Here is a 60,948-nt window from a genome sequence, read left to right on the forward strand (position 1 = left end):
TGTTTGAGTTAGAATTCATGCAGTGACTAATTAATGGAGTTAACTGCTTATGCTTGGTGATGGTAACTCACATTAAGATGTTGATGATTTCATTTGTTAATGCTTTAGGCTATAGAGAGTTCACATGTAGCTAATTGGGCAGATATTTATGCACATGGTTAGAAGCTATGGTGACAGCGCAGCGATCACTGTAGCATTTTATTGGCAAGACTTACATGATTGAATTTCTTTTCCTCTCACATTACTGAGCTTCTGTTTTGCCACTGGGGCTGTAGTTCTCCTGTCTCTTTGGAGAGCATGGCCACACTAAGTCTGTCACTAATCACATTTTGTATTTACATGGGGCTTTTTATCCCAGGGTCCCTCACTCTTGGGAAAGGAACGGTTAGCAGTCGTTTAAAATTCCCCACCTAATCATTTGTAGTGAACTCCTCCAGTTTGGTGTCGCTCAACACACATTTTAATAATCTCTATACACGTCCGGAGTTTTCTTCCCCAAATCTGATCTCTGTGGGGAACCAGTGTCTGCAACAGGCACTTCCCTAAACTGGGGTCAGTTATGGAACTGCACGGTGGGAAAGAACGTTGATGGTTGAAAGAGATGAGAATGTGCAGAACTTCTATTAGCTAGGCCGGCACGTAGTGTTTCTTTAAGTCTTTCCATTCGTTTTTGATGCATATATGACACACAAATATGTCTGCCCAAATAATAGATCAGACACAGAGGCTAACAGGCAAGGGGCTGTTTATCTACCCACAGGAGGCAGGGACGTGTCAGTCATTCGGGAATGATGTTGGGCTCATTCCCCATTAAAATAGTGAGTGTCTATAGCCAGCCCCCCACAGCACAGCTTGGGGAGGACCCCTCCTCCTCCATGTCTAGATCTTTGTCTCCGCATCTCCGCAGTGATTTCAGATGCCCCTCTGCCCGGCACGTGTCTCTGGGGGCTGAGGGTGTGACTAGAGGGGGTCTGTGCTCCGCAGTGCTCAGACACACGGTCACCGCTGAACCAAGAGCTGAATCCTATAGCTGGGGGGCCAGAGGTAAGAGCATGTTGCCGGTTCAGGAGCCTTGTTGCAGCTGCCAGGTGCACAGAACAGGACCTCTCTTGAATTTACACAGACCATCCTCCCAGCTGGGAGCTACCGCCGGCCGAAGTGTACATTTGCGCTGTACGTTTGCGCTGGAATGACTTGGGTCACAACAGTCAATGGCTAATACTGGTCAATATCTTCTAGATTACACAGTACACCGCCCATAGGCCGTATGAATCCCCGATCCCTAACCCTGAAACCAGTAACCCCTGACCCCCTTGAGCACAGACCCTCTGCCTAGTTATCCTCATTGGCACTAGGGGGCTGGGTTCCAGGAGAAGGGGCTGTAGCATTTTGTAGTCTGTATGTCAGCGAAGTGAATGGCGTGTCACATTCTCGCTTGTCAGCTGTGACGTATCACTTAGGCCGTGCCAGCCCCCTGAAAGCGGTTGGCCTTGGGACCAGTGCATCAGCCGAGTGCTTGTCTGTGTGTCAACGTCACAGAGCTGGAAATAATCACGGCGTTTTTGCTGCAGTCAAGGATTTGAGAAACCCTCTCCCGTGCATTTCCAGCAAGGATCTCCCGCAGCGGGCCAGTCGCAGCCTCCCGGACAGTGGACAGCTGAAAGCATGAAAATCACTTCGTCTGAACAGCCTCTCGGGCACTGAAATAAACTGTTCGGTGCTATTGCTCACAAGCCCCAGGAGCCCCACGTCTGCAGCGCTGCTACACACCAACCACTCGGCCTTGGGGAGGCGCTCTTTGTGCCTGAACTGGCCGGCACCTCGGCTGCTGTCAGGACAGGAGGAGCTAAGCAGGAGGTATTTGGGGTTAAAGCCACACTCCTAGGGGGGGGTCCAGTCCCTGCCCTGTCAGCCCCAACTTGGAGGCAGGACCCAACAGGAGCAAATCCCTGTTTAGATCCTAGAGGGAATCCGCAGAAACAAGGCTTCCATGTTTCATGCAAGCTTAGCTGTCACTTGGGCATCTGCGATCCACTCTAACTGCTGCGGCATGGGTTAGACGTGGGTTGTGCACAAATAACCTCTAGAACGGTTATCACAGCCACTCAGATCACTGTCGCCCCCTGTTGACATTGTCCCATAGGGTGTGATCACACCTCCTTTCTATCTCCACTCCACCCAAGTGCTTTAACGTCCCACTGGGACACAATCAGCAGCATAGCACAACTCATATAGGACACGGGGCCACATCCTCAGCAGATGTCGCACCACCCATTCCAGTGGCTTGTCTGGCCCGTGCTCTTTTTAAAAAAGGCCAAAGAGAACAGACGTCTCAAAGCCAGGACTTCAAAGTCCTGCAGCCTCCTTTAGCAGAAAGCCATGGCAAGCAGGAAGCGATGGGCTGCGATAAACTAATGTGATAAATGTCCCAGCAGCAGCATTCTGAATTATCTACAGCTGCTGTGAGATCTTATCAGGCAGCCCAGCCAGCAATGAGCTACAATCACCTAGGCCTGGAAGGCAGAAGAGCATTATCTGCAGTTTCAGCATTGGATGTTCTCTCGAGATAACACTTTGCAATCAAGGAAGAGTTCTGAGGGAGTGAAAAGAATCCAGATGGTATCATCCAGTATAGGGCTGAGCGATTTAACCCACTGCAGATCCTGCAGGCATCAAAAGGGGATGGATGGATTTAAGAACTTCTACCACACCCTGCCTCCAAGGATCTCCAAGCACTGCACAGACACTGCCGAGCAGTAGTTGAACCATTTTATGGATGGGGAAAATGGAAGGCACAGAGCTATTTCGGTGCCTGGTCACGGAGCAGTCTGTAGCCAAGCGGAGAACAGAACCCAGCCCTGTGCCTTAGACACAAGAGTGGATTTCCTTCAGCTAACGAAGCGTGAGAGGGGGCTGGTGGCCTTGCACGGCATCTCTAGACATTGGGCTCAAATCCTTTTGTTGGTCACAGGTGAAAATGAAGGTGGCGGTTTCCTCCAAGTCCCCATCTCAGTCCGTCACATGCTGGGTCGTCTCGGCTCAGGCAAGACCAAGGACTGGAGTGGCTGGCGGGGAGTGAACACATCTGCAGGGGGGAGCGTGCTACCATCAGCCCATTTCCTCAAACTGATGCTGTTAATTTCTCTCTCGGGATCCAGACAATCTCTCCCTCACCTCAGACACTCTGCATTGGGGCGATTCCCACTGGAAAGCAGCCCCCTCGGGAGACCCTGCTCAGAAAGAGTTGCTTGACAATGTGCTACTTGGCCCAGGGCATCAGGAGAGAATGGCACCCCCAATTCAGATCACCGCTGAGCCCCAGAGAACTTCCATTAAACCTCTGGGGCAGCCGCAAGTCCAGGCTTTCTAAGGCAACAGCAGTTTGGGCTGGGGAGAAGAAAAGGGGTTCTTTGTAGGGTGGTAGGGGGAAATCAGGGGCAAGTTTTAGCCAGTCAGAAAAGTCCCTTTTGAACATTTCTGGTTGTCTCTTTGATCGCCCGTCGCTCTAGGAGTGCCCAGCAGCGGTCACCCCTGCTCTCCTCTGTCTAGGGGGGAGTTAAGGATCCCCTGGCGCTTTGTGGGTCCGGATGCTGGGGTTTCCCATTCACTAGGTGTGATGAACAAAGGAGCCATTCCAGGGCACATCACGACTGCCACGTCAGCCGACCGAGACGCTGCACCATCAGCATCCCATTTAAGAACTTTGGGATCCCCAGAGGAGGAGAAGCACTGTGTAAAAACAACCCACGCACACGTGTTTACTTTCTGAGGCACGGCAGCTATCTTTTCAGCACGGCGGTCACGCCGGTGGACACAACACACATCAGAGATGGGCTCAGCTGCAGCCCCTGGAAAGGGCACAATAAATACATCAGGCATCAGCACGACCCCAGTCCCTTTATTAGCCCCTGGAACATAACTAGATGGGCTGAGAAAGCGGCATCTGGATGCAGATGAGGGTGAGGCTGGGATGTCAAGGCTGAACTGAAGGCCGGGATGGGTTAGCCCCCATCACGTCTCCTCTGGTGAGAGACAGGCCCCAGTGTGGGAGAAGTCTCTAAGAGCAGGAATTGTGGAGCTTTTGGCCCAGAATGGAAAGAATCCTATTCAACGCCTCTTCCTGAAAGATTTTAGCTGCCTCTGAACGGGAACCTGAAATCAGGCCCCTGTCCGGTCCTGGGCTTGACCTGGAATCAAAATCCTAGGGGAAGGTTTGGCTCCACACACTCAGATCCGACTCCTTCCTCTTATAAAATGCAGGGTGGCTCATGGTTGAGGTTCTGGTTTTGCCCTAAGAATAGTGCCCAGATAGAGAAGGGCACAGGGCCTGGGGACGTCCCCAGAGAAGGCTCCTGGGGGACTGGGACACGAGGTCTGCTCAGGTGCAGACAGCAGCCGAGCAACAGTGCTGGGAAACTAAGCTAGACGCCGGGATAAAGCTGGCCACAGAGAGACTGCAGACAGCCAGGGAAAGTTAAAAGGCCTCCGCTCAGCAAGATCAAAGGCTCCAGCAGTGCTCGTTACGCCTCCTCACCCAATCAAAGACACCAGGACTCCTCTCAGAAGGTAGAACATGCAGCTCTGGGCTGCTGGTGCCTAGACACCCTGGAGCTGATGCGATAGATCACACCTCGCCCAGACTATGCCAAGAACCTCAGGTCTGTTTGCATCCAGCTCGCGGCCTTGTGCTTTCATCTCGGTGTTAGGACGCCTGCCTGCTAAACTGAAGCCCAGCAGCTATTCTGTCCTCCATCCCATGGTACAGGCAGGTGTGTTTGTTCCACAGGGAGATGGGAGGCACTAGCTTGCATTTGCCCTCTGGCAGACATGAACGCTCCCGAACCAATCCCGATTTCCTGCTGCATTCTTACTTTCAGCTAAGAAGTCACAGCTTATTTTACAATTATCACGGCCAGAAATAATCCTCAGCCCTAAACACAGCGAGCCTAGGTTCCGATTTGTATATTCCTCCTGCTCCCCATGTGAGAGCCAGCAGCAGAGCACGTCCCCCCAAGCACACGCTGAGCCCAGCTAGACATCAGGAACAATTCAGTGCTGTTTGTGGGAAATAGGACTTGTGAGGAGTGAAGGACTTTACACCACTGGCAAGTATATTTGTCTCTGTCTGTTCATGCACAGAGCACATTGCTGCTGGCACAGGCAGGCTTCACTTTCGAGTGCTTGCCAAGAACACTACTTCGGCCCTGATGTGTGGGAGGGGGGCAGGGAACTAGATTGGTAATTAGCTTTCCATGCTCTTCGGAGCCCCTGGTTGAGAGGGGAGGATCTCTGAAGGTTTGGCAGCTCGCACCTCCGTGGCACTCCTGTCCTCCAGCACTTGCTGCTTCTCAGAGTTTCTGAGCTGGCGTCAGAGCTAAGCGTCCCAGGGCTAAGGGCGGATTATGTAGTTCTTGTCTCTGGTAACAAGAAACAGAAAAGGAAGCTGTGAAGTCCCTGTTTTGCAGCCAGTGCTCATAGTAACGCCCGCCCCGCAGAGATCACCAGGATGAGCTCACATACAAGCTGCACAATTAGATGAAGAGATAATGGACAGTAGGTCAGACTTGCTGTCAGACAGCCAGTTAACTCTACAGCACATTGCTGAGACAATGAGAAGAAGCTGTTCCTTCTAGAGAGGAACAAACGAGCGTTACCGCCAGATCTGTGTAGTATTTTATGTTTCACTAAAAACTCCCCAGGGACCAGCATTCCCTGAAGTCCTCAGCCATTAATGTGGAAACACCTGCTCTCCATATTCTGGTCTCAGCAGCCTGAGGCAGAAGGAACGTCACAGAACGGAGTGCAGCTACACTGGGGTAACACGGAACCAGGCCTGAGACTACCAGCTCGGTCAAGATTCTGGGCCGGGTTCTGATCCCGGTTACGCCAGTGTAATCCCAGAGCCCCTCAACGCGTTACACCTGCGCAACTAAGATCAGAATCCGGCTTATTTACACCCGCAAACTCTAGACGTGACTCCACTGAAGCCAGCGAGGCTCCGCTAGGTTTACGCTGGCCCCTAAACTGGAGCACAAGTCATAAAATCAGGATCTTCATTTAGCACCATACCATCACCATGCCGACAAGAACAGAGCCCTCCACTGGCATCAGGCCCCTGAGAATCCAAAACCCCAACCCTACAGTCAGCACTGTGATGATGCCTCTCCATGAAAGCCCCTTGGTGCCCTTCCCATCTAGCAGCATGGGCAGCACTGGAGCCGTTGGGTCCCTGGTCCCTGCTCCAGTCGTGTACCTAATGGGGGCAGAAGGTGCCCATTGGAAGCAGATGTGGCTCCGAAAATACACTGCTTTGCCAGGGAGTTTGCTGTATAGAGGCACAGCTCCCCTGATCCTCATCCTCCGCCAGCCACATCCTTCTAATGCCCTTGAAGCCTTAACCATGCTGGGTTCATGCAGAAGGACTCCAGCTTGGGGGTCGGCTGCCCAGGGTCTGTTCCCCTCCTGCTCCCAGCTTGAGGGTTTCGGTGTGTGTCCCAGGGCTCTGCACAGCAGAAAGGCGCACAGGGCCCTAGGAAGCCAGGGAAGAGATTGGAGTGGGACGCTGCTGGAGCGTTCCCTGTGACGTGAGCCCAGCCAGGACGTTTAACTCCTCGCTGTAACTAACCAGACAGCAATTCCAGAGATTCTTCAGCTTCTCACCACTTCCTCACTCTGAATGCTCCAGAGCAGGTTTTCAGACCGCGGCCCAAGCGCCATGGTACCTCTACACAGCGTACACTTCCAGTCCATACAGGTCAAGATAGGGCAGGCTTCCAGGATATACCCACCTTTCCTGCTGTGACTCAGGCCAATAGGAATTCCCCAGCAGGAAACTTGCAGGAATATGTTAAGGAAGCCTGGATGAATTACTCTGCTTCCACTGCTGCAGCAGGTGCCATGATCCTGATTGGGGTCTCTGGGCACTACCGCAATACAGACAATCAATAACGTTTTCATGGGTTTGAATTGTTCTTCACATCGAGTAAAGGCCGCCTTCCTGTGCTCAGTAGCTGAGGTGAATTTCGGCTGTGTTTGTCGGGGCAGAAGAGAAGACAGTGCTTTGGGAGTCAGGTTTTAATATTAAGCAATCAGACCTAAGTAGTTCTGCAGAAGTCATTGACCAAGGGCATCACAGCACAAGCTCCCAGTGGAGCAGAAGTGTTACTAAAATTAAGTTGAATGTGATTAGAAATACTGCTCCCCAATTAGTCTACAATAACGGGTGGCTCTTCACAGTGAGCTGGGAAGCAAGCTGTCTTGTGGTGTCCTCGTTTTACTGTTCCTTTAGACGCATACAGATAGACACAGTAGTTTGGGTCCTGCCCCCCCTTCGCTTTGGGACTGGTAGAGCTATCGCTCTGGTTTCAGCCTCCAACTGTAATCACCATCCACAACTTCCTAGGACTGCCAGAGTCCTCCAGCACAGAGGACCTGGGGTTTCTGCTATGAAAAGCAAATCAAGTGGTAAAGGCCCTTGCTGAATAAATAATAAAGACAATTCCTTTGAGGCCCCCTCCTAAAGGCACAGTAAAGAGCACAGTACACAAGTTTCTTGACTTTGCCGTTCATCTTTAAATAGCGCGAGACCAGTGACACATATCACAACCAAGGAAAGGCCCATCAGAAAAGCATGAGAAGGAACCCCGCAGAAGAAAAGCCACCATCAAACAACCGTTCTGCTTCACAAGGCAGCTTTAACCCCCCCCCCCCCCCCCCCCGCCCTAACGGCCTTTGCTTCTTTGATAAGTAGCTGAGGGTAGGGGGGTAGCAAATAGATTCTTAATGCAGCACCCGTCCCTTGTTAACCCTTTGTTTCCCTAGGCTACATAAGAAGTGTGTTGCGGTTAGTCTTGTCTCTGACTGTGAGACACCCATGAGAGCAGAGACCTATTGCAGTGGAGTAAAACAAGCCAGCTGTGCTCAGATGAGTGTGCAGTGAGAAGGCCAGGGAGGATATGGTCTGTGGCTGTTAAAATGGGCGACTGTCAGAAGGTCTCTTTAGGCAGCCCATGAGTCTGACCCTCACACAGATATGAATGCCTGCTCCCTTCCCCCCCATAAATCACGTTCTCCCTCATCTGAGGCTCAGCAGGCTCTATGCATCACTCCTTATCAACTGGCACAAGGGTATTTTTCCATCATCGAGTTAACATATTGTTTAGTACAAGCTAACATCAGATAAAACTAATTTAAGCTCCTTCTGTACTGGGTGTCTTGGATTAATTTGGCAGGCTACCCAGCTAGGCTGAAGCTACATTTGGCTCCCTGGAGGTGCTAAATATCAGAAGTGCAATAGCAATACCTAGTTTTTAAAGAGCTCATAACAAAAACTGCCCCAGGCTCCTGCCTCTCGAGTCAGAGAGGGCTTCTCGGGGTTAGGGCAGGAGACTGAGCAGTGTGATGCATCGCTTCTATTCTGAGCTCACGGCCTGGTTTTGTTGTGGGAAAACACAAAAGTAATTTAATTTGAGGGCTGGCTCAGAGCTCGGATGGTCTGCGCGGTGTCTGGTGCTGAAAATGAGGGCTACACTCGGTAGTTTATGGAGGCCGAGCTCACTGCACACACTCCTGTCAGCCCTTCATTCCACCCACAGCTCCCTGTGTGCTACCCTGCCAGCCCCTCTTCTTCAGGGACTCCCTGCAATTCCCCCCAATCGCTTCCCTGCTAAGGCCTCCGTTTGCCCCCCATTCCTTCTATCAGAGGGTCCCCCATTCTCCCTTCACGTTCCACAGGCTGGGTGCACTTCCCCCCCCACTCCCTTCCTTCTTTCTAACTGGGAGAGAAGTCATTCAGCATGTGAAAGGACTGAGAGGATATTTGCAGGGTTGTTTTATCCTGGTTGGTCCCAGGATATTAGAGAGACAAGGTGGGTGAGGGAACAGCTTTTATTGGAGCTCTTCTTCAGAATAAGCGGAGATGAGCAGGGGTATTGTTTAACAAGAGCCATCAACCAGTTCTTCCATCTACAGACAGTTGCAGAAGCACTAGAGTTGGGGGGGGGTGCTAAAGAGCTGGCAAGGGCTCCGTTTGTCCCCCAGTTCACCCTTTCTCATTTTCCATTTTTCCCAAAACTCAACAGAGTTCTGACCATCGATGGCTAGAACATCCCCTGAAATGCTGGAGTTGAGTGGATGCAGCATTCAAACGTTCTCTTTTTACACACAGACAGAGAAATGCCCCAGAGTTGAGTGTAAGGGCTTTGCAAGCTCGGCCAAATATCAACATGATCAGCAATTGTAGCTGTCATTGAAAAGTGAACCTCCTTTGGAAGTATGAGAATTTGGGTTGTAAGGAATAAAAAAAAAAGAGCCTGATGTATAAAATTTGCTTTAAAATAATCTGAGATCATTATTAAAGGGTGGAGGAATTCCTGTGCATGCTGGCTGATGTGTTGTGGACGTCCAGGAACTTTATGGGTCTGATCCAAAACCCACTGAAGTCAATGAGCATCTTTGATTTGACTTCATCTGGCTTTGGATCAGACCCTAGACTGAGGTCTTCTTGTGGTGTTGATTTTAAAGAACTCCCCATCGATTTCAGTTCCTACACCTTAGCCTGTGGTGTCTTTCCTCTTTTCTGATGATAATTTTAAGAGACTTTCCCACCTGCCTGGGATTTTGAGAGACTTAATGAAGCTGTGAGACCCAACAGGCTGGGTGGTATGGCCTCATATGGCCATACCTTTTAGTAGTGGTTGGCCATAAGGCTGAAGACTGACTGCTATTAACCTCTAAGGCAGGCCCCTGTTACACCATAATATAAACTGCTTTGTCCTAATGGGATTGTAAAATATTAGTGTCTAAAGGAAAAAGCCCTAGCAAGTGAGTGAATGGAATATTTCCATTAGTGATAAAATGGCGCTACTCTGATAGAACTAGAACTTGTCAGGAATGTCAGTGTGTGGTCCCACTGCGCAAGAATTGAAAACTCTCCACATCTGTGTGTAATTTTAAATGGCTCTCTCAGTGTAGAAAGAGCAGCTGCCAGCGTTCTCCTGGCCGTTTGAAACCAAGCAGGGCGGGGAGCGTGATAAAAAGGGGATGAGAAAACCTGACTGGGGTCAATGTTTAAAGACTTTAACATTTGAATCCCACCAGACGAAATTCTTTCCTTTTCTGAGCACACTTGTGTTTCTCTGTTAGGCAATAGACACTCAACGTTACGTTCTGACACCGAGAAAACAGGGGAGCAAAGCTGGCGACGAATGGGGGCAGCCTATACTAGGAACCTAGGCTAGCCCCCCTTACATGAGGAATCCGGATGGGCTGCAGTGTCATAGCTGATAGAGCCAATAATCTATATAGCAGTGCCCGTCGCCCACCCAGCCCTGTGACTGGCTTGGCTCACAAATTGTGGGGCCTGGCCACACTGCTGGTGGCTCTGGCCTCAAATGCTCGTCTATCTGCATTTACTATCTGCATTTACAGTAGTAGATAAATCCCCATGGCGGCCTGGGGTCTGCTGTGGACTCCCCCAGTGCACTGATGCCAGCTCCAGCGAAAGCCCTTCTCATGCACCCAGACTGAACAGGGCTGGCCCTGCAGTGAGTCTGCTGCTGGGACTGCATGCAGGGAGCTGTTCTCCTTTTCCGCTCTATGCTGCCCCTGCTACCGCTCGCGGGCATGTGCGTGGAGGGATCTGCTGTCAGCTGCCCCAGGGCCCTGCTGGCAAAGGACAGTAGGCTGGGAGTACAGGGACTCAGAGCGGAACAGGCTGCAGGCACAGGGTTCTGCCCATGCTGTCCCTCTTTCTCAGGAGGGATTCACAAGTCTCTGTCTGGTTGCCTTGTGGGTCAGTTTGTCCCCAGCTGGATAAACTCTCTGCTTACAAACCTGCTGCTGCCCGTCCCCCAGATGCATCAGAGTAAAGATAAAGCCATAAAGACGCCAGCATCTGGCTAGGTTATTAACATTGTCTCTAGCGCATGGGAAGGTGGGCTCCAGACTCAATGCCTTTGAGAAAGTGGGGCGTGATGGAGCAAAGGCTGAAAATCACTGTTATGCATGGAGCTCAGAAGCCAGGGGTCCTGCTCTGATCCCGGCTCTGACACCACCGGCGAGGGGAATGGGGAGGAGGCATTTCAAATAGCTTCAATCTTCAAAACTCCCCACTGGCTTTTTGAGTTCCCAGCCTGCGGCACCTTGGACCTGGATTTTCAATGGCACAGAGCGGGCACAACTCCAACTGAAGTCGATGGCAGAGGAGGGAGCTCCGCATCCCTGAAAAATCAGACCTGAGGTGTCTCACGCTGGGCACCCAAAATCAGTGCCCGCTTTTGAAAATGCCGCCCTCCACCTTTCCGTGTGTCCCAGTCTGTAAGTTAGGGGCAGTGCCACTTACCCACTTCCGGAGGGCATTGTGTTGATGTTGGCACAGTGCTTAGAAATGTAAAAGCTGGATAAATACTCAAGTATTGTCAAGAATCTGTGAACAGCCCAGATGTCCCTTGATACTATGGTGCCACCCAGAATTGGATAGCAGTTGCAGGAGTAGAACTCAGATCTTCCAGTACAAAATCACATGCCCTTTCTACTTAAGCTCGAGGGAAATCTCCTGTCCCCACTAGCAGTAGAGGGGCCATGGTACACATCTGTGTAGTTCCCTCTAATAGTGGGCAGCTGCACACAAGAGCTGGCTGCAGGGACGATCATTCTATTTTGTGAAGGATTTTGAGGTTTTGAAAATTGGCTTCATTTTGAATTGGAACAAAACCCCAAAGTTTCAAAATTCTCCGAAGGAAGATTTGCATTAAAATATTTTGTTTCAACAAAAATGAAACTTTGTTTCAATCTCAACTTTTAAATTATACATAACATGATGAAACGTTCATTTCAAAAATGTCAAAAGGGATGTTTTCCATTGCCAGAATTCCCCTCCCCCCCAAATGAAATTTAGACAAAATCAACGTGATTGCAAAGCATTTCGATTTTGACAGAACTGCATTTTCCGATGCCCCTCCTAACTGGTGCCACTGGCACGTGCCTTTATTACGGTGTTATGAATAAACACTGTGGTATCCTTGGATGGTAGGTGCTACATACGAGCTAAGTGTTACCGTTGCAATTCCTGAAGAATGCATAATGTAAAATAGGGAGACATTCTGAGTCCAGAAATAATCTGAGATATTTACCAGATTTCATTCATGCTCCTGTGTCACGGGGGACAAACTGAAACCCCAACCAACCTCTAGAAAGAGAATTGGGACTCTCAGTTTGTTGGGGGTCACTGAAAAAAAGTCTAAGGCCTGAAGCCCACAGAGTGACTGTAGAGGGCTCAAATATCCAGCACTGTTGCCACTGGTCTTTGTAATGCTTCCCCGAGAAAGGTATTGAAAGCATGGAGAGCTCTTAGGTCCAGGCCTTGAAGCTGTGAAAGCAAACCTATTCCTGAAAAGCTCTCCTGAAAGACTGAAACCTGGTGCTTCCTCTTTTTCAGTTATTCCGGCCAAGCAAACCCTGCAAGCAGCGAGTTATTTATTATTGCAACCTGTCAGAGCCGCTCTGAATGCACAGAGTTCTCCCAGCACCTGGTCTGGATTGCTTAGGAGCAACGTAACACCAAAGGGTGACGGAGCCCCCTGGTTGCATGGCTGCTGAAGCAGATAGGAAAGGCCAGCGGGGCTAACTAAGGAAAAGATGGCCTTTAAAATCCAATGCCTCCACCCCAGCTCAAGTGGTAGTTTCAGATTAAATTAAGAAGCAAAAGCAGAAGCTAAACTTGTCGAGCAGAGCCTGGCTGCCCAATAATAGTATTTAACGTCTGGCAGCGCTAACCCACCCCTGATGAATAGCGCAGCAAGCTGCCTGCTAACGGTGGGTGTTTGATTCCGAAGGAAACTACTAATTACGGCATTATGTCTCCTGAAAGGCTCTGAGCTCTCTCGCTCCCTCGCAGGCGCTCAGCGGCCAGGGGAAATGGCGCTTTCATCGCAAACAGATTATTAACCTGCAGCCCCTGCTACGGCACAAAAGCCTCCTGAGTGGGCGGGCCCCAGAAAACACCACTCACTTTGATGGGGAGCTTCTGTAACCAAACCAAACAGCCTTGGGCAGGAGGGACAGGGCAGGAGGGCAGACTGCTGATCCCACTGGCCTGCCCATATGCTTTTTATAGGAGAGCAACACCAGCTTCGCTCCATGAGGCGCTCACGCCACAGCCATCTGCTTTGCTTCAGCACATTCCTCCTTGTAATTTTTTTAGCTCTGTAACTTTCCTTCCTAACCGTTCTGTAGCTGCTGCTTGCACATGGACTGTCTTCACTTCGTAATTGCCTCAAAACAGGTTGTCTGAACCTTCAGCACGGTGCAGGAGAACAGCCCAGACATGCTGAAGTCAAACAGGCCTCCAGGAATTCTGGCTCCATTTAAAAATAACCATCAGGGCGGAGAAATGCCGCAGACAGCTGTATGCATCGCACCCATATATCTTCCCTCCTTCCTTCTGGTCCGCCAGCACCAACTGCTCCAGAATTCAGTTCTGGGGGGTGCTAATGAATTGAAATCTAGGGAGGGGGATGTCTTATGCTTCTATAAGAGGCTCAATTATAGGATTTTAATAACCCTCTGCCCAGCCCACCCTGCTTTCCATTTGGATCCCACATGCCCACCACTGTGCAAGGAATTGTTTTAAGCCCAGACCAAGCTCCTCTTGCCTTACAAAAAGCCCCAGATGAAGCATGAATGTGGGACAAAATGGTTCCAATGTGCTCACAAACCCCATTCCCTGCTGCTCACTTACACGCTTGCCAGACAGACAGGGGAGATAAAAATGGTGGTAGCAAGTTTCTTTTTACATAGACGGCCACTGTTTCCACTGGAATAATATTGACTACAAAGATATTTGCATTATGGTAGTACCCGGAAGCTCTTAATCAGGTTTGAGGCTTCACTGAGCAAGGCGCAGCACAGGCACACAGGAAAACGCATTCCCTGCTTTCAAGAGCATGCAAATTAAGACCAGATGCAACACGTGGGTGTAGCAAACTCAAGGACAGAGGAGAGGGGTTGTAGTGGTAAGAACATGAAGTTACATGGGCTGACAATGCGCCCAGCTTGGGGGGTCCATTTCCAAATCACTTGAGGTCGCTTTGCTTTTTGTTTACAGCACAATATAAATCGAGAGACTAGCTAGGGCACTCTCTCCCCCTCCCCAGGGTGGGGTGTTACAGTTAATGGGGGCGGAGGGAGGCTGCAAGCCAGGCAGCTGGAAGAATTACAGCAAAGTTCTCCAGAACATTGGAATTATTCTTGTTCTAGACAGCAGTCGCAGAGCAAGGTCTGCAGCCACCCTCTGGCTGAAGTCTAGTGCGGGACAGGAGCTAGCTGGTATTTGCGCTCTTCCTGCTCCTGGGTATGGCTATCTGTCTTATACAGTGTGAGCATACGAATATTTGGTCTATCTGGCCCCAATCAAGGCTTTTTCTTTCTGATAAGAAGCTAAAACAGCAGCAAAGACTCCCCCAAATATCTGCCACTCCCCAGCCCACTCTGTAAAGGTTGCTTTGATTCCCTGTGTGCTGTGCATTCATATTGCTGGTAGGGTAGGCTCAGGTACAGCAGTGAAATCCTTCAGGGCCTGATGGGCAGCCACAGCCTTACACGATAGGTCATTCCATCTGTTCTGACCCAGGCTGGCAGCGAATGAAAATTGTTACCAGCTGACCATTGTTCAATGAGTTGATCATTGTTCATTTCCAGGTAGAAGTGCCCTGGCCACAACTGGCCCCTTGTTCACAGGGAAAACCAAGGTCTGACTGGATAGTGGAGACTGTGCTTGCCTGTGTGTGGGAGGAGAAGCGCAGTAGTGTAGCAATGCCATGCCTGCAGTCCCCAGCGTAGTGGGTCTGGTGTCTTGGAGGAATACGCACAGCACTTGGGATATGGCTACGCTGCAATCAAAGACCCGTGGCAGGGCTGCTGCTGGCCCAGGTCAGCCGACTTGGGCTCTCAGGGCTCAGGCAGCAGGGCTATAAAATGGCAGTGTGGACGTTCCGGCTCAAGCTGGAGCCTGGGCTCTGACACCCCGCGAGGGGGGAGGGTCTTAGAGCCAGGCGCCAGCCTATGCGTCTACAATGCTATGTTTAGCCCCAAGCCCCAGGAGCCTGAGTCAGCTGACCTGGGCGCTGAGACTCAGCACCACGGGGTTTTTATCGCAGTGTAGACGTACCCGGGAATACGCTGCAGTGTGAGACGGGAGAACCAAACTCTGCCTTCTCTCCTCTGTCCTGCTCTTCCTCTGCTTTTCACCCTCCCATCGCCTCCATCTTCTCGTCTCCACACTTCCCCCCTTTCTTCCCTCGCTGCCCTGGGCTTTTGTTCCATTGATGGAAAACATGCCCCGTCAGCCTGTGACAAACGGCACGTCGCGCGGGGCGTCGGCTGGGGAATCCATTCATCCGTTTCTCCTCTCAAACAAAGCTCTCCTCATCACCATACCAGGGAGGGAGTCGGTACCACTTGGCAACCAAACGCCTATTAAGTGCATTTGCTGGAAGGGTTCCTGTTAGCTCCTGAGGAGTCAGAGGGCAGGGCAGTGGGTAGGGGAGATGGAGACCAGGCTTTGGGGGGGAGGGGCGGGCAGGGCCGGCTCTAGGATTTTTGCCGCCCAAAGCAAAAACAATTTTGGCCGCCCCCCCCCTCTGTTTTTTAATTACCCCACCCCTGGCCCCGCCTCAACTCTGCCCCTTCCCCAAATCCCCAGCCCTGCCTCCTCCCCCCAGGCTCTCAAGCCTAGGAGGGAGGGAGGGGGAGAAGCGGCGCCCGCGCCGCGGCCACTCGGAGTCTCCCCCTCCCTCCCAGGCTCTCAAAAAATGCCCCTATAAAATTGGGACATCTGGTCACCCTACTCCCATTACCGATGTCTCTGAGCCCCTCACAGTTGGGAATGTGTTTCGCCTCACTGCTCTCCTCGGGGCAGGGTGGGGCTGTCACCCCGAATGGAGCAAATAAGTAAGCAAACAATTTGCAAACACCTAGAAGATAATGTGATAAATGTGATAAATAGCAGTCAGCATGAGACACGCGCCGCTGCTCCCCCTCCCTCTCAAGCCTGGGAGGGAGGGGGAGCAGCGGCGCGTGAAACAGCTGTTTCGCGCACCACGGCCGCTCGGGATCTCCCCCTCCCTCCCAGGCAGCAGCAGCGGAGGTGAGCTAGGGCGGCCAGGGCACAATTTTAGGGGCGGCATTCTGGCGCAGGCCATGCCGCCCCTAAAAATGTGCCGCCCCAAGCACCAGCTTGTTTTGCTGGTGCCTAGAGCCGGCCCTGGGGGCAGGGGAGTCAGGGTTTTGTCTGGCATGGATGGTTGTGAGAGGGAGGTTGGTGCTCCCCTCCCTTCAGTTAGCTGTTGGAATTTAACAAGGGGTTCCCAGAGGCTCTCGCCAGGAGGTTGCAGAAAGACTCCTCCCTTCCCCTACTTCTATTCTCCCCCTCTCTCCCCTGTTTGTTCCCAGCCCCACATCTTCCTACCCTTCCATCTAAAGTGCTTATTATTATTAATGTGTATTACGGTAGCACCTGCGAGCCCCAGTCCTGGGCCAGGACCCCATTATGCTAGGCGCTGTACAGACACGGAACAAGACAGTCTCTGCCCCACTGAGCTTCCATTTAGGGAGACCACATAGAAAGAGTGAAAAATCGGGATGGGGATGGGGGGGTAATAGGCACCTATATAAGAAAAAGCCCCAAATATCAGGACTGCCCCTATAAAATTGGGACATCTGGTCACCCTACTCCCATTACCGATGTCTCTGAGCCCCTCACAGTTGGGAATGTGTTTCGCCTCACTGCTCTCCTCGGGGCAGGGTGGGGCTGTCACCCCAAATGGAGCAAATAAGTAAGCAAACAATTTGCAAACACCTAGAAGATAATGTGATAAATAGCAGTCAGTATGAGACACGAGAACAAATCGTGTCAAACCAACGTGATAGCTTTCTTTGACAGGGTAACAAGCCTTGTGGATGGGGGAAAGCGGTAGTTGTGGTATATCTTGACTTTAGTAAGGCTTTTGGTACTGTCTCACATGACCATCTCATAAACAAACTAGGGAAATACAACCTAGATAGAGCTACTATAAGGTGGGTGCATAACTGGTTGGAAAATCGTTCCCAGAGAGTAGTTATCAGTGGTTCACAGTCATGCTGGAAGGACATAATGACTGGGGTTCCACACGGACCGGTTCTGGGTCCGGTTCCGTTCAATATCTTCATCAGTGATTATCTTCATAATGGCATAGAGAGTACAATTATAAAGTTTGCAGACGATACCAAGCTGGGTGGAGTTGCAAGTGCTTTGGAGGATAGGATTAAAATTCAAAATGATCTGGACAAACTGGAGAAATGGTCTGAAGTAAATAGGATGAAATTCAATAAGGACAAATGCAAATAACTCCACTTGGGAAGGAACAATCAGTTGCACACACAAAATGGGAAATGACTGCTTAGGAAGGAGTCCTGCGGAAAGGGATCTCGGGGTCATAGTGGATCACAAGCTAAATATGAGCCAACAGTGTAATGCTGTTCTGCACTACTCTGCACTGATTAGGCCTCAATTGGAGTATTGTGTCCAGTTCTGGGCGCCACATTTCAGGAAAGATGTGGACAAATTGGAGAAAGTACAGAGAAGAGCAACAAAAATGATTAAAGTTCTAGAAAACATGACCTATGAGGGAAGATTGAAAAAATTGGATTTGTTTAGTCTGGAAAAGAGAAGACCGAGAGGGGACATGATAACAGTTTTCAAGTACATAAAAGGTTGTTACAAGGAGGAGGGAGAAAAATTGTTCTTCTTAACCTCTGAGGATAGGACAAGAAGCAATGGGCTTAAATTGCAGCAAGGGCGATTTAGGTTGGACATTAGGAAAAACTTCCTAACTGTCAGGGTGGTTAAGCACTGGAATAAATTGCCTGGGGAGGTTGTGGAATCTCCATCATTGGAGATGTTTAAGAGCAGGTTGGACAAACACCGGTCAGGGATGATCTAGATCATACTTACTCCTGCCATGAGTGCAGGGGACTGGACTAGGTGACCTCTCAAGGTCCCTTCCAGTCCTATGATGCTATGATTGCACGGATGGAGAACTGGGGCACAGTGGACTTGCCCGCGGTCACATAGGAAGACTGGGGTAGAACAGGGACTAGTACCCCTGTTATAGACTAGTGCTCTAACCACTGGGCAGCCCATCCTCTCACCCCCTCTGCTTCCTGCTTTCCTGCCCTGCCCTCCAGTTCTTCCTCGGCCTTTCCCTGGGCTCCATGGGGAGCATCTGGGAGAGGCTTGGTGCAGACCGAGGCGGGCTCCTGGCTCCACGCCCCCCCCCGGCTGGGGAAGCGACTGGCGAAGGCAATGGCGATGTAGGGACCGCCCCAACCCTGCCCCAGCAGCAGCCGAATTGAGCTGGGGAGGCCGGGAGCCCGGGAGCCCGGGAGGGAGGGGAGGGAACTCGCCCAGCCCACCTTAAGCCAGCAACGTAGGGCTGATTCAGGCAGGCAGGGATGACCTTAGAAAAACAAGTTTGTGCGGAGCCAGGCAGGGCCCCGCCGCACCAGCCCGGCAAGCTACCTTAAATCGGGGCTGGGCTGAAAGCCGGCGGGTGGGGGGTGTTCTCGGCACTGGCGCGCGGTGGAAGCCGCGGCTCACCCAGTCCTGCCTGCTAGGCAACGCGGGGAGGCGGGTGTCTGCACAGCTCCAGCCGCAGCAGCGGGGAACCGGAGCGGGAGCCAGGGCGGCCGCGGGAGCCGGGCTGCAGGTCCGCGCGCTGCCTCTCCCGGGGGCGCCCAGGGCGCGCGGCTGCAGCGCCCCGGGGCTGAGCGCTCCCCCTGCGGCTGGCTGCCCAGGTGCGCCCCGGCAGCCGCGGGCTCCCGGCTGCTCCCCGCCGCCGAGGGGGCGTTGCAGCGGCTGGTTCGCAGGGGTCACCGCGCCCGGGATTTGGACCCCGCCGGGGCAGAACCCACCGCCTCCCGCAGGTGGGTGGCAGCTCCCCGGGCAGGATCGGCCGGCGGGGAAGTCCGATTCCTCTTCCTCCTTTCGGGCTGGGGCCCCAGCGTAATTTCCTCCTGCCGCTGCCCGGCCCCGGCCCCTGCTCTTCACGCAGCTCTTCTCCTTTCTGTCCCTGCCAGGCGCCAGCGATGGAGGCTTTCGCCAGCCGTTCCCGCTGCCCTGCCTGCTGGCTGCCCAACCTGCTGCTCCTCGCCCTGCACGGCTGGCCGGGTAAGTGCCTCTCACCTGCTGCTGGATACTCCTGGCACAATGATTGTTGGGTCCTGTCTTGATCCTGGCCCCCGCCCCGCTCTCTTCCTTTCCCTGGTGTCTGGTTCCCCTCAGCCTTCCCCTAGAGAAACCTTTTCCAGCCAGGAGTGTCTGCTGCACAATATAAATGCGTATTGACCTTTAACTACCGCAGCACTACTGCAGGGGAGGGGGCCATAGATGTGAATTAAAGGGGCAGGGGGGTTGTAACTGGGCTGCTATGGATGGTAGTTACCGGGCTCTGGCCCCCTCGTTCTGCCTGGGTTCTGGGAAGCCCAGGATTCCACCGTGTAACTTGGCTCATGGCTGTGGTTGGTTTGATTTGCTCTGATCCATGGATTCTGCTACAAGGTAAACACCTCTTCCTTGCCTTGGTGAAAAAGGGGCACTAGGGGCTGAATTCAGCAGGTCTGAACTGGCAAATCGCTCGTATGGCTGATGCGAGCTCGTCAGCAGATGGGTGTACATGGTGAATTTGTCAAAACAGCACAAATCTGCCATTCAGGCAATGTATGGAATTGGTGTAATTTACACACCAATGGTCAGCATGATAGAAGAGCAACTAAGGGCATGTCTGCAGAGGAAGTTGTTCCTGATTAACACCCTGTGTGGATGCCTTTAGTCCAGAATAAGAGCATCCACATAGGGAGTTAATCATGAATAGCTAATCTGCTTTCAATTCACACCCTATCTTATTCCAGATTAATTTTCATGAGCCCGTGTAGGAGGCTGTTAAATGGGCACAGTTGTAAAATAGCTGTTTTCTTACCCACTGCTGGTAGTTGCTTTTCTTGTTCCTTAACCTCCTTCCTGCACTGCGTGATGTGCAAATCTCACTCGCTTTGCACAATCACTGAACGTCAAATCAGGGTAACTTCCGCCACTGGGCATCAGTTTTCTAGTCAAACTACACCCAACATGAAGTTTGCATCACAAGGAAAGTTGCACACATTGACGCCAAGCTCCGTTTGAGCCTGTCTAGGTTATGTCTACACTCCGGACCGTACAGTGGCACAGCTGTGCCGCTGTAAGGTCTCCTGTGTAGCCGCTCTAGGCCAGCGGGAGAGAGCTCCTCCGCTAGCACAATTAAACCACCTCCAACGAGGGGCGGTAGCTCTGTTGGTGGGAGCAGCTCTCCAGCTGACATAGCGTTGTCCACACCAGTGCTTTTGTCGGTGAAATTTACGTCCGTCAGAAGGATGTTTTTTTCCACACCACTGACCGGCAAAAGTTTTGCCGACAAAAGTGCTAGTGTAGACAGAGCCTAATCTAGGCATTTACACGGTGTTCGCCCCATGGTATCTGAGCACCAATCAGGGCTCCTGGCTCTGCCAGATGATTTGTTTAATGCTTGCAAAAGGCTCTGAGATCTATGATGAAAGGTGTGATTATGGTGCATCTGAAGTATTTATTTATTTTTCCTGCCGTTTGCATTTCCCTCTCTTCACTACCTTCCCTCCATCAGTGTCAGTAAACCTCCCTCCTCCACTAGGAAATGAGCCCTGCGGCGGCTGCTTTCAATGGTGCTTCGCTTGCAGCTGAAATGCTGTCGGTAATTTTATTTCTATTTCGGAATTAAGCAATTGGTTAACCTGCCTTCTCTAATTCATCTAAGGCCACATGTGCGACCAAAGTCAAGGCCTGCATTTCATTGGAAGCCCTCACAGGAAAGATGTTGGAGTAGCCAGCTCCTGCTAATGTCTAACAACCTCTAATGCCAGTCCATGAGCCTGAAAATGCCATTGACCATCGACTAAAAAAAAAAAAAAGAGAGAGAGAGAAGCTCTCTAGGCTGTCAGTTACCAAGAGGGGTTCTGTGTACCAATAATAAGGGCAAAATTTTCAGGTGAAAATGTACACTTCTACCCCGATATAACGTGGCCCGATATAACATGAATTCGGATAATGTGGTAAAGCAGTGCTCCGGGGGGACGGGGCTGCGCACTCCAGCGGATCAAAGCAAGTTCGATATAACGCAGTTTCACCTATAACACGGTAAGATTTTTTGGCTCCCGAGGACAGCGTTATATCGAGGTAGAGGTGTATGTGGGGTTCTTTCCATGCTGACTCTGACCACTGCTGTCTAAGGTTGACGGGTTCCAGGGAGGGTTGCCACAAAGAGGTTTCTGAGGGGGTGGGGAAAAGGCACAACAACCCAGAATATTTCTTTCCTGCAAAAAAGTGGCACTGGCTGATCACTGGTAAAGCTGCCTTCGAACTAGAGATTTGCCAAATCAAAGCCATGACTTCCCCCTACCTTCCTGACACCGATTTTCCTGAACAACTCGGCTAGTTCAGCTCCGGGTCCCATTTCTCTAAGTTCTCCCTCTGTAGGAGAGTCAGATAAATGTTTCTGTGGTTCTGGCAGTGCTGGGGAGACAGTGGGTCACAAGTAAGAGTTGTTGAAGCAGATGACATTACCCTCGTGAACTACACACACTTCCTGCTGATGTCACCCACGTGAAATACACCCTTCCTGAAACCCACCAGATGCTGTCTGGGGCTCCATATAGCGCTGTGTAAATATATCTCTGGCTTTCTTTTCCTTTTTCTGAGTTGCAAATTCCATGCTCATTTATAGCAAGCACCTGTTCATTTTCTTAACTGGGTATCCCCATTGGGGGGATTTTAAGCATTGTACCTAGTGAATTATTTTTGGGCTCCTGCTCCAGTTGAAATTGTCTCATTCCAACAAATGACAGTGACACTGACTGCAAATATTCAACCCAGCTGCAGATTTCTTTACGAATGTGAAATCCTTTCTCTTAGTAATGCTCACAATGCTCCTTCCAGTATTACTTTAAATTGCTTTTGAAGAAAAGCTATTTTTGTGGGCAAGAATTTAGGCAAGCGCTGCAGCTCGCCTGCAATTAAACCTTAACCCATTCCAACCCACTTAGCATCAAGTTACTCGAAAATGGGGAGAAGGAAAAAATTAATCACTCACCAAACTGGAAATTTTAAACCACAAATAACAAAAAACTTACTGCTCTCCTAAGCCAAGCAAAAATCAAGGTAAGGATAGACGATGGGGAGCACGTGCCATGGGACACTGTGCATGCTGCTGCCTCCTTGCTGGGCTAGGCGCATCATAATTCACTCTAGCCTTCGCCACTTCCCCCCTCCCATGATGAATTCTACACTGTACCAGGCTATTGCCTTACGTGATGAGATGTAGTGCTTTTAAAAACAACATTTCGCTAACCCTGAAATTTAACATCATGGTAAAGTGGATTGCAGCAGATGAGCATTAAGGGTCCAATCCTGCGGGGATCAGCACATGCTTAACCCTCCTTAACTCATCCTTAATTCTAATTTTTAAAGCACCTTGCAGGATTGGGTCCTAAAACACAAGTTGCCAGTTTCCTAAGAAAATGGGTTTTCTAAGAAACTGTTCAATGCGGTGCCTGGGAAGTGATTTGTTGCTGAATGAGTGTTCACTTGGGAGGAACAGCTTGTCTTTCGTTTGTGGAAGTTGGCTGTGGAAATGATCTCTTTTCCATGTGTGTGGTGCGGCAGAAGGAACTCATGATCTTGATCACTGTACAGTATGTGTGTCACATGATCAGCGTCTGAGTCAGGAGCTGTGTTGCACAGACTATTAGAAGAAACTTTCTGAAACCTTCCCACTCAGTGCTTCTGAGCTATGTAGTAGGAGCCTTCATGGAAGGGGATGGGTGAATTCTTGTCTGATTTTAAACCCATTGTAATACCGGTGGATTCAGAAGCTCACCTGTAACAGTGCTTGTGTTTTGCTTTGGGGAGACAATGGGGAGGGGGTTTAATTGTGGGGAAAATAAGTAGAGGAAGAGAAAATACCCAGTCACTGAAGAGTGGCAGGGAATGGAGTTTCAGCCTAAACTTTGCATTTTCTTGCTCGTATGCTGCAGTATGCATGTCTCTTCGGGGGTTTTCAGCTCAGCTTCCTCTTTTCATAGTGATGAGGGGGAAGGGACTCGCCCCACTGATGGGTCTTGGCATTTCAAGCCGTTTCTGAACTAATACTGGGCCAAATGCATCCCTGGAGTTACTCCGCTGACATCGCTAGAATTGTACCAGGAATGAATTAGCCCACTATGTCAATAGGCATGCTGAGAGGTAGGCCCATTTTGTATGGCGACTCCAGTGATAGTTGTGTACTTGTAAGATGTGTGATGTAAATACGCCTAGTTGAAGCTAGGAAATGCTAGCATGGTAGATCATGGCAGACGCTTGCGTGCTGTGCCCATCCTGCAAATGCTTCGGAGCCATTACAGTAAATCTTAATATCAGCAGTCGCTTATGTCTGATCTACGGACCAGCAGGTCATCGTAGGTTATGGAGAAGTGGCTGAGTTGGGAGGATGGGGGAGAAGGGCTGATACAAGTTGGGCAAAAGCAACATTTGAAATATATTCCCCAAGCGCGTACAGCTGGGCAGTGTTGACAGAGACGACTCGGAAACCAAAGCCGCCAGATGAACTAGGGGCAGCCAGCAGCAGCGATGGTGTGAAGCTGTTTGTTTCACAGTTACACTGATGGTTCTTCTCAAAGTGCCACTCCATCTGAAACAAACAGCCACATCTAGTGCACTGACCTCACCAGCTGCAACAACACAACTGGCCGACCTGTGGCAGAATGTGTGTCACCAGTTGGACTCGACAACAATGAACAGACTCATTAACCACAAACTCCTCTTCTGTTCGAAGCTGACAGCCATTCGGATGTGCACACGTTGCAAGAATAGGGTTGGATGAGCCAGGGCATGATACGGACGACTTGCCTTCAGATCCTCACTTCAAAACACAGACGGGCTTGAGCTCCAGGAGCACGAAAGAAAGTCTCTAGTACTCTGCCACTTCCTATACATGCGGAGTAGCTTGAAGATGCGGGGCTGCCAGGGAGGGAAACGCCATCCTAACTGGAGACTGTGTATAGTGGGTTTCAACAACAGTGACCAACAGTAACAGTTCATGGCCCAAGTTCCTCTCCTAGTTATACTGGTGTAAATGCAAAGTAATTCCATTCACATCCATGGAGTTACTCCAGATTTACATTGGTGTAACTGAGATCAGATTCTGTACCTCTGAAAGCCTGCATTCATAATGGAAACCGATGAATAATACACACAACTTGGCTGAACCACATCCAGACCCAGTGATATCTGTTTCTGAGGCTCCTCAGACCCCCCAGGATTCCAGAGCAGACACTTCCCCCATCTTCCTCCTCTCTGGGTACAGTGCTTGCCTTTCAGAGAGATCGACAGATGGCGAGAGGGAGGAGGAAGAAGAGAGCTCTCTCACATCCATTACACACTGTACATTCTACTAGCCTACACACTCCCTCTGCCTAGGGCTACTGATATTGACAGGTTCATTCCTACTGGGAAACTTTATCCGGGATCTTCCTCTGGACAGAGCAGAACTTTGTTTTGCTGTCTCATAAGACCAGGTTGAGGTTGTTTCAGACAGTTAATGTTGGAAACTGCCCCCTCTTTAGTAGATGTAATTTAATCAAACATTGCTGTTGTGAGCATGATGCAGAAGGAAAATTATCTTCTCAGTGAACTTTTGTTGGAGAAATAAATCACCCGCAGTAGCGAGCATTCAGTTCCCCTCCATCACGTTCTCCTTAGGGCCCAATCCTCAGGAAGCTCAGATGTTACAGTGATGAGTGTTGGTATAGGAACCTTGATAGGGCTGAAGGATCTCCAAGGCAAACTCCCACTGAAAACATTGTGAGTCGTACCTGAGTGAGACTTGCTGGGACTGGGCAGTTCTAGTGAGGATTGCAGTGGGCAGATGGACAAGAATGTCCTAGAATTCTTTCACGAAGCAGTTCTAATACCAAAGGTGAGGCCAATATATTGGCAATACGATAGAAGCCCTTATTTTTGCAGCAGAAGCTGCTTTCCTGTTATCCCCAAGTGGTCATGGAAGAGAACAGCTCTGCTAGCCAATTAGGCCCATTTTCAAAGCAATCAGTGCGCAATGTGCCAAAGCCCATATTTAATATTACTTCTATGTAATAATTGTGCACTCATGGCTTCTGGGAACAGTGTATATATCTAAACCGATCAGCCAGCCTTGCGTGCATTAGGCAGCAGTACGAGCCATTCCCCCCAGTCCTCTGTCCCAGCCCGCCAGGTGGAAATCACATCCAGAGTTGAGCCCAGAGTCCAGCAAATGAGTAGTCAAGACAACAACCCTGGCACAATTCCTTCAAGCCCAGTGCAATGACTCTGGTGCCAATTCCATGGCAGGGAGCCATCCACCAAGGACACCCTAGCTCCATGCCTCAAGAGCTTATGTGATGGCCACCAGCTTGGTCCACAAACAGGGGATTGAACCAGAGATCTCCAGAGCTAAAAGCCAACGTACTCTAGAGATTTATATCCTCTGTGGATAGGACACAGAGAGGGATCTGTAACGTACACTCACCAACGGGTTATACTAAAATCTAGTGACTGTCAACAGGGGAAACTCAGCTGATGTCACCCATTATGGAGATGCATAGGGAAAGGAGGTCTTATTTGACAAAGGTAAGATAAAGACCCAAATGAGGAACAGAACAGCAAATTAGCTGGGAGAGATATGGGATTTTTTTCCTTATCATCTGTCCCCTGTGTTTCAAGGCTATTGATCAGTTGCAGTAATTTACAAAAATTAAATCCGGAGCTAACAAGACTTGTGTTTGCAACAGAGCTGAATGAATTATTCGTGGTAAACAGTTGACTTGATGAGCTTGGCCTCTTCGTGCTTACCAAAATGATCGTGATTTCCTCCGACGTGGTCGTTGTATGAATTTCATCTTTTTATACTCTTTGAATTGATTGGTTTGCTGCAAGGATTCTCTAGACAAAATTTGAGCTGTTGTGTTTGGTCAGATGATCAGAAGTCACATGCTATTGGTTCTATTTCCTGGGAGAGTGTAGGAGGATTTGGAGAAGCTGCTGGAGCTCTAAATCTCAGGAAGCAGCAACGAGAACCAATATTGCAGAAAGCTTTTAGATCTCTTACTTCCTGGGTCGCACAGGCCTTGCTTGAGGCACCGAGAAAAATTAAACTATTAGATGTACTGGCTAGGTGCAGAGCAGAAGTTTAACTTTCCCTTCTCCTATGCACACAAGTAGCTGTGTCTGAGTGCAGTCTTAGCTATGACCAATGTGGTCAGATCCTTATCTGGGCTGCTTAGTGGGCTCTGTTACAGGAATGCTCGATCTGTATCTATTACATTCAGAGATAAGGTGCCAATAGGCAGAGCTCATCTGCGTCAGCTCTTCACAGCCTTTGTGCCAGGTTCTGCTGTGGGGTTTGAGGAACACTCGTTCTGTGCTGAGCCAAACAGAGTCGCTTCTGGAGAGAGTTCTCAAACGCGCAGCTTAGACCTGACTCTCTGACCCTTGGTACAAGTACAGCTCACCCACATTCGCACGTTCAAATGTCTGTGAATGCTCGGCTGCTTTGGGGCAGGAATCGATCAGTGCTACTAATGGAGGCACGTCTGTGTCTAGAAGGTGAGTGTGATGCCTTGTTTCACAGTTATGTCCAGTGGAGATTAATGTTCTCCTCTCACTGCTCACACATGCCCCAGTCTCTCTACTAAGCAATTCCCTGCCCTTTAGAGAACTTCTCTCACACACCAGGCACATGCTCCAGAGAGGGACACTGCTGTAAACGGGTATCTGGGAAACTCGGGGACAAAGTAACATTTAACATTGTATGAGCCCAGAGTTGTTAGACTGACACCACTCAGGGGTGGATGAAATGGAGACTAGACTGAGCTTGCACATTCTGAAATGCCACTGAGCTCCTCCTGAAATGGGGTTTTCACCTTTAAAATGTCCTTTTGGACACACTTGTGTCTCAGGATCAAAATGCTGATGCTGTATCAGCCCCATTCTATTTTGGGGAAAATTTCAGTGTCCTGGTGTTCTGAGTCACATCAAAACCCAGGAATTATCTGTGAAAGGAACAAAGTATCCAGAAAGCAACAAACTTAAAACTGATATTTTTATACAATGCACAATTAATCTGTGGAACTCACTGCCACAAGAAATAATTGATGTCAAGAATTTCTCAGGTGTCAAAGGATTGAGAATTTATATGGATGAAGAGAACATTAATGGGTTACATTATAGGGGATAAGAAAATATAAGTGATAAAAAAATACCTTGTGGCAGGGCATCAACCAGCCACTAACTAACAGGGTCTAGGGAGAAACTTCCCCTATGGCAAGTCATTCCATAGTTGTCCAGTAGGAGGTGTCTTGCACCATCCTCTGAAGCATTTTGATATTGGACACCATGGTGGGAAAGCGGTTGGCGTTCAGTTGGGATTTAGGCTATCTGAGAAAATCATCTGGTCTCTACAGCAGTTGTAAGACCCCTTTGCACCACTGGAGCAATGCAAAGGGAACTCTTCACAGGGCAATATTGAGTCCAAGTCTTTAATTTTCTGACGGGGATATACCCTGTGTGCAACTGCTGCACTAAAGACTATTATTGGATTCAGGCAAAGAGAAGAGAGCTTACCGGAGAAATGCTCAGCATTTTAAGAAAGCGCATCACAGCTAACACTAAGCATTTCCACAAGCGCTATCTATTTACACATTTGGTTAAACTTAACACCATTTGTTACAGTGCCATCTATTAACTCCCAATAATAATATGGTATGCAGTGATTTACTCTAGCTGTGAATGCCATTAACATCCACAGAAGCTCTGCAACTATATTACACTTCCCTCCATGCAGCGTTTAAAAATGTAACCATAAGCAATGGCATGGATAGAAATCTTGTCCAGTTCAGTTTCAATAACTATATTGGCATGACGAGGATGACAAGTGTTGCCAAAATTAATACATCAAATATCTGTATAGGTTACAGAGCATCTCTACCTATATTGCTCCTCCTGCTGCTGCTTCTACAGGTCTTGACTACAGCACTTTTCATTATTTCTCGTGGTCTTGAGCGCTCACCTTGCCTGCCCTATTCTGCCTAGGTATTGCAGCACTTAATTTACTTTAGATAACCAGGCAGTGTTTCAGTGAGCTGAGCACGACAGGTCAGGGTAACAATGAAGTTTCATCTGAGGCTGCTTTATCATCATCATCATTACCTTTGGAAGGTAAATTGGAACGTTCAGGACATTTTCAGAGACCTCAGACAAAGTTCCCACATAGTTAACCAGTGCCAATACTTGTTTCTTCACATGCATGTGGACACACACACACAGCCTTGGCATGCAAATGCAAATGAGCACTCAGGCTCACAAGGTGGAGAATTCTGTGCAAAAGTGCCCACTTGCATTAACTAATACAGCATACTCGGATTAATTGGGAAGCTGCTTTATTGGGATGTCTTCTAGGGAAGTGACTTAGCCTGTTAGCAGGGAATGGTAGTAACTTCTGGCTAATTGGGAAGAATTGGCATAAATATCACATCTGCTTAGTGCCAAGTGGTGCTACCCAGGTCTGCTATTCTAAGATTCAGTATTTGAATTCAATAGAAGCCAAGTAAAGATAAAGATTTAAATGCAGGAAATAAGACCTATTCTTGTATTTGTATTAATTATAATAGTTTGTCTCTTGCGTTAAAATTGGAAAAGATGCAGAGAAGGGGAACAAAAATGATGCAGCGTCTGGAACAGCTTCCATAGAGGAGAGATTAATAAGACTGGGACTGTCATCTTGGAAAAGAGACGACTAAGGGGGGATAGGATAGAGGTCTATAAAATCATGATTGGTGTGGAGAAAGTGAATAGGGATGTGTCATTCACCCCTTCACAGAACACAAGTACTAAGGGTCACCTGAGGAAATTAACAGGCAGCAGGTTTAAAATAAACAAAAGAAAGTACTTCACACAACACACAGTCAACTTGTGGAACTCATTGCCAGGGGATGTTGTGAAGGCCACAAGTATAACTGGGTTCAAAAAAGAATTACGTTCATGCAGGATAGGACCATCAATGGCTATTAGCCAGGATGGTCAGGGATACAACCCCATACTTGGGGTATCCCTAAGCCTCAAACTGCCAGAAGCTGAAATCGGATGTTAATGGGGTTGGATCACTTACCCAATTCTGTTCATTCCCTCTGAAGTATCTGGCACTGGCCACTGTCAGACACATGATACTGGGCTAGATGGACCATTGGTCTGAGCCAGTATGGCCCTTCTTATGTTCTTAAGTTTGTGGGGTGTTTTTTTAAATGGCCCTTTTTGCTGATTGAGAAGAGATAACACCAACCTGCCTCATGGGGCTAACGTAGGGATCAATACATTAATCTCTGTACAGGGTGTTGGAATTGTAAAGCTCGCTGTAAGTGCTAACGATTATTATTGTTATTCGCTAAGGCTCTGACCCTGCTGCCAGTTCCTCTAGCAGGGACTTCCATGCCCACGGACTGCCACAAAGTCAATGGTACGTGACGCAGGCCCGGGACTCCATGCTACCACAGCTGGTCTAATCAGGGTGTTCCAGTGAAAGTTTTGGTGTAACCCCAACTGGCTTAGTTTCCAGTGAGCAGGAGTATTTTATACTCCCCCTGTATAAACTTAAGAGCAAAGAAGCTACGTACAGAGCACAGAATCATTAGAGCAATTACACCATAGAGATAAGGGGCCTGAGTCGCCTCTCTTGTGCCGGTATCATTTAAGAGCCACTGCAATGGAGTTCTTGGGAGGAAGAGGACTGTCAGGCCCATGAAGGAAATGCCACGTGGTTCACAAGTAAAACCAGCATCTGTTGTTACAAGATCCATTTCTAAGGTGCCCACCCTGAGCATTCATTACACAATTAAGAAGTTTAACGAGATCCACTGAAAGGAATAGACCTCCCCTGTGTTAAACTAGTTTCTTTGCGGCATCAGAGCCAGGTTGGGATTGGCAGGAGAGTATAGCTGAGAACATTGTCACCCATTAAGAAAAGGTCAGTACGAAAGTGAGTCTTACATCCCCTCTAACTGTAACCCCAGCCATTTCTACTGATCACGTTAAACAGTCACCAGGAAAGTCACACTTGTCTGGAGTTTATTTTCCTAATATCGTTACAAAAAAAAAACCATAAGGTGACTAACTGCCTGATTAGGAGACAATTATTTTCTTTAGTTTGCGTTTGGCAGCACTTTGTATGGCATCAGTTTGGCTGCTCTGTTGATGATCACTTGGGCTCTGTCTCATTCGTTACCAGGATGACGTCGCTCTCCCGCTTGGCACCTCACTCCCGCTCCTCCCCGTCCTGCAGGAGGGAGTTTACCAGTAACTCAGCAGCACTGCTACTGCTGTTGCGGAGTTTGGAGCCAGGAGGACATCTCTTCATGGGAGCCCTGTACAGAGACTGGGGACAACAGGAGCTGGGGGGAGGGACGTGGTGGCTGGAGGAACCTCCCCCCCCTTTCACCATGCAGCACTCTGGGTAGAACATGTGGGGATGAGACCTGCTACATCAGGTGTAACTCAAGTGACATAACTACTCTCCACACAAGATACCCTCCTGCACTGAGCTCAAACCTGTACAACTGGGGACTGGCGGACCTTAAATGGAATAGTTTCAGCAGAGTATAAATAACTGGGCAATGGGCGTTGGATGGAAGCTACACCTACCTAACATCTAGGGCAGGGGTGGGCAAACTTTTTGGCCCAAGGGCCACATCTGGGTATGGAAATTGTATGGCGGGCCATGAAAGCTCACGAAATTGGAGGTTGGGGTGTGGGGAGGGGAGGAGGGCTCTAGCTGGGGGTGCGGGCTCTGGGGTGGGGCCAGAAATGAGGAGTTCAGGATGCAGGAGTGGGCTCCAGACTGGGGTAGGGGGTTGGGATGTAAGGGCCCAATCTGGGGGTGCAGGCTCTGGGGTGGGGCTGGGGATGAGGGGTTGGGGTGCAGGAGAGTGCTCTGGGCTGGGACTGAGGGGTTCAGAGGGTAAAAGGGGGTTAGGGGTGCAGGCTCTGGGCAGTGTTTACCTCAAGCAGCTCCCAGAAGCAGTGGCATGTCTCCCCTCTGACTCCTATGCAGAGCCATGGCTAGGTGGCTCTGCATGGTGCCCTGTCCACAGGCGCTGCCCCTGCAGCTCCCATTGGCTGCAGTTTCTGGCCAATGGGAGCTGCGGGGGCGGCACTTGGGGCGGGGGCAATGTGCAGAGCCCCCTGGCTGCCCCTACGCATAGGAGTCAGAATGAGGACATGCCTCTGCTTCAGGGAGCTGCGCGGAGCCATGGCACGTGGAGCCGGGCAAGCCCCAGACCCTGCTCCCCAGCAGGACCTCAAGGGCTGGATTTTAACATCTGAAGGGCTGGATATGGCCCCGGGCCGTAGTTTGCCCACACCTGAACTAGGGCAAAGCCCAAACCAGCCCCCCATATATCAGGCTGGGATTATTGCTGACAGGCCTTGCGAGGAACCACTGAAACTTTTCAAGGTGGCCCAGCCCAATTACTCAGCCATGTTTTGGGTTGGGAGTGTATTCAGTGCTGTAGATCCCTTCTTTGATCATGACCAGGAATGTCCACCACATCTCAGCCCAGGGGGATTACTTGAATGAAATTACTATCAGTAATATACAGAAGAATTTGTGATGCTGTAGCACTGCTGTAACTTCCATTGTTTTGTGGGTTCCTGTCTCTCATATATACACACACACATATATATATATACACACACACATATGTAATTAATTAATTAATTAAACAAACAAACAAACAAACAAGAAAACACGATGACCTGACAGGTAGTAAGAGATAAAGCCATCTCCACCTGGGATTGTATGGTAAGGAATAAGGCACTTTTAGATACCCAAAGACAAGTCATGCATATAAAATTTATGACTAAATGTTAGTTTCTCCAGGGCAATAATCCACAATTTGTGGTTGTGCTGGTTTGTCTAGACTGACATTTCTACCTCATTGTGTGTGCAATGTAAAGGGGTACAGACTCTGAAGGTGTGTAACTCTTTAGGGTAAGTATAAGGTGCCTGTCACCTGGGTAGTGAAGATGGGAACTGTTTGTGTGATACCAACAGGCCCAGAGTCCCCTGGTTGGGGTATTGGCCAGTGGATTTGGCCCAGCCCCGCTATTTTCAGTCAACGCTGATAAACCTGGTAGGTATTTTTAAGCTCGACCATCTCTTTCGTCTGCAGGCAGCAGCTGAGCCCCAGAGCGATGGGGAGATGGCTCTGGGCATTGCTATAATGCAGGGCAATGCTGTAAGCTCCTGCTGAAAGGAGACGTGATGGGCTCAGCCCTTGGACACGGGAGGAATTGTGCTGCATGTTACTCTAAAGGTCACCCCCTGTGATAGCGTCACTGGCTGTGTCCTGCCCCCGGGGCAAGGGGTGTGTCGAATAAAAGAAAGAGCTGGATGATGGTTGTTTTTGTTCCAGGGGCCGAGGCCGAGGAGTTCCAGCTGCTGCAGTCCCAGGGCGCCGTGTCGGTGTCAGCCGGAGAGACTCTCACTCTGACCTGCTCTGTGACTGGGCTCACTCCAGTAGGACCTGTGAAGTGGTTCAAGGGCTCGGGCAGTGGCCGCCAGCTCGTTTATGCAGAGGTGGGATCATTCCCCCGGGTGACTCGGGCTGTGAATGGCTCTGACACAAACTTCACCATCCGCATCAGTGACACCCGCCCCGAGGATGCCGGGATCTATCGCTGTGTGAAGTTTAAGAGGGGGGCGGGAGGCGATGAGGAGTTCACATCCGGCGCTGGCACCGTCGTGACTGTGAGCGGTGAGTGCGAGCTCCCCCCAGCCCCACGCCCCTCCCCACCGGGGGCTGGTACCAGGGCGGGGAACAACCCAGCTCGGCCCAGACACTGACCGGGGAGCTGCGCTTCCCATGGGACTCACCTAGACTGGCGCTGAAGCAGCCTGGTGGAGATTTGCCCCATGACAGGTGGGCCTGGGGGGATCTGGGCACCAGGCAAAAATCTCCATTTCTGTTCCTACCTTGGCCCTCTGAAAATGACTTCACATTGCGATGAGCACCAGGAGGGGGGCCTGGTGGGAGGAGGCAGGCATCAGGTTAGTGCCTCCCTGATCCTCCCCCACAAACATGCAGGTGCTGCTGGCAGTGGCAGGCTGATTCTGCCATCCCCCCAGTGATGCCAGTGTACCAGGCTGGGACTCGAGTCCCAACTGCGGGGCCATTTCCCCTGCCTTGTTCAGAGCTGGGGGGAGGCCCCAGAGGAGCTGGGAGGCTGAAGCATCCTTCCCTAGTTCGCTCCTTGTGTGTGTGCAACTGAACTGCAGCCAGATGCAATCCGGGGGGGGACTTTGCCCTCCCGCACTCGTTTAATTCCTTCTCCTGAAGCTCAGTGCCCCGGCCTGAGCTCGGGTACGTGAATGAGTCACGAGGCATTTGGGGCTAGATTCACAAGGGTACTGAGGCACCGGGGGGCTGGAACAACGTCTGTCGTGGGGGTGCTGAGAGCCATTGAACCAAACCCTAAACCCTGCACATGATGGAAACCACTTCAGTTCCAGCACCGATGCTGCGGCACCTAAACCCCAGACTTGGGGGCCTTAGGCTGGGTTTAGGCACCGCAATCCAGATGTAGGGTCCACTGTGACCCACAGAACGCCCAAGCCCTGAACTCAGGGTAGAACTTCCCTAGGCCTCTGGTTTTCCCCTCGGGCATTCAGATGCCTCAGCCCCAGAGCAATTCACAAACCCGCCTGCCTACCTCACATGCGGGGCCTGAGCTGGCAGCTGTGCTCAGAGACCACCCAGTGTATTGGGTCCCATTCAGAATTGAGGAGGAGGTGGTGGAGGCAGCGCCCCTCCCCTTAAACTTGTTGGTTCGAGCACTCCCCTGGGTGTGAGTGCCCCAGGTTCAATTCCCCCCTTTGTTAGGGGAGTTAAACAGGGGTCTCCTCCCCCCTCTCAGGAGAGTGCTCTAACCCCCAAACCTATGTGACCCTCTGGGGGGCTCCCTCAGTCCCTCTGGGGGGGCTCCCTCAGTCCCTCCACTGAAACTGGTGCATACAGAGAGTCACTGGAGCAGGGATCTGGGCCCTGGCCTCTCACCTCCAACCTGGGTGCCCAAACCAGCAGGCTCCAGCCTCCTCCTCTCTCTCTGGCTCCGTGACTAGTTATCCACAGTGGAACAGCTTCACCTGGGGACCCCTGTTCAACTCCGCTCCCCCACAGGCAGAGAGGAATTGAACCTGGGTCACCCCACCCCAGGTGAGCGCTCTAACCCCAGGCTAAGGGGGACACACCCCCATCACCATCCCCAGCTGTTGTGTGGGGAGTTACATGCCTGCCTGGCTGATTGACGCCACAACCACTAGGGTGCCTCAGCTGCCGGACTCCAGGCCGTGGGCTCCCATTCTTGGATCACGTCGTAGAGCTGGGCACCCCCTGAAAGCTGGACTTCGGCCCGATCACTACGAGAGGGCTGGGGCCTAGTGCACAGGCCTGTCCCCGTCCTCTCCCATGAGCTCAGGTAGCTCCCTGCCTCGCGTGGGTCTCTTGTGGGTCGTAGTCTAAGGCGCTTATCTAGCCCCGCTTTTTGGGTGAGAACGGGGGGCTATTTCCCACCCATAACCATAGGTGCTGGAACTAGGGGTGATCTCACACACCCCAGCTTGAAGGGGTTTCTATTTTATCCAGGGTTTACAGTTTGGTTCAATGGCTCTCAGCACCCCCATACACATTGTTCAGCACCCCTGCCCATGAGACTAACCTCCCTACACCCCAGCCCTTTGCATTTGCTCAGGGGCAGGGGCTGTGGCTCCCCCGATCTCAGGCTGTCCCCGTGGGGAGGTGGGTCCCGTGGGGCGGGGGGATGGGCTCTCAGGCGCAGAGGGATCTGACTGATAAACGCTTCTCCCTGCAGCCAGACCGTCGGCCCCATCCGTGTCCGGCCCCCCCAGCAGGGCAGAGCCGGGTCCCCCAGTGACTTTCAACTGCACGTCAGGAGGATTCTCCCCCAGAGACATCACTGTGACCTGGCTCAAAAATGGGGATAAACTCCCAGCCCCCCAGCCCCAGGTTCTCCCTGCACACGAAAGCGTCTCCTACAACATGTCCAGCACCGTGTGGGTGAGCCTGACCGCAGGAGATGCCCGCTCCCAGCTCACCTGTCAGATAGAGCACAGCACCTTACCGGCTCCCCTGCGTGCGACTTACAACCTCAGCGATGCCCTGCGAGGTAGGAGCCCAGCCGGGGCTGACCCCTGGGGGCTCCGCTGCTGAGGAGGGGCAGAGATGGATCCTTCAGCCTTTGGGCCGGGTAGTGGAGGGTCAGGGGGGTAAGAGGGGAGTCACTGAAATCCAGATTCAGGTCTGGACTCTGTCCTGTGCCCTTAAAACTTTGAGACTCTTCGCCCTGGGCTGGCACATCCCCTACTCCAGCCCAGTGGAGGGCGGGGTGGGGAAGAAGACGTTTGACTTTGTTTAAACCCTGGTAAGACACCACTCTCCATTTTAATGTACTCGAGCTGGGTCTGTCAGGGGGTTTTCCAGGGGGAAGGGGAGGGAAATTGGGGACACAGTAGATTTGTGTTTTCACATTCTGCTCATTTTAAAACATTCGCCTTCCCCCGGGTTTATGAGGGGGCCCAAGGCTCTGACATGTGGGAAGGCAACTTAGAGATAGCCAAGTTCTTTGCCCTCGGAAAAATATCACATGGCAAGTGGGACGTGCGCTCAGGGGGAAGGTCAGTCTGTCCAGCCCAGGAATTTCCCTGTAACTCAGCAGGAAAAGGAGAATTTCTGTAGATGCCGAGCGCAGGATATCTGTGTTCTCAGTTCCCCCCAGGCTGCGAGTGGACACTGCCCCAGCGGCACCTGTCGCACTGAACGAGTCTGTGACGTTCACCTGCCGCGCGGAGGGGTTTTACCCGAAGGACGCGAGTCTCACCTGGCTGGAGAACGGAAATGAGACGAATCTGGGAAAACCCTCTCCCCTGTCTGAGAATCCAGACGGGACGTACACGCTCCAGAGCTCCCTGGAGGTCAAAGCAACTGAGCAGAGGAATCAGTCCGTGTTCACCTGTCGGGCTGTGCACGATTCCCAGCCCCCCGTCAGTGCCAGCGAGACGCTGAGACTCTCCCAGCCACCTGCTGAGCCAGGCAAAGATCCCACTTCATCTACTCCAGGTAAATGTGCAGTCGAACCCCCCCCTGCACTGCTGGGAAATGCCAGGTCTGGTCTGCGGAACCCAGGGGCTGTTTCAGCCCATCTCCGCCAGGGGAGCCCCTCAGAGTAACAGCCACTCTTTTATTCCAGGATTATCGCTCGGCTCTGCTCTCCTGGGGCCCGTGGGTGGAAGGGGAAGGTTAAGGGCAGGAAGTGTCACTTTGGCCGCACTCTGTGCCCAGGGCAGATAATCTCAGCAGCCCTGCAGGGGTGTGACGGAGGCCCTTGGAGAGGGGCTCAGACACGGTCACTCCTGCAGAGCTGAGGATGAGGTTCCACGTGGCCAGCTAGTATCTTATGCAAACAGCTGCCAGCCAGAGCTGGGCAAACGCAGCAGGGTTCAGTTGAGTAACTGAACCCGTGTGTTTGGTTTGGGGATGAACCAGCCCCCGTGTGTGTTGCCTGGGGGCCTGAGTTCAGTGTTCGGCCTGTTGGAGGTTTCACTATGAACATTCTGCCCAGCTGATCACTTGCCTCTTGAGTCTTCCTCCTTCCTCAGAATCCCAAGACTGAACTTAACCCCTCCACACGGTGTGCGTCTGTGAGTTAAGGGTCTCTCCCATATTCCTCTCCAGCCCAATGTTGCTTGAGATGAACAGTTATAGTGTCTGCTGTGCCACTTGGGGGGGTGGGGGGGATTGCTGTCTAGTGCTGCCAGAAGTTATACCGAGACGCAAAGGCTTCCCCCCTCCGCCCCTTTTCTATAGCTATGGAACAATCCAATGGGAACACATTAACTTGGAGTTGCTGGTCTTCACTAGATGCGCTCAGCAGATGGGCTGAGACTGGTCGTTATTCGAGCTGAGTGAATAATGGATTTTTTGATGCAGGGACAAAATTTAAAACAAAAACAAAACCCTTAAACACTGTTTATTTTGACCCAAAATGGAAGTTTGTTTTGGGTGTCTCACCCTTTTTTCTACGTAAAACAAAACTTTAGCTAAACATCTAAACAAAACACCATGTCAAAATAAAGCAAGAGCGAAGTTTGGACTTTGAAGTGGCCAAAACAAGCCATTTTAGTTGTTTCCGCTGAAAGATTTGCTGAATTTGGCCTGAATTCACAAGTCTTTTTGGTATAAAGAACCAACCACGCACACTTTTTGGTGACTTCACTGTTTGCCAGAAAAACTTCAGCCAACTGTATCCACACACCTGAGAGCACCTAGTGAACTGGATTCCGAATCCTCCCCTAAACCCCACAGACTAGGCCTGAGAGAGACCAGGTGGGGGAGGGAATCTCTTTTATTGGGCCAAACTTCCGTTGGTGAAATGGACACGCTTTCAATATGCGCAGAGCTCTCCTTCAGAACAGGCCTATCATCTCTATAGCAGCTATGAGCAGGAATCCCAGGTCTGCACAATCAAACTCCGGGGAAGTTCCCATTTGTACCAAACTTCAGACCTGAGCTGTGGTTGAGATTCTCAAAGAGGCCAAAGGGAGTCTGAATTTCCATGAGCTGAGCTCCTAACTCCCTTAGGCTCCTGAGGCCTAGCTCACCTTTACTTATAAATATAAACCCAGATGTTCTGCATTTAACTAACTCAGTCTGGCAAGGAGTTTTTCGGTTTGACTATTCTGACGCTGGCCTCCTATGATCCCTGAATTTCCCTCGTTACAGATAGTTACTTATCTGAAGAAAAAAAGATCTACATAGTAGTAGCAGTGGTTTGTGCAGTGCTGGTTGTATTGGTAATCGCCGTCATCTACCTCATCAGAGTACGACAGCGCAAAGGTAAAAATGAATTATTTTCTGTGGGTGCCTGCCAAGGGGTGCCCTGGCTAGATCACTCTCTTCCCATACACGCAGGCAGTGCTTTACCAACGCACCAGCATCAGGGGGGATGGGATGAACCGAACTGGTTAGCGTTCACCTGGGGAAAGTGGAAGAGAATTTCACTCGCAGCTATAGGGAAAAGTCAGTTATAGCTTAAGGGTAACAGCCACTGGAATAGATTTAAGGTATGCATTATGGAAATCATATGTATGTGTCACACTTTGTATTCTTTTCTTTAAATTGCTCGTTTAGTTCTTTATAGCATCTAGGGACCCTGAAACCCTCTACTAAGATGCAAGCTAGACAGATGTAGGGGCAATGACGATAGATTCTAAGGGCAGTTATGGGAATTTAAAAGCTGTAGTTGAGGGAGAATGCCGGCCAGGACACCAGGTTTCTCTCCTAGTGCTCTCAAAAAAATGCCCAGGGGATATTTGACTTCCTCCTGGACAGATGAGGAGTAAAAGGGCCCTTGGTTTAACGCCCTCTCTAGAGGGCACTGCTGTATGGACACCAAGCAAGGAAAGCATTGACTGCATGAAAGGATGGGCTGCAGTGTTTGTCTTGGCAATGGGCTTAGCATGTCCATGAGGCAACCCCATTTTCTATGGGGACACTCTCACCCCCATGCATTAGAACATACTGGTGCTACTAAGATTCTAACACTATCCCATAGATTCTAGCACCTATCCCATAGAGCCCAGTACAGCTGCTAGGAGCAGGTGTTTGGATAACTTCAGCATTGCACTGTGGGAAGGACCAGTGCAGCTGCACCACTTGTTCCACTCCCAGCATGCAGGGAATACCACTCCTATAAACGTCACTGGTTTTGCCCGGTGGTGAACTAAAGACCTCATTCCAGGTGCTGCAACCAGCTAGTCCAACAAGGGATTGTACAGGGTCCAGCTCAGCCCGTGTGGGGATGTAGGTGTGTTTGTACATTTGTTGTAAGTTCAGGGTGTTTCAGGCACTGGTTTGTTGCAGTATCTTCTTGCCTAACAATGCAGCACCCCATTAATACATCACTGAAACATCAGCACTGGTTGTGATCTCAGGGTTTCTCAGTAGGGTTGTCCCTCTTGTCTGATGGAAGGCTAAATGGGAAAAGTCTCACTGCTACCATCCCCCCTCTAGTTTCTGCCAGTTGCTGGAGGAATCACAGCTCCCAGTACTGTGCCTGGAAGGCACTGGAAGATTCATCCCAAAAATAAGAGGGGAGGGGAGGTGAATTACCAGGGGATAATCTCATCAAGGGGATCTGATAATATTTTAAACAGCAAGAGCAATAAGACCTTCTCAGAACTCTGATACCGTTACCGGCTTCTGACTCCTTTCCCATCATTCCTCTAGCATGCTGCCATGTTTAACTTCATAAAGCAGGCCCATTCTGAAACCCTCCAGGCTGTCCGTAATATTGTATTTGATGCAATTTGTGTCTTGCAAAAGACACTCCTAAAATAGGAAAGGTTTAGACTCCACCCACAAAGATTTGTCCTGCAATGAAAGGAAAGGAGCTTTGCAATACATTCAGCAGAGTTTGCAGGAAGTTGCTGTTACTGGGTTTCTGGAAAACCTGATCTAGCAACTTCCACCAAAAAAGTTAGAAAAAAAGTAAATAGTGTGCAAAGGAGCTAAAACAATATAAACTAACATGAAATGCTGTGGGGAGGAGTGATTATTACAGTAAGGTTTTTTAAGTTGTGTTTCTCTTTTTAACAGGAAAAAGCTCCCCTTCTGTAAGGTAAGCACCGATCTCCACTTTCTTCATTGAACTGTTGGGTAATCAGTGAGGGAATTTAAAGCTACAGGAGCTAATGAAGTCAAAGTGTTGACACCAGGGATGAAATGGGTCAAGTTTTAGCTAGATTCCAAGTTTGTAACTTGAATCCCTATGGTTTAGGATGGTCTTCACTTCACTTTGAAAGCTCTTCGCCTGTACGTGGCAGTTGATGTGATGCTCAGTCACTAGTGGATGGAAGAGGAGAACCATGCTATGGAGACTTTGGTCTCTAGCTCTAGTGACATGGCGGGGTCGAATACCTCAGAGCCATTGTAAAGGCAAGAGTAGCTCATGAGCCACGACTCAGCCTGTTACAGCACACGACTGTTCGAGAGTTACCACCCAGAGACGGCCCAGCGAAGTCGCTCTCTGTACAAACAGTTACGAGCCAGCAAGCAGACGTCGCTGGAGATGGTTCTCCCATAGCACTGCTGAACGGAGGTTCCTGGCTGAGCGTACACCCTCACATTCATTAACGGAGCTGCAGACCTGCCACTTGTTCTTTATTGTCCATGCCCCACACAGGCAGCCTGGGGGAATCCAAATCTTCATCCTATGGCCAGCTGGCTATTTACGTCTGTGTGTTGTGTGAGGATAAACTCTGCAGAGTGCAGTTAGTTCTCCGTTGTCACAAACTGGTATCCAATGGTTCTCCCCTCTGTCCTGCGATCAACCGTCAGTCAGTCCTCAACCATCCTAACCTGAAAAATCCTCTGCAAAACTTAGTCACCCAGCAGTGCTACTGTTTTAAAATACAATGAGTGTTTGACTCTGTTCTGTTGCTTTTTCGGTAGGCTACACGAGCCCAAGAAGAGCCCCAGCACAGCTCCCCAGGTGCGTAACAACTAGCTTCTTTTGGGGAACCGGAGAGGGGGGAGCGACAGAAGATACCATGAAAATACCAAGCGTCAGGCTAAAATCACGGCAGTTTATTAAGTGCTCAGAATCTCAGCTATGCGAGCCTGCTTCTGTGGCTGGGGTGAAGGGAGAGACAGACAGTTCGCTCCCTCTCTAAATTGCATAGGGAAGCTGCCTCCATTGCACTGAATTTCTCTTCTCCTCATCCCCACCCCTCCCCAAAGAACAAGTCTGGATCTATTGTGACTAGAGCCAGCTGTACAATAAGCCAGGGAAGCTATTTCTAGAGTTATTTTGCATTCTGTGATGCGGCTCTGAGTAATTTTCCGATCAGAACGGAGCTCTATCCCCCCTGCCCCAGCTCGTCCACATGCTCACGCTCACGTAGGCACACAGCTGGCTGAACACTGGTAAGACCTCATCCTTTCAGGACATAGCAGCCCAGACCATGATCTCACTTCCACCGCTGCAAGTCTAGAGTAATTCTGTTGACTCCAGCGGAGCATCTCCAGATCTCCAGGGGTGCAATGGATTGCAGACTCTGGCTCGGTATTGCCAGCTGGTTCTTCCCTCCGAGCATCGTTCGCCAGCAGACTGAAGGGAGAATTCTTGCCGTGGATGGTAATAGGGCAGCTCAGTAGCCTGGAGAAGCCTGAAGGCAGCAAGCGAGTGTCTTGGTTAGTCTCGGGCCCTGTGGACTAGCGTGCTTCTCCGCCCCTCTTGAAACACTATCAAGTGTCCCCAGGAGCCTGAATGACAGTTCTAGAGCCAAGTTATCCAGCAACAGGTCCAGCTTGCACTGCTGCTGGCTAGATTGACCCCACACTGTCCCACCAGCATGCCTTAACCCTGCCCGGGATGGTAGATCAGTCTCCAGAGCCATTTCCGTCTTTGTTCCCTGCTGAACAAGCCAGTCAGTTGGCAGCTGATGCCCATAGTTGAGGGGTTGGTTTTGGAAGGGGGATGGACACCTGTCTCAGGATCCAGCACCACTAGTTCATCCACACAGACCCCAGGTCTCAGGCAGTGGGACTTTAGGTTCGAGCACATCATATTTGTGCTGCCCTAGCAGGGTCCATCCAAGGACCTCAGAGCACTTTAGTCGTTAATGAAGTAGTTGTATTCCCAGTTCACTGATGGGGAAACTGAGGCACTGGGCTACTAAGTGACTTGCCCAGGATCAGTCAGCAGCAGAGCTGGGAGTAGAATCTAGCTCTTGCCGCAATCTCCTGCAATAGCCACCAGACCGGGCTCTTAACTCAGGATGAACGGCTTCATATCCCATCTGTAGGTGAGACAGTTCCCTACTGACGCCATGTTTTCTCCCTCCCCCAACTCAGGATTCTGATCCCAACAACCTGACCTACGCAGACCTGAACTTCGACAAGCAGAAGAAGAAGAGCATGCGCCGGTTCGTGGAGATGAGCCCGCAGTCGGAGTACGCCTGCATCCAGACCGGCCAGCCGGCAGCCACTGAAGACAATCTCACCTACGCTGACCTGGACATGGTCCACCTCAGCAAGGCACCCAAGAGACCTGCCCCCCAGCCCGAGGAAGCCATCTCAGAGTACGCCAGCGTCCAAATCCAAAGGAAATGATCAGGGCTAAAAGCAGTCCGGGGCTCACTGGGTTTTCGGTGAAGTCTGGCAGGCCCCTAGCTGGACATGGAGCCCTGGTCCTCCAGCACTGGCTCTCAATGGAGGCACCAGGAGCACAGTGGAAGTGTGTGCCAAGCTATGGTCGCTGCATTTCTGGGGCTGGAATGCTTCACACTGCGTGCGGCAGCCTCCCCATGCCACTGTGTCCTCACTTGAGTGAATACCAACTTCCACACCCGGCCCGGAGAGGCCCAGACTGAACTCAGACCCTCACACAGTGCAGCTTTATTTCTGGACCAGTATCTCTGCTATTCCCCCCCCTCCTCCCCACTCCCCTGGTGATTTGTCACCAGACTGGAGAGGTCCTTCGCTTGGTGCACCGAGTTTGCTTTCACACGTGTTAAGCAGACAGACTGTTTTCAGTGCTTCGCTGGTGCAGTGGCCTAGTCCACCTCGTAACCTCTCCAGACAAGGGCTGTGTCAGTCTAGTGAACACCTGAGTTTCTCTGCAGCCAATTTAGTACGTCATGTGCGTGGAAGAACCAGCTAGGCTGCCTCAGATCAGCCACCTGAAGGAGAGGAGGCCATTTTGGGAGATAACTTAGTGGCAGAGAGCTGTCTGGCAGCAGGCTCTGGACTGCTGTTCTCAAGGCAACATAGGCCAACTAGCTTGCCTGATGGAGTCCCTCTGTGAAGAGCAGACTACGCCCTCTTCCTCCCTCCTCCTGTTCCAGAACCCGCGTCTGAACGAGACTGCTCATTTTAGGCACAGCTTTTCCTCCAAACTAAGTGTGTCGTAAGTAATTCCTTAAGTTTCCACCTGAGGTTCCCCCTCCCCAATCATCCCATCCTTGGGGCAGTATGTTAAGACCAGTGACCCCCTCGTGCCCTTGAGGGTTGAGCACCAGGCTGTGTGTCTCACACTCTGCAATCAGATCACAAAGTGAGGACGTTTCTCAGCACTAGAGCACCTTGGGCTGGGGAACGCAGCCTGCGGAGCTCCCTGGGCAGAGCGGAGATTCTTGATCCGACCCTGGAGCCAATCACAAGCTACACTAGTCGTGAGCTGATAGGCACCGCCGCTCCCAGGCCTGTGTTCCCCTGGTACAGAGCATCCTCATTACCAACCACAGAGCTTATCCTCATGAGACTGGGACTAACGGGCTTCCTACAGAAGCTTGTGCTAGCCGGGGTGGGGGAAGAGGCTAGCCAACCTCTACTGCCAGAGCACAGGCTACTCCCAGGGCTATGCTGCCTTTCAGCACTTCCTGCGGGCCAGGTCATCCAGCACTCCCGGCCCCAGTGCCTGGAAGGAAGAAGAAAGCCTTGATGCACAGGGGAGGGCATCCCCCGGAGAACAACGTCACCATGTTTTGACTGTTTGACATGTAACTGTTAATCTTTAGCGCTAAAAGCCAATGCTTGTGTGTCGTCCATGGGTGGAGTGCTATGTGTTCATCACTAGGATGAGACGTGCAAAACTAAGTGTCAGAGTCAGCGTGATAATCCCCAACCCTGTCAAGTGAAGTCCCGGTAAGCAAGTAACCCTCTCTCAGCGCTGCGGGGAGGGGTGCGGATTTCTGACTTCTCGGCCTTCCCCACTGCCGGGTAGACTTACCGGCCTAGCAAAGAAAAGTGGCAAACGAAGCTGAAATGCAGCCACAAGTGGCATTTCAGAAGCAGCCGCCTTCCTGATTTTCTACATGGGAGGTTGCAGATAATGCAGAGTTTCAATTTTCACCTTATCCCTAGGATTCAGGTTTCAAGATTCCCAGGGCCAAGAAGAGCTGGGCTAGGCAGCTGGCACTCCAGGCAGTGGATTATACCTGTTTACGCCAGGCCTGAATGTGGCCCCCTTGCCCAGTTAGTGTGATGGCCGAATGCCCTTTCACTGCCCTCCTTTCCTCAGCAGTATTAAAGGGAACACATGGGACTTGTGGTACCATTCCTTGGAAGGAGGGCGGACGAGGGAGAAATAATCTAGCACTAAAACGTGTTGGAAACCAGATTGTATTCTAGCTGCTTGATCCTGCAGGGAGCAGGGGAGGAGGAAGGGGAAGCCAGGAGATCTACACAGGATGTTTCAAAACCAACAAGTTGACCACTTGTACAGATTGCAACATATTTTTTGTTTTGTTTTGTTTTGCTTGCAGGATATTTTTGTAATAAAAAGTTCAAAGTTCTGTCTTGCTTGTGTGTCGGTGCCAGCTGCAGTGCTCAGGGCCCCCTGCCACAGGGAAGCCAGAACACCCTTCCTGGGTTAGATACCCTGGGGGACCGGGGAGGCAAATCTGAGTCATTCATGTTCTCAGACCCTTTTCCCCATCTCTATGTACTGCCCAGTTTTACTCCGTCCCTCGCTTGGTGGTGTCGGGGAGAAGAATTTGCAGGGCTGAGCACAGCTGCTTTGTACGTCTAAAGCATCGTCTATCCAAGAAGCTCCAGGGGCTTCACAGTGCAGCCTCGCGGCCCCTCTGCAAGGCAGGGCAATGTGATCCCCATGGAGCAGACGGGCAGACTAAGCCGCAGGGTAGTGAAGAGCTGGGTTTTTAAACAAGTCTGGCCCTCAAAGGTGCAAGTGCAGTCGTGGTAACTGAGCACAACTGCACGTGCAATTCAGGCCAGTGGGACCATTTGCATGCACAACTGCGGATGGGACTTAGATGCACACCTACCTATCCAGCAGCCCTAGCAAGTCAGCGTCAGGATTAGAACTCAGGAACTAGTTTAGTCTTGTGCTTTTCTAAACATTAGCCCATGCTCCTTTTCCCTCACATCTCTTCCCCAGGCCTCCCCCCAAAGCTTTCTGCCAGTCATTTGGTTTTGCTGACTGCTCAGTCCATAGCAGAGCATCAAATAATGCTAACAGAAGCAGTTAAAACCTGTGTCGAAAGCCAGCCTGCTAAATTGAGTAAGTATTTGTTCCTCTTTCTTAGTTTAGCTTTCTGTGGCTTAGATGTCTGGATCTCAGACAAGGTCCCGTAACCATCTGCCTATGGTTAGACTTGCTGGGCCTCTTGTAAAAGACCCCATAGCTTGTGCTGATGGTAGCTCACTGCTGAAGCCCAAAACAGGTTCTCAGTACAACTACCATTGGCTGAAGCCTACTTCTGTTTGAGATGAAGCTCATTGTTTGGAGGGTGACAAAGGTCCATCCCTTGCAGCAGAAGAATCAAAAAGCAGGGCCAGGACCCTGAGCAGCATCAGGTGGAGAAGGAGGGGGTTTTATCAGGAGATTGCACTGAACTGAAGAGGGAGGAAGCAGTAGGACCTGGTGACATAAGCCCCTGGCATGCGGTGTGTTTCCCCACTTCTCGTGCCAGGCTAATCCGCTGCCATGAAGCAATTCAGCCAGACATCCACAGATTCCATTTCCATACAGCTGGGAGAGAAACAACATGATGCAGACATAGTGTGTGGAAACTTTCCAAGTGATTCCCATGAGTCTGTGGCTGACCTTCAGGGCTCCTACAGCTTGCAAGGGGGATGCGAGAACTGCAGAGACCGAGTCCTGCAGGCAGTAGCAAGCAGGCTACAGGAGGACTCAGGAGCATAAGTCTAGGGTAGCAACCATTGGATGGGTCTATAAGGTGGGACTGAGCTTTCCAGAAGGAAGAACGCGTGCTGGGAATAATGATGGGAAAACACTAAGGCCTGCAACACGAATGATCCAAGACACTGTGGGTGTCTGCTGTGTTTAGGGGCAGGAGGGGGGAGAAATACTGGGATCGTCCTTAAGAACAAGAGATCTTGAAATAATGGTTCAGTGACTCCCAACTGTCAGGAAGCCCAAAATGTTTTCAGACCAACCATGATCCTTTCCAAGCTTAGAGAGTTATTTACCCTGCCCAAGGGCCCCTTGTGTAGTTACAACCCACCTGTGCCCCCACGCGTCTTTATCGTCCACTCTTGCCGTTCCACCCCTCCCCCAGGGAACGTGGTGCCGTGGTGGGTGACTCAGGTGAGTGGAAGTGGGGGAGTGAAGGGGTGGGATCTGGCCACAGGGGCTGTGAATTAGCAAACCCTAGCTTTGTTGGTGGAGCTCCCCCCAGGCTTAGCCCTGGATGCAGACAGGTGGAAGTCAATAGTAACAGGCGTTTCAGAAGGGGAGCCCTCTTCCAGAGATGGGCCCTTCCACCATGACCGCTCCAGCTCTGGAGCTCCAGCATTGTCAGGGTCCCCTGGAGAGCCCATTTACAGGGGTAAGCACGGCTAGGTCTGGGGGTGGCAAGAGCCCCTACGCAGGGCAGCCCCCTCCATTCCGCCTCGGCGAATTAACCCTGTCCGAGCAGCAACGCAGCCCTGCTCCCTCCTGGCTACTCTCCCACCCATTAACCAACATCAGCCTACAACAGCAAACAGGTCCCTGGCACACAACCGCTTGCCATGCAGATGGTCCTTCAAGTCCCACTGAGCAAGGCGGGGCTGTGTCCGCCAGAGCCCCTCTCCCAGCAGGACCCCCCAGCAGTGTCATTCTGGTAGCCATCTGGGGAGTACGCCTGCCTGCCTGCTGTGCGGGGGGGGAGGGGGTCCACGTGCCCCCAGGGAGCTGGGGAGTGTAGCAATGAGTTTCAGTACAGCTGTGGCTGACTGAAGCCAGAGCAGACTACAGAGGAGAAGTTCAAGCAGCAAACTCACTTCCTTACTTCGGATTTCCCAACAGCTGAACCAGCAGCCGCTCAGACCACAAAACGAACAAGACTGAGAACACGGAGAGGGAGATTTCCTGTCCCTGTGGTCAGCGGGGCACTAGGAGCCCCAGGTTTCCGTGTTTACAATCCCCCAGCTCAGAAGCTGGTGCTGAGCCTCCCCCCCGCTCTATTTTATCACTGGAGCAGAATTGGTTCCTCTCTCTGCAGTCCAGCCTTTCTACCCTCGGGATCTCGTCCCAGCGCTCCAGCCGGTTCAACCACGGCGGAGCGGCGGGTGTGCAAATCCGTCCCCCAGCCCCCATTCAAAGTTTGCTTTTGAAAAGAGACTAACCACACTGAGCTTCCAGGGAAGAGGAAAGTCTCTGGCGTTGCTCCAGCCCCTCACAGCACACAGCTGAAGGCTGTGACCCTAATAACTAAGCCTGCTACTGGTCAGTGCTGCAGTGTGGAAGGGTTACCTGGTGCTTTGAAAGAAGAAAAACCCCACAGCTGTTGAATAGCCTTCCTGTGTGTTACTCAACTAACCCCTCACTAGTGCCTTTCAGAGAGGGGGGAGGAGAAGGACGTTAAAGAGGCACGAGAAGAGGTTGCCTGTCTGGTAGTGGGAGAGCTGCGGCTTATGGCACAGGCCTTCTTTCCCCAGCTAAGGCTGAAGCTAGCCTCCCATTAGACACACAGACACACTCTGCCCAAAGCAGCCAGTCACCCTGCAGTGTCGTGGCAGATCATGCCCAGGGAGAACTTCTGAATTTTTGTTTTGCTCATTCTCCTCCCTCCAACAATTTAAAGTTAGGGTCTTTCAATGCATCCCACTGACAGGGCAGGTTTTCCTGAAGTGGGGTAATCACACACGCCCCCATTTCCAGCTGGCCTGGCCAGTCTGCAGACTGGCTGTTAGCCCTGCCAAAAAGCACTGTTTGATTAGGTGAGCGATGTTAAGAACAAGAACATAAGAACGGCCATACTGGGTCAGACCAAAGGTCCATCTAGCCCAGCATCTTGTCTTCTGACAGTGGCCAATGCCAAGTGCCCCAGAGGGAATGAACAGAACAGGGAATCATCAAGTGATTCATCCCTGTCGCCCATTCCCAGCTTCTGGCAGAGGTTAGGGACACCATCCCTGACCAGCCTGGCTAATAGCATTGATGGACCTACCCTCCATGAATTTATCTAGTTCTTTTTTTAATCCTGTTATAGTATTGGCCTTCACAACATCTTGTGGCAAGAAGTTCCACAGACTGACTGTGTGTCGTGTGAAGAAGTACTTCCTTTTGTTTGTTTTAAACCTGCTGCCTATTCATTTAATATACTGACCCCTAGTTCTTGTGTTATGAGAAGGAGTAAATAACACTTCATTTACTTTCTCCACACCAGTCATGATTTTATAGACCTCTATCATATCCCCCCCTTAGTCGTCTCTTTTCCAAGCTGAAAAATCCCAGTTTTATTCATCTCTCCTCATACAGGAGCTGTTCCATACCCCTAATCATTTTTGTTGCCCTTTTCTGAACCTTTTCCCATTCCAATAGATCTTTTCTGAGATGGGGCGACCACATCTGCACAGAGTATTCAAGATGTGGGAGTACCATGGATTTATATAGAGGCAATATGACATTTTCTGTCTTATTATCTATCCCTTTCTTAATGATGCCCAACATTCTGTTCGCTTTTTTTACTGCCGCCACACATTGAGTGGATGTTTTCAGAGAACAATCCACAATGACTCCAGGATCTCTTTCTTGGGTGGTAACAGCTAATTTAGACCCCGTTATTTTATATGTATAGTTGGGATTATGTTTTCCAATGTGCATTACTTTGCATTTATCAACACTGAATTTCATCTGCCATTTTGTTGCCCAGTCACCCAGTTTTGAGAGATCCTTTTGTAGCTCTTCACAGTCTGCCTGGAACTTAACTATCTTGAGTAGTTTTGTATCATCTGCAAATTTTGCCACCTCACTGTTTGCCCCTTTTTCCAGATCATTTATGAATATGTTGAATAGAACTGAGCCCAGTACAGACCCCTGGGGAACACCACTATTTACCTTTCTCCATTCTGAAAACTGACCATTTATTCCTACCCTTTGTTTCCTATCTTTTAACCAGTTACCAATCCATGAGAGGACCTTCCCTCTTTCCCATGACAGCTTACTTTGCTTAAGAGTCTCTGGTGAGGGACCTTGTCAAAGGATTTTTGAAAATCCAAGTACACTATATCCACTGGATCCCCCTTGTCCACATGCTTGTTGACCCCCTCAAAGAATTCTAGTAGATTGGTGAGGCATGATTTCCCTTTACAAAAACCATGTTGACTCATCCTCAACAGGTTATGTTCATCTATGTGTCTGACAATTTTGTTCTTTACCATAGTTTCAACCAGTTTGCCTGCTACTGAAGTCAGGCTTACCAGCCTGTAATTGCCAGGGTCACCTCTGGAGCCCTTTTTTAAAATTGGCGTCACATTAGCTATCCTCCAGTCATTTGGTACAGAAGCTGATTTAAATGATAGGTTACAGACGACAGTTAGTAGTTCTGCAATTTCATATTTGAGTTCCTTCAGAACTCTTGGGTGAATACCATCTGGTCCTGGTGACTTATTACTGTTTAGTTTATCCATTTGTTCCAAAACCTCCTCTAATGACACCTCAATCTGGGACAGTCCCTCAGATTTGTCACCTAAAAAGAATGGCTCAGGTTTGGGAAACTCCCTCAAATCCTCAGCCGTGAAAACCGATGCAAAGAATTCATTTAGTTTCTCCGCAATGGCCTTATCCTCCTTGAGCGCTCCTTTAGCACCTCGATCATCCAGTGGCCCTACTGGTTGTTTAGCCGGTTTCCTGCTTCTGATGTACTTTAAAAAAAATTGCTATTACTTTGAGTCTGCTAGCTGTTCCTCAAATTCTTTTTTGGCCTTCCTAATTATTATTTTTACACTTCATTTACCAGAATTTATGCTCCTTTCTATTTTCCTCACTAGGAGTTAACTTCCACTTTTTAAAGGATGCCTTTTTGCCTTTCATTGCTTCTTTTACTTTGTTGTTGAGCCACGGTGGCTCTTTTTTGGTTCTCTTACTATGATTTTTAATTTGGGGGACACATTTAAGTTGAGCCTCTATTATGGTGTCTTTAAAAAGTTTCCACGCAGCTTGCAGGGATTTCACTTTTTGCGCTGTACCTTTTAATTTCTGTTTCACTAAACGTCCTCATTTTTGTGTAGTCCCCCTTCTGAAATTAAATGCTACAGTGTTGGGCTGCTGTGGTGTTTTCCTTTATTCCGTGTTGGTTAGACTTGAACTGTTTCTGCCAGATTTTCCCTCTCACTCTAGCTTCTGTCAGGACCCTCCTGCCTTTCAGCTTTTGACACCGGACATTAACTAGCAGCCTGTTGATTTTTCTGTCCCAGACTCACCATTAAGGGGAGCTCACGTATCAGCTATTGGAGAGATCAGAGCTCGTTCTCACTGGCTAGATGGTGCCACCACGTGCTGCTATTTTACTTGCAGGTCTGTCCCATACCTAAGCATATGCCGAAAGCCTGTAATGTACTTTCATGGAGCAGGGTCTGTACCTCAATCAGTCCCCGGATAAACTGACACACAAGCTGTACAGGAAGAGCCGTGGTGGCCCAAGGAGCAATAATTGCTGGGGAGGAGCGTGGATCGTTAACCGTTGGAGAGGACAGTTCGCTCACTGGGCGTGGGGAAGGCTCACTAGACACACCTTCTTTCTTCCTCCCGTTACACAACTCTAGGTTTCCAAACACACACACACCCTCTGCCTCCTTTGCATGTTACAAAGCAGCTACAAAGGCTCATCTCCAGGCCACAAGGGGAGGCTACAGGATAAGTTACCTGGCAGCTGCCAGCAATACCGCTGTAGAGCACACCTAGGACAGAGGCAGGGTGCCTTCCCCACCAAGGTGATGCCCCATCAAGCATCCCCCAAAGAGGGTGGCACTGGGGTGTCCTCCTTCCCATGGGCCTGAGCTGGCCACAGAAGCACATTCCCTGGCAGGCCAAAGTCCTCTGCCCCCATGAAACATACAACCCAATCTGCAGCCATTGCTAAGCAGTACAGCTGCAGGTTACCTACCAACCCCCCCACTACCACCACCCTCCAGGGTGCACACCAGCCTGTCCACGAGTCAGCAGCCACCCTTCACACCACAGGTGCTGCAGGTCAGTGGTTACTAGCCCCCAGGCACGGCCCCAGCAGATAGAGTCCTGAGCCCAGAGTTTGTAAAGCAGAGGCAAAGCGTTCCCCGAAGGGCTGCCATGCAAACCGTCTCCAGAGACAGGCAGCATCTCAGGGCGCCCTCCCCGAGGAGCTTCCCGCAGCATTAGCACCGGTGGGCAGCCTCCCCCTTTGGTGGCTAACTGGGCTGTCCAGCTGAAGGAGTTACAGAGGATGAGGAGAGGCAGAAAAGCCACAGCTCTCAGGGCCAGCACACAGTGTTCATCCCCAGCTGCAGGAAGGCGCCGCCTGCTTCAAACTGCGTCCAACCAAGGTCGCGTGGGCACTTGATACAATGGTGTCAGTCACAGCAAAGGCCACCCCCCTCTAAGCCTCATGACAGTTCCCAAGCCACAGCCAGCCTGCGTGCACAGCGCATGCCCTGGATCCTTCGGCCCAAACAGAAACCCAGCCAGGCCCCAGCCCTCCAAGCCTCCCTCAGCCCTGGCCCAAAGTACCTGTGAACAGCCCTGCTGCTGAGCCGGGGAAGAAGGCAGGGTCTTGTCCTGCCAGGCCGGGCTTGCTCTTCTTGGCCATGGGCGCTAAGGAGACCAGCTGACTGCTTCTGACCCAGCATGCTTGAACAGGCCCCAATTTTCTGTTAGCCCCACCCTGGGTAGGGTGCCTGCTGCCTTCTCTGTATAGCCCCCTCCCCCTCCTAATGAGCCAGCTGGAGGACAGCCCCACCCCCTCCCCAATTGGCAGCCCAGGCAGGTTCTCCAGGGTGCAGCTATTCTCTGCCTCTGGGAGCGGTTGGGGCATTTACACATACACCCGCCAGCCGGTCCTGCTGAGAGGGGGTGTCCTGGGCCGCTCACGCAGAGGCCCCCTGCTCCAAAGCCCTTCTTGCTGTGAAGCTGTTGGTCGATGGCCCCTGCTCCATTGAAGGTCATGGCAGCCACTTCTAGCGCTGAGTCACACCTGCTGATGGGCCATGGGCAGCTGTTGCCATGGGAACTGTTTGTCAGCTTTACTCTATTGTTTTTCAGAGGAAGGAGAGGAGGCGGTTTCTCAGCGAAGGGCCATTCCTCAGCAGGAGCAGGGCCTGACTCTGATCCCGCTTAGCTGGGGTAAATGAGGACTAACTCCCCTGGAATCACCAACGGGCGAAAAATCAGGCTCAAGCTCTCTGAGCCTCCCTCCTGCGGGCCCCAGGGGAATGGCGGACCAGCTGGGAGCAGACACCTGACACTGGGACCGGCCTAGTGCTAGGGGAAATAGAAGAATCCCTCCTTAACTTGTCTCATGCTCATTATAATTAATAATTTGCACTTATGCTGCACGTTACATCCCCAGCTCAGTCTCCTTAGCCCTCTGTTGTCCATGGGGCCCAGGAGACACAGGGCGGGGGGTTAAGAGTTTTGCTCCGGGCCACAAAAGGTAAAATTCAGCCCCAGGGAAAGGACTTTAGAGAGGTGCGTGCAGTGCCTAAGGTTGGGTGCTGGCTGGCTGCACAGGGCTGAATTTCAAACAGTGGCAGAGCCAGGAATTGAAACCAGGTATCTTGTCTCCCAGACCTTTGCCCTGCCCAGTACACCACATGGTCTCCCTTCAGCTACTGCGGCTCCTGCCCTCCTGACATCTCCAGCAAATTTCCGGCTTGTTGTAACAACGGCTCCGTTCCTTCCCAAGGAGAAAGGCAGGAGACTGGGGGATTGTCTCTGCTGGGCAGAGTCTGGGAGCTGCAGCTGGAAAGTTTTTGGCATGGCTTGTTTCAGAGCACAGAAAGCACCAGGAAGAGGGGTGTTCTCAACAGAGAGGGAGTGGAATGGCTGAGTAGGCCGAGGTGGGTGCAACTGGGCAGAGGTGGATCCACAGAGGGTGGGCCCTGCTGTACAGATCAAACCTACAAAACTGTCAGGAACAATTACCAGCTCCCAGCCCGATACCTACCTACCCATTCGGACTGTGAAGGGGACGAGGACCCGCTGATATTTCCCTTGCCCTGATGTGTGGGTGAGAGGCTGGAATTATTATATTTCTAACCTGGACACATTTTCAGATGGGAGTAGCAGAACTCTCTGGACAGGGGCTTTTTCCTCCCTTATCCTGGATGCGGGTCATAACTCCACAGGTTCTCTATGCTTCACGCCCCTCTGTACGCCAGTGCTTCACGCCCAGCTGAAGCAGGGGTACTGGGCATTCATTGTTTTCTTTTCTGTGTCCTTGTCCTGGCACCTGCTGCTCCCCTCCCCCAGTTGAATAATCCAAGTACTCAGCAGTGAATCTAAAAGCACCCACATTTGCTTCATGCACATAAAGCACGTTTCGGGCTCACTCCTGTGAGGTGCTGGCTGCTCTCCCAAAGGAGCCATAGTGAGAGGTCATCTAGTCCAGCCCCTGTGCTGAGGCAGGACCAAGTACACCTAGAGCATCCCTGATTTCCAGGGCTTCTTCCCCAAAGACCTATGTTAGCACCGTGATGAGCCCTCATCCTGGCCGGCCCCCACGCTGCGGACAGATGCATCACCAGACACAGACTCATTAACATCTTTTTATTTACCATACAGAAAAGGAAAAGGGTGAACGTGACCCATCTCAAGACAGACCAAACTTTATTTCTTCTTGTAAACGTAATAACGGAAAGTAACCAGACTCCGAAACAATCTGTACATTTCAGAACAGCACAAGGGAGCAGGTGAGGGCCGATGGAGGCCTGTGCTTAGCCAAACAATGCATCTCAGGCAGAGTCCAGACCTCATCTACATTCCTTTTCATAGCTTTCCTCTAGTTTAATTTCCCAATTTTGCCCATGGTTGGAAAAGAAAACAATGTGCCAAGCCCCGCCCGTTCCTGCCTCTGTCTCAGGGTATTTTTGTTGGCCTGTTGCAATTCAGCACTAGCTGGGGGATGGGGGAGAACACTGATGGTTGCAATGAGAACTACCTGATGAGCCAAACTTTCAGAAATGACTCCTCATTGATTTCTGTCATTGTGTGTGGGAGCGATCCCCTGTGAGCAGAGAGAGAATGGGGACAGCTAGTGTCAGTCTGTGCTCCTAATTATTTGCACCTGCAATTCTGTGCACACAATCACTCCAAGGCACAAACAATCGGACTGTGCCAGCAAATCTGGCAGCACAATACCTCCATTCACTCGGCTCCCTTAATGACTGTGTGCGTAAATCCCCAGGTGACAAACGAGAGGCTGACTCGGGTCCCTTCAGAAGTGCGACACTATTGTGATTGCATCGCTTCATTAGAAGTGTGCCTCTCTCGTGTGTATTAGAAAGGGTCACAGCTGGGATTTAGCTGGAATATAATGAAGCAAGTCAGGGTTCTATAGGGCAAGCCCACCTTGCTCTCCAGGCAAGATGCCCTCCCGTACAAACACAGGTCCCTCTGGGACACACTGGCTGTTCTGAGCAGAGGCGTCTGAATGGATAGACTAGAAGGCAAGTAGCATATGCCTCTGTTTCCATTCGAATATTTAAATTGGAAATGCCCGGCAGCACCTGGTGCCAGCGCCGGGGACCTTTGAAAATGGGTTTCCACCGCAAAGAACTACAGCTGGACGGTTCCGATTTGGAACTGGAGCCAAACTCCCCCAAAGCTGGGAGGCCTTTCGATCTGGAGCTCTAGTTTGGTCCATGATGGACCAAAGGTGCCAGCCACCGAGTTTGGCTCCAGAGCTGAACTTCCCCAGCGTTTGGGGTATTCCGACTGGAGAGTGAGTCGGGCTCATCGCTAAGGATCACAGGGAGGATCGATAGTCAGTCGTCTGAGACTTAATTAAAGTAACCTGCTTTCGATACAGCTGAACTAAACCCCTAGCTGGGCTGATCGGTTCGGTGCTGGAAACAGCAGCAGGTCCAAGTCCCAGAGTTGACAGAGACAGAAACAGAGGAGGAACGTTGCCAGTTGCAATCCCTGCCTGGCTCGAAACATCTGGCTCTTCAGGGAAGCAGCAGCGGGGTGGTGCGCCTGGGTCGGTGTGTAATGCCTGGGATGCTTGGCTGAGCACAGGAGGGTGATGTGGGGCGGGAGGAGCGATGCAGTCCATACTGGAAGTATTCCGACTGTCGGGGGGGTTCTATAGGTCCAAGACCTCCCCCGAGTAGGCGTTGGGGTCCTCATCCGACCGCGTCGTCACCTTGAACTGGCGCCGCAGGAAGCCCCCGTAGCGCTTCTGATTGTCCCATTTGAGCTTGGGGCGGATCCTGCGCATGAAGCCCCCGTAGCGCTTGTGCAGGTCCTCCAGCTCCTGGCCCTCCCCCTCGGGCGCCAGCGCCGAGCTCCGCTTGGGGTACTTGCGGAGAAAGCCCCCGTAGCGCTTCATCTCGTCCTTGAGGTTTCCTTCCTCAGGTTCTTCCCCGTGGTCGCCTGTCTCCCCGGCCTCCTGCTCTGGGTAGTCCTCCACCACCTCAGAGGCCGCCCTCTCCCCCGGCTTGCGGAAGAAGCCACCGTACTTCTTAGTCATGCCACCTTTGCTGTGGGCGTTCTCACGCAAGAGGGAGAAAATCTTGTTCTTGTCCAGTTTCTTCATGAAGCCACCATAGCGTTTGACTAGGCCGCTGGGGAGCTCGCCGGAGATGGGGCTCCCTTTTGGCTCTGCCTTCGCCTCAGCCTCCAGAGGGGACAGGCCCTGGCCCTCCACCACAGCCATCAGCGGGGCGAGGAGAGCCAGAGCGGTCTGGCACCTCTCCCACTCCGCACGGGACAGCAAGGAGCCCTGACACTCCAGCGAACAGATCTGCAACACACCAACGAGAGCAAACCCATGACACCCGCCGGCAGTCCCCAAGCGCCAGGGCTCTCTACAGTACCCCTCAAGAGGGAGGAATGATGTCTTGGGATTCCCCTTTCCAGTCCTGGAAGGGGCTCTAGCTCTACTCCTTGGGATCCCACAACATCCTACCTTGTAAGAGCCTGCATCCCACCCCGCTGCAGTGGACGGCTGAGTAATCTGGTCCCACAGTGGGAAGCAGATGCTTCCATACCTCTAACATCCAGGGCTGAATACAGAGAGGGAAAGATCGTCAGAGATCAAAAGGAGACCCAGCCCCACGGCCCTGATTCTACGTTGTGCGGCACTTGGGATCATCGTAGACACCAGTGCACAGTGGGTGTGAGATGCTGTCAGATCAGACTGGTAGCTTTGACACAGCCTTTGCACTAGTGTAAGTGACTGCACAAAGTGCAGGGCAGTGGAGAACTGGGCCCATGTTGTTGTTCTCTGGTCTCTGCTAGAGCATGCAGAGTCCTGAGAGCAGTTATGCTCTCAGTCCAACCTTTCCCCAGCTAGCAGAACCAACCGGTTCAGCAGCCCTGCCACTGCCCTATACAAGGCAAGAAGAAATGCTCATGTTCAGCTAGATTTCAGTACTGTGTGCACAAAAGCACATTAGTGTGCACAATTACTGCCGTTGCACACACACAACCATGGCAACGGCATCCCCAAATTAGGCATGCAAACACAGATGCGCAAGTCTGGAAAATCTGGGTCTTTGTAGAGCAAGTGTTACCAGACCAGTAAATGGGCTAAAACAGGGGCCAGTTTGGATACAGAGCTTGTTTTATCTGAGCTCCAGAGCGACTGCACCTGGCATAGGACCCAGCACTTACCAGGGGACTGATGGGCTTCTCCAAATCCTGGGTCTGCACGGTACACATGGAGCACTGGGCTGCACAGTCTGCAGAGGCCGAATGAGCCAAACCCATGCAAAGAGCCAACACCAGAACCTGCCACTCCATTCTGCGCAGTGGGCACTTCCTGCGGCGAGGACGGGAGAGAGAAAAACCACAAGAGACCAATGATCTTTCACCATCAGATGCAAACCCCAGGCAATGGGTCCCCAGCGCTACCCTCCCATAGCCAGGGGCACCCACAGCACTTGGACATGGGCGAGCCCACCGTGGGGAAAACTCAGTACTTGACCCGGGAGTGCCACACCCACATCCCCCATGAGTCAGAGATCACAGCGTAGCTTCCAGAGCAAAAACTATTGGGCCAATAGGAGTTAGAAAGCAAAATGCCCCTGCCACGGCAGGTGATAGTCCCCCAAGAGAGGGCAATGCACTGATGTCACACTTGCCCTTAACCAACAGTACCTACGTACAGGCAATGGAGCATGGGGCACAGGTCCGAAGTTCCTCACTCAATGAGATGAAGTGACTTGCCCGAGGTCACAAAGGCAGTGTGGAGCAGAGCTGGGATCTGAGCCCAGATCTCCTGAATCCCTGTCCAGTGCCTAGTCTGGGAGGCTTTACTGCCATGCAGCCTGTCCCAGAGAACACCCCCAGGCTGCCAGTGGGAGGGTGGGGTTAGCTGTGACCCTGCAGCTTGTGCTTAGCATAGCCCGTTCACATTAGTCCCACAGACATGCACAGGAAATGGCTGCCACTGGGCATCGGCAGTAGCCTTGAGGAATTTCCTCTAGCGGCTGTTGAGCTGCGTTACAGGTTGCAGGGGCGTGAGCGGCACCACCATTGAGATTTGCTCTGAATGGCAGAAAGGGGGCGTTAGCTGATTGCTGAGGCTGCATGAATGATGATACAGAATTGCAAGATACGACTTCAGCGCGAAACATACAGGCATAAACACACCCCGCCACCCATGTGCAGACATAAACACACAGAGGCACACACACACACAAACACAAACACATGTTCCACCTAGATGTCTCTGAAACCCTTCACTTCCACCCAGCTGGTAACTTTTGCACATGTGCCTAATACACAACTTAGCCCAGAACTTCAGCTCATATAAATGAGCATAACTTCATGGAAGTCAATGGAGCGAACTCCGATCTACATGAGCTGAGAATCTGGCTCTTTGCCTCCAATATACAGTAAAAGCTGTGTTACCCGGCACTTTATCAACTGGAAAGCTCTATTAGCCGGCATTTCTGATCTCTCCCAATACAAATCTTCAATCTAGTAACCGGGATGAGTATACTGCCCAGCACGTTATGCAATTGCACATCCTGCACTCTACTTTTATGCAAAAGAGGCAGAAGACATGTAAGCAAGCTGATATCAGAGATTTATTTAAAAAAGCAGCTTCCAGGGTGTGTCAGGGTCATTACAGATTCAGCCCAATCTCCTCCACCTTCTCCATCTACAATGATAACTGAGGTTGATAATGATGACGCTGCGGCACTGCAAGATCCTGAAGTGCCTTCTGAATCATCAAAGAAAGATTAAATTATGTTCAGTCTAGTTTTAGTGTTAAGTGTATTTTTAGTGATCTGGGTGTACGCCATGCGCTGCCCATAGCGATATATAGTGTCATCAGATAACCTACTGTATAGAAAACTTTACCTGTATACAGCTTCAAGAAACCAACCACTCGGCAGTGCAGTACTACTACAGGACTGGTGAGTACCTGTCTACTATTTTATACTTTATTAATTTTATTGTATTCTAATTCTTTGAAAATTGGTATTCCATTGGTAAGTAGAACTCTTAGTTAACTGGAATATTTGATTAACCAGCACCCCTCATTCCCCCAACATGCCGGATACCAAAGCTTTTACTGTATTTAAGAAAGTCCTAGCGTGCCTGTGTACATTTCTGACCTGTCTCTCAATGTTCCTAATGTCTTGGGGACTGTTTCAAACATGCCTGCATATAGCATGTCTCTCATCAACAGGACCTTTCTAGTCTCATCAGCTTATGGAAGATGTGGGTTTTGCTCTTGTAGATGCTGTTCAGTAACCTGTTCCTCCCGGTGCCTGAGTGAGAGCAACTCAAACACATTTATTCTAAAGCCTTTTATTTATCATTTTAAAGAGAGATTCTTTCTTAATCAACAGCAGCATGAATTTCTCTGCGGTATTGTTATCCCTGCGCTACCGAGGGGCTTAGAGAGGGTGAATCACTGCTTCTCTCACGTGGCCTTGAAGAATAAAGGCAATGAAATCCACAGCAGCTATTCACCAAAGGAGAGCAGGGGGAGGGAAGGAATTCAAGGTCTTTGCATTATCCAGTGATGGATGGCAGTACCTTTCCAACGCCCTCCTCCCCAGTTCCCAGCTGCAATGAACACTTCACACTCTGGTCTTCTCCCCTGCGGGCCTTGAGCCTTCAGGAGGAGGAGATGGGAGGGGGTGGAGTTCAGGAAACTAGGCTCTGAACCTAACCTTCCTCCATGTCACATTTTGGATTCTTCATCCATCAAATGAGAGGCCACACGAAGCACTCCTCTCTCTTTTGGATCTATGTCCAATCGAGTCACACTCATGAGTGAGCAGATGGTGCAGCTGGGCCGTGACACATATCATTGGCTAACAGCAGCAGCCATATTAGTTGGAGGTTTCCACCCCAGAGACATCCTAGAAAGATTCCCTAACTGCCTGCTAGCACACCCTGTCCTCACCACAACTTTCCTCTCTCACAAAATTCTGCACCCCCCCCAAACACCTTCCTTCCCAAAATCCACCCTAGTCTTCTGTACCACACACACACACACACAAACCCCATTCCTCCCAAATACCCAAACTCAGCCTTTCCCAGGGACATGCATTCAAAGCACTTACACCCACTGTTCCACTAGGGACAGAGTAAGTGGTAACTAAACTGGACCAAAGTGAGTCTTGCAGTGACTCATTGCCTTCCCATGAGTTCACTGGCATTGCACCAGAGAAGCAGGGGATTTGATGTGATGCCTTGTTCCCGCCAAGATTCCTCTGCTAATAGAGAAATGAGTGGTTGAGGATGAAGCAAAACGTTGTTGACCTGTGGAGTGAAGGTGCCTGCTCCCTACACCCCTCGACAAGGAGAAAATAAAGTCAGAGGTGCTTTTATTTTCCAACCAGCAGTGAAGCAGAGGCAGTGCAAGAACTCAGCCTGGCACAGGAATATGCCATTTGGCCCATGTTGCCCGCAACGCAGGCCAACCCTCACACTTGCCATGAGATTACATGCGCCAGCCACTGTCCCCATGCCCCTCCACTGCATGACACCTAAACGTCCTGGACTAAGCCATCTTTTTGAGAGCTTAGAAGCACAGCAGGTCACATGGGCCCAAGATACCTGGAACATCTCGACTCCCGAACCTTCATTCCTGGGATCCCTAGGTCATTATTTGTTTATGTTCAATACAATTTCAGAAGTACCCATGTGAATTAGGAGCCTAAGTTCCATTGACTTTCAATGGGACTTAGGCACTTTTGAAAATTTTGCCCGTTGTACCACGTATGTAAGAAGTTTAGTTGTCTCCAAAACATGCTTAAGCAGAAAATTAGCCACCAATTGTTCCCTTGCTTTATTGTGAGCATGTGATAAGTGTCCTGTTACCTTCTTGGTCCCTTTTGCCTCCAGGACAATGGCATAACCCAGAAGCAGTCCATTTGGGATTACTGACGTGTACTGCAGTCTCTTGCATTCTCAGTCAGTATCTGTTAATGTACCATAATTGGCACTAATGAAGAAATATGTTAATGTTCCGATTATTAATTCAGGCTACGCTTTAATGTAATTTGAGTTATCTGCATTATCGTATGCGGAACTATCTGCTTTAATAGAACATCAAATTCACCAGGCTCAAAGCTGTTATCAAGATGCTCAGTAAATGAATGGCTGAATAATGACAATACTTTGCACTAATGTAGTGCCTTTCATTTGTGGATCTCAAAGCCAGGAAGCCTCACACCATGACTGTGATAGGTGTTATCACCGTTTTAAAGGTGGGTAATAAAAGGCACAGAAGGTGTAAGTGATTTGCTTAAGGTCATATAGCAAATCAATAGAAC

At 50.7% G+C, this 60,948-nt stretch overlaps 2 protein-coding genes across 2 annotated transcripts; one reads left to right on the forward strand and one right to left on the reverse strand.

The window, feature by feature from the left end:
- The first annotated feature begins 32,573 nt into the window (after positions 1-32,573).
- On the forward strand, positions 32,574-44,546 carry LOC135886596 (tyrosine-protein phosphatase non-receptor type substrate 1-like). The gene is made up of 7 exons (XM_065414355.1): positions 32,574-32,937; positions 35,051-35,365; positions 35,965-36,315; positions 37,978-38,091; positions 39,853-39,874; positions 40,708-40,747; positions 42,112-44,546. Exons 1-7 carry the CDS (start codon positions 32,574-32,576, stop codon positions 42,367-42,369), a joined length of 1,464 nt encoding a protein of 487 aa, XP_065270427.1. The 3' UTR covers positions 42,370-44,546.
- Positions 44,547-55,286: 10,740 nt separating this feature from the next.
- PDYN (prodynorphin) lies at positions 55,287-60,546 on the reverse strand. Its single transcript, XM_065415008.1, has 3 exons — positions 60,494-60,546; positions 56,819-56,966; positions 55,287-55,946 (listed from the first exon to the last, which is right to left on the reverse strand). Exons 1-3 carry the CDS (start codon positions 60,544-60,546, stop codon positions 55,287-55,289), a joined length of 861 nt encoding a protein of 286 aa, XP_065271080.1.
- Between the last annotated feature and the right edge of the window lie 402 nt (positions 60,547-60,948).

Source organism: Emys orbicularis, chromosome 12, assembly GCF_028017835.1.
Source record: "Emys orbicularis isolate rEmyOrb1 chromosome 12, rEmyOrb1.hap1, whole genome shotgun sequence".
NCBI lineage: Eukaryota > Metazoa > Chordata > Testudines > Emydidae > Emys > Emys orbicularis.

Coding starts and splice junctions, on each gene's coding strand:
- PDYN (XM_065415008.1), bottom strand. CDS start 60,546: ATGGACTGCTTCTGGGTTATGCCATTGTCCTGGAGGCAAAAGGGACCA. Junction 56,967..60,493: donor AGGCAAAAGGGACCAAGAAG/GTAACAGGACAC, acceptor TCCTCGCCGCAG/GAAGTGCCCACTGCGCAGAA. Junction 55,947..56,818: donor AGAAGCCCATCAGTCCCCTG/GTAAGTGCTGGG, acceptor GGTGTGTTGCAG/ATCTGTTCGCTGGAGTGTCA.
- LOC135886596 (XM_065414355.1), top strand. CDS start 32,574: ATGATGGTTGTTTTTGTTCCAGGGGCCGAGGCCGAGGAGTTCCAGCTG. Junction 38,092..39,852: donor CAGAGTACGACAGCGCAAAG/GTAAAAATGAAT, acceptor TCTTTTTAACAG/GAAAAAGCTCCCCTTCTGTA. Junction 40,748..42,111: donor GCCCCAGCACAGCTCCCCAG/GTGCGTAACAAC, acceptor CCCCCAACTCAG/GATTCTGATCCCAACAACCT.